The following is a 72,089-nucleotide window of genomic DNA, read 5'->3' on the forward strand; positions in this document are numbered from 1 at the left end:
TGTTACATGGGATACCAGTACTGAAAAGGTACCCTGGGGCCCCATTTTTGAAAGCTGTACAGTATTGCATTTCTTTAATACCGGTAATAATGCTGCATTCAATTTGAGCTCATAACTCATAAATTCCTCATGAACTCGGAGGAATCAACCCCAAGCCTGGAATCCAAGATGGCTGTGCCCTTTGTCAACAGAAGTTAAAGCTGTAGTTTTTATTAGCACTTACGCCTTATTTGTGGCTTATTCAATCGGTTTTACACACAGTACTGTGCAGCTGCTATTGGTGGATGTCTTGCTGCACAAAATACAGCGTAATGTGTTGTTATCCATTGATATTGCTACCAATGATGAAGAAGGATCTCTGCATTCCTGGCATTGAGAAATGTCAAGAACCCCTGGGCTGAATCTGAATTCAGGTGCTGCATCCTTCTAAGGCTGCATTTCTTCAGATATGTCTAGGAATGTGTCCTCCTTTTGATGAGTTGAAAAAGATCCACCCATTGGATCCTTTGCAGCCCAACATATCCATACATTCATTGCATAGATCTTCGAAGGATGCAGTGTAATTAGGATGCAGTCCCCGAATTCAAACACAGCCTAGATCTGTAGCACTTTTCTTTACCATGCCAAAGTCTGACGTGTAGTTTGAGCGCACACCAGCAGGGGTATGGGGTAGAGGGGCAATCAAGCTTGGGCATGGTACAGGGCAACCAGGCCAAATGTGAGTCTGGTATTTAAAATTGTGTGATATGATCATCTATTCATTTTAAACGTTTGATTCTGCCCCCAGATTACAGATCAACTCTGAACTGGTTCACCAGTGTTACTCAGTTTGAATATGGTGACACTGTGATAATGAACTCCTTAGAATGTTTTAGCATAAGTTTGCATCTTGAGAAAATGAAGCACACACCTGCTGGCTGATTCCTTTAGAGAGAGTACCATCAACTTTGTTTACATTTCACACATGCCATGTAAATATGCCTAGATACACATTATTTACATTCCCCACTGGTACGCTGCACTTTCAGTACCCATATTTTGGGTTTCTAGGCATTTCACTTTTCATAGCATTGATTGGAGATCTGAAGTACTTATTAAGAAGTCATCTTCTTAGCTGGATCCTGTTTTGGATGTGATTACCGCCATTGCCAAACGAGCGCAAAGCAAATAGAGTTATAATACCGGGGCCTTCTGAGATTAATCAAGGAGGAATTTCTGACACTGCGGAAATTAACACTGTGCAGCTGATTACTTGGATTGATGAATTCAGTCATTTAACGATCCACTCATTACTCATCGCCGATGTCTGACGAGATGTGAAATTCTGATTTGCGCGTGGCGCTTAGCTGTAGCGGCCTGGCACTTCCTGTACAACTGAAGGACGGTTGAATTTAAAGCAAATCAGACGCCAAAGCACCTTTGGATCCATTTAAAAATGGTGCAAGGGGGAAAAAAAATGCAACATCCTGTCTACTTGGAAGATTATTGCTCCATTTGATATTAGTGATCTGAAGTATCGATATCGTGAGGAGCCGTTGAAGCATCCATTTTTAATAATGCATCCATCTGCCTTCCTTAGCACTTATTCAACAAAGGACTACAGTGAGTCTGCAGCCTATCTCAGGAGGCACAGAGCACGAGGCATGGCAAACCCTGGACAGGATGTTAACAGAGCGTAAGGCACAATGCACAATCAACAGATGCACACATGCAGTACCAGTCAAAAGTTTGGACACATCAAAACTACAAAATAATAATATGGAAGTCTCCCCTACACCAGTTTGATGAGGTGACCTCTTGGATGCTTGTCCAGCTGTCCATATATGCTGAGCACTCATTGGCTGGTCACTCTGCACTCCAAAATCATCTCTACTTTGATTAGGTCAGGTGGGCAGGTCACTGTCAGCTTGGCGTGTCAAAACTTTTGCCTGTTACTGTACCAAACACCATGTTTGTAGACTATGGGCCACTTGGAGTAAACCCACGCAAAGACGGGGGCAATATTTGACCCCCCCCCCCCAGAGGTGTGAAGCCACATTGCAAGCTGCTTTCCCACCACGATACACCATGTTGTTTTTCATGAATTCTTTGTCCACTTGGAGCTGTAATGATCCACATCCTATTCAGAGAAGCGTGGGACATTAGACAGCTACACTGAAGATGAGGGATGCCAATCCACTGGTGTGAAAGACCATCATTTAAAAATACTATATCGAATTCAATTGAACATAAAGGTTGATTCCGCACAAATGATTACAGTACATATAGTCTGCAGGCTCCATATAAGAACAAGTCACCAAACTTAATGACAGAATAAATTTTAATTAATGTCTGATAATAAGAATTTGCCATTGAATATATTTAGAGAAGGAATGAATCACGCTTCCTCATAAAAATGGCCATTTGAAGCAATTAGTAGAAATCTTTTAAGAACCATAAGTCAAGCCCAAATGCTAACCTGCCCTTGAAGAGAGCAGTTGGACTCATAGGTGTTCCACACAGTAACACAGCGGAGTTAAACATAAAAAAAATTACAGCTTTTTGTTCATATAATTCTCTGTAAAAGAGGTGCTAGCATACTACACAAACACATCAAAACACAATGTAATGTTATTGCATTACATTGTATCTGGGGATACAAACTCTGACATGGACTTAAATATACAAGACTAAGGGACGGAAATGCAGAACGGCTGGGAACAATCAGGAATTCACATGAGGTAATGAGGGGGGCGTGGCACACTGAAGGATCGTACGAGCAGGTCATGACAGAACCCCCGCCCCGCCCCCAAAGACGCGCACTCCAGGCACGCCTCAGGGGAGGTGAAGGATGAGACGAAACCGGGAAGAACAGGACCTGGAAAACAAGATGAAGAACATCAACGAGGAACAGGGAACAGAACAGAGACACAGAACAGGCACAGGGACAGGAAGTAAGACAGGACCTGACATAAAACAGGGAAGGCAGACAGGCAGACCAGGAAAGGAGACATAGAGGGCACAGAACAGAGGAACAAAAGGACCAGGAGTGAACAGAGGAGACACAGAGGGATGAGGAGCAGAAACAGGAGGGACGAAGGAAGGAGGTGGAGCAACAAAGGCAGGAGGACAATGGGGAGCCCAAGGGAGCCACCACGGGCGACGGGCGGCAGCCGGAGAGGCCGCAGGCGACTGGGAGGCAGGAGTAGAAGGGGATCATGCAGGGGGCAAGGAGACAGGCCGAGGGACAAATGGAGGAGTCGAGGAGGGAGTCAGAGGGGGCACCAGGGGAGGCGAGGAGGTAGTCGGAGGGGAGGCCGACGCAGGCAAGGAGGGAGGTGGAGCCGCGGCAGGTGACGGTGCAGCCACAGCCGGCGAAGGCGTAGCCGACTGACGAGTCGGAGGAGAGGGACCCGCAGGCGACCAAGGAGTCGAGCCCGGGGAACCCGCAGGCGACCAAGGAGGCATCGGAGGCGGGACCGAGGACGATGGACAAGGCATCAGAGGGGGACCCGTAGGCAACCGCCGAGCAGGAGCCAAAGGACCCGCAGGCGCCCCCCGAGCCCCAGCCAAGGTGAGCGAGGGCAAGCCAGGGGGGCAGGGCGGGTGGGACCCGACCCCTGTGTCGGTGTCCCCTCCCCCTATGGGACACCGAAAGGCGGGGACCAGACTGTAATCCACCACACTGGGGCGGTGGTAAAGGATCTCTCCCCTTGGGGGGGGTCCATCAGGGAAATCCCCGAGGGGTCCCATTCAAACGCCTCCTCTCCTTCTGTCCAGGAAGGAGGAGCGACGGTCAAGCAGTCCGGGACCTCCTCGGGGACAGGAACTGAGGTCCTGGGATCAAATGCAGGATGGTTTGGAGCTGGGGCCAGAGCGTCGGGCGCGGGCGGAGCAGCGGGCACCGCCACAACCGCCACCTCGGGACCAGCAGGGGGCGCTGCTGCAACCACCAACTCAGGACCACAGAGGGTGCCGTGGCCGCCAGGACAAGCAGGCCGGGATGAGGCAGGACAGGCAGATCATGCAGGACAGGCAGATCAGGCGCTGGCGGGACAGGCAAAACAGGCACATCAGGCAAATCGAACACTGTCGCCAGAATTGGCGCTGCAGGAGCAGGCGCTTCCCCTTTAAATGTTCTGGGTACGCGTGGGATAGCGTCCCTTACCGCACTGACCCTCTTATTAGCCAGGTGAACCTCCCGGGAGGCATAAGCTACTAGCGGCGGTTGCTCTGTGGCAGCTAAGTGCGGGAGTAAAGCTGCAGCGATGTCTGGAAGGAGTCCCGCTGGTCCCCGGATCGGGAGGGCTTCCTCCCGATATTCGGCGGAGAGAGAACAGGACCCCTGGAGCATCTTCGGCTCCTCTTCCGGTCTACGCTCTCTCCGCTTTTTTTTCCATCTCTGGATCTTTATAGTTAGCTGGGACTGGGTTGCTTCGGAGAGGAAGGACGGCGACGGCGGGACCAGGTGGGTCCTCACCTCTGTTACTCTCTCTAGCAGCTGCCAGAGATCTTTGCGCACCTCTTCTAAGAGTTGAATGTCCTCGGGACGGAGACATCCGTTGTAAAATCGTCCCGCACCGAAGTGGCTAGGTTCCGTGCCACGGGGTCCTCTTGGACCTCGGGTTGATTTAGCCAGTAAATTACCTCCTGTAATAGACTGATTCGCTAGTTTTCAGTCTGATGAGGTGCTTCGTCTTCCTAGAGATCTGTCATTCTGTTGTGTGCCGAGGTGCTCGGACCGGGGAAGCAGGCAAAAGACAGAAAAACTGCGGCAAAAAGGGATTTAACGGGGAAATGGAGAGGCATACGAGAACAAACACATCAAAACACGACGTAGCGTTATTGACAGATCTGGGGATACAAACTCTGACGTGGACTTAAATACACAAGACTAAGGGACAGAAATGCAGAACGGCTGGGAACAATCAGGAATTCACATGAGGTAATGAGGGGGGCGTGGCACACGGAAGGATCGTACAAGCAGGTCATGACAGCTTGCTCTCTTATTTATTTTCTTTCAGAAGATGCTTTAAGCACAGAGAGGATGAGGAAGAGAAGTTATCTATTCAATTGGAGGACCTTATCCTGTATCCAATAAGACACAGAGCCACTCTCCCACTTAATCTCACTGTGCAATTTAGAGTAACCAGTTCACCTGACTGCAGGAGGGTACCAGAGTAGTCAGAGGAATTCTGGGTAAACACGGAGAATGTACAAAATCCACACACAATCATTCATATCTATATTTGGAAATACTTTTAAAGGCAGTAAGAACATCATACAACAGGAAATATCTCCAGATACATAAAAGAAAATGGAAACAAAAATTTCATTTGGGTCCTGTTTCATTGAACTTTAATTTTATCTAGACTGAAAATGTTGACAAAGCTTGACGGATGTTTCAACAAGGAAATTATCCTAAACAGGAGATTTACATGAATCTACAGTATGTGATGGTCTACAAAGACACAGTTCAGTGAAAAACAAAATCAACACACTTGTCTGGCAGTCATAGTGCCCTGACCTCAGTAACATCAAAAATGTATTGTTTAAACTAAAGGAATAAGATGTCTGGTTGGAGCTGAAAAAAAGGTTTCTATGGGGAAATGTTCAAAAATGAACTGAAGGAAATCAAAGCAACAGGACACCACAGGAAGTTGCTTCTTAGTGTGATCAAAAGCGAAAGTGCATATACAAAGAAACAGACGGCAGAGATGAGAAAAGGATGTTGGAAATACATTGCGGTTCATTGCAGGGAGGACAATGCCAGTGGATGTGCAAGATCATTTAAATAAAAGGTTTTACCATCTTTTTTTCCATTCAACTACAATTAATAAAGGTCTGAATAAATATAGAGGTCAACGTGAATTAAACATTTGCACATTGTTATTTCACAGCTTATCAGGAGCCAAAATAACATAACCTCGTAAATACATATTCCTACACCCACATTTGCTCTCTAACCACTTCTACAAATCAATGTTCTATTCAGGAAGCCTCTTTTACCACTGCTAAAAAAAATATTTTAAAATGTCCAAGGCTGAACTGGATGGGTAACATTAAATTATACAAGTCCTGCATACATTTGTCAGCTTTATTATTGACGAAATTGAAAATATGAAACGCACAAAAAGAATAATTTTTTAATGTCCAAAGTTACGTGCTGGGAGTGTGTGCATTCTCCTTCACCATGGGGTGATTTTCAAAGAACGTGTAGGATTCCAGAAACATCTGACACAACCAGCCTGTGGAAATACTGACCAGTGTGAGCTTTTGGATAAAATGCCACTTTTTCAACAGAATTTGTGCACCATTGGCCTAAGGACTGGAATACATAATATTTATCAGTTATCTGTTAATCTGTCGTACCACAGCGTCACAGTGAATCCTATCTTAGGAAGCACAGGGCAGTAGACCACCCTGGATTGGATGCCGTTCCATCATATGATACACAAAAAAAATCACATGCTATACAGTAGGTCAGTTTTTCAATCACCAATTCAGCCCTAGAGGTGTGAAACGATAGTACTAGTAGGTACAGTAATCCCCCCCCCCCCGCCCCTCAGCATGATACATCAAAGCAGAAATCTTTGGTAATACGCTTGTATGAGAAATAGCATGCGAATGAGCAGACACGGCGTGGAAAGTGCATGCATCCATTTTCCATAGCCACTTATCCAATTAGGAGCGCGATGTTGCAGGTCTATCCTGGAAAGTGCGGGAGGACTCGCCTTCGACGGGATGCAGCCCTCTTACCCGGCAGCCCTGTTCAAACGAGCTGCACGCCATTAGACCGTGGGCGGGAAGTGGAGCACTCGGAGAAAACAACGCGAAAACTACCAAGCGTTCTGAGCGGGGGCTGGATTCTGACGTGCAAATGAGGACGCGGAGGTGACAATGCAGCCGCCGTACTTGGTGAGCTAAAACGATCTGCATTATATAGGGGGAAAAAAAACAAGTCTTCCATATTTTGAAGTTTGGGCTGTATGAATCGTTCAAAGAGCATCTATGTGAATAAAATGTGGAGGACCAGACTGAGAACTAAAGGCCATTGAAAAAAAGCTATTGCCTGCTTTTCCTCTGCAATGTATTCACCGTCACACAAGCACATAAGTGGAACTGAGACCCCTCTAACCCTTTCTATTTCTCTACAGAACATCGCGTTCTTTTTTTTCCCATTTCTTTTTCTGTTCAAGGCCTCCATTTTCAGCAAAACAGCACCGCGATGGGAACTGCGGGTGATGAACTACTGTTTCAATTTGATAAACCTCTCCCTCACCCTCTCCCCTGCGCGCAGCTACAGCGCTCATGTCGATTTAACTTCCTGTAGCGGAAATTACAGAACAGAAATGTACCTTCCTGTAAAGGCAGGCCATTTATTACATTTCATGGTCCAAGGCAAATTCCGTTTGCCAGTTGTGCTTGAGATGGGAGAGTTTCTCGTGTAATTCACACGCGAAAATGTGCTGTGATGTTCTGACGTGATGGTTAATGAGGGCAGTTTCCTTTGCTATTCTGTGAAAAGTGGTACATGTAAAAAAATTACATTTTAAGTTCTAGATGGATGTAGTCCTATGAGTTTGGTGAGAAATATCCTGGACAGGCAAGGAACAGAAGCAACAAAGGATTTACAAACAAATAAATAGAACATCCACAGTAAATTGGAATTCTTTAGTTTTCATATATCCCGGGTTCTGTCCTTTGAGACATACAGTACCAGTCAAAAGTTTGAAAGAAATCAAACTCAAGATCCACATCCATCCATCCATTATCTCCCGCTTATCCGAGGTCGGGTCGCGGGGGCAGCAGTCTCAGCAGGGAAACCCAGACTTCCCTCTCCCCGGCCACTTCTTCCAGCTCCTCTGGGGGAATCCCGAGGCGTTCCCAGGCCAGCCGAGAGACATAGTCCCTCCAGCGTGTCCTGGGTCTTCCCCGGGGCCTCCTCCCAGTGGGACATGCCCGGAATACCTCACCAGGGAGGCATCCAGGAGGCATCCTAATCAGATGCCCGAGCCACCTCATCTGACTCCTCTCAATGCGGAGGAGCAGCGGCTCTACTCTGAGTCCCTCCCGAATGACCGAGCTCCTGACCCTATCTCTAAGGGAGAGCCCAGAGCCTTTTGGCTCAGCTCCTTCTTCACCATGACAGACCGATGCAGCGCCCACATCACTGCGGACGCCGCACCGATCCGCCTGTCGACCTCCCGCTCCATCGTCCCCCCACTCGTGAACAAGACCCCGAGATACTTAAACTCCACCACTTGGGGAAGGATCCCATCCCCGACCCAGAGAGAGCATTCTACCCTTTTCCGGCTGAGGACCATGGTCTCGGATTTGGAGGTGCTGATTCTCATCCCAGCCGCTTCACACTCGGCTGCGAACTGTCCCAGTGAGAGCTGAAGGTCACGGTCCGATGAGGCCAACAGGACCACATCATCTGCAAAAAGCAGAGACCTAATCCTGAGGTCACCAAACCGGACACCCTCAACGCCCTGGCTGCACCTAGAAATTCTGTCCATAAAAACTATGAACAGAATCGGTGACAAAGGGCAGCCCTGATGGAGTCAAGATCCACATTACAAAGCTATTTCAAAGGCAGAGCGTTCTTTAATAACTTGCTCATCGCCTCCTTAGAAGTGTCTCTCCCCCTGATTGGGTGAGGTGGGTAGTATGAAGCATCCCAGTTTGTTATGCATTGATGGGACTGCAGCTGACTGTCATTAATTAGGAATTTATTGCACGCTGCGGGACACTCAGGCAGGTGGGCGCCGCGAGTACCCAGCTCCACGCTGCCACGGCAACTGACGGCCCACTAGTGACAAAGACTGAAAAAGCTGCTTACTGCGTCAGGTTTGACTTCCATCCACCAGCAACAGAATAAACACATGCAGCTTGAGGTGGTGTTATTGTCCTACTGCTACGATGACCACTTTGAGTTATGTGGTATGAGTGAATTAAGAATGCAAGCATTTCTAGGAAAATGTCTCTGATTAACAAATGAAAGTTTCATTGTCTTTATTTATAGAATTGCCTGCAATTTGTATGATTTGAAAATTGAAGATTGCAAGATTGTGATGCTATAGTGGATGACCAGTCATTGAAGATAGATGGATGGATGGTTGGGTGACTAAGTGTGTTGTGTTCCACCTGTATCTAGGTCTATTCACAACAGGAAATGTTTTCCTCTTTTCTCTCTCAGTGCCAACAGTGTCTGAATGCCGTCCCTGACACCTGCATGCTTGTGGGAGTTTTACCTATACAAAAATGTTCTGAGGGCAGAAGGAAAAATGATTGGTTCAGAGAGATCACCAATCGTATTGTAGACGAGGACCAAGACATTTCATTGGTTGGTCCTGCCTTCTTTATTTGCTTGTACCTGCCTCCTCTACAATCTGATTGGTTCTCTGTCTGATCCAATCATTTTTCATTCTGCCCTCAGAACATTTTTATGTAAGTGAAACTCCCATGAGCCACCTGCATCACGTATGCTGATTTCTCCTTCACTCCAGCCAAATTTGTATTTCCCGCTTTGTATCTACCCACACTACAGTATGTTGATTCCATTGCTCATTCCTGCAGCCCATTACCCCAAATGACCCCAAATCCCCATGCCCAACCCACTGTTACAAGGCAGTTTCTGCTGGCCGACCCAGTCAACCTCGGAGCATCCAATGAAATCAGTGCATTGGGATTTAGGAAATGTGACTCCGCATGGTGAAAATATGCTACAGTCTGTTCAACATTCCAGCACCCCACCTGTTTAGCAACTGTGCCTAACAACAGAATATAGACTTAAACATGTGTCTAGATGATGTTAATTGGCTAAATATGCTGGGTTTGCCTGGAAAGCATTTAGACCCATCAATAACAAACTTTCGGAATTCAAAATCCTCAGCTGATTATATTACACAGCAGGAAAGCTTTTAAAAATCAATTGGCTCAATAATGACCCATGATGCCAATGTAAATAGCACAAAAGAGTCCATATGTTATGGGAATGAATTAGTGTAACATTTTCTGGGAAAATACAGCCCTTAAGACTGCCAGTCTTCCTCCACCCAAAAAACAAATATAACTGTAACCATTATAAATAATATGAAATATATTGAAGTAGAAACAATGTTTTATAAATGGTACAGTTAGCATAAGCATTGGATCAACCCACATAAGCATTGGATTGACCCAAATGCTCCAAAAAAGGTTAAATGATGTCATATCTGTAATAAAAATAGAAAAATATAGCATTAATCTTATAGACAGAGAAGGTTAGTAGAACCACTGGGGTGATATGAAACTTATCCAAAGGTGGGAGTGCCCAGAAATTGCACAGCTTAGGTTTTGGTCAAAAGATGAATGTTTATAAGAATGTTTGCGATATTTTATCTTATCATTGTCACAAGCATGCAAGAATTGTCATGCAAATGCAGGATGACATCCAGTGAGCATCCAGTCTGGTGGTGACACCGCGAGCCATGGTAGCATTACCACGCAGTACTGGAACCTCACCGTTCAGAAAACAGGCCTGACACAAACACACACGCACACGTTTGCAATTATATCTTTGTGGGGACTCTCCATTCATTTCTATGGGGAAAACCCTAATCCCAACATGACGACCTTAACCTCTACCCAGCCCAAACCTTAACCATAAGTAACCAAAACAAAATACAAGACTTTCTGGCATTTTTAGTTTTTGGAACTGAAAAATGGTCCCCACAATGTAATACAAACCTAGTCCACAGACACACACACACACACACACACACACTGTATAAGGGTACCTATAGAAGGCCCTGCTGCAGCAGACACCCACGCTCTTTCTGTTTGGCAGGCGGCTCCATAGCATTAAAGCCCAGGTTAGCTGCACCGTGCATAATGAGCAGCAACGGATGTCCTTTGCTCACCTCTGTTATTTTGCTTATGTTGCGTATTGTATGCTTTTTATCCTACTGTGCTGCACTCTCTTTTATGCCAGCTATATATTACTCATTTTTTCTGGTTTCATACAGTATTGTGCATCCGTGCAAAAGAATTCCATTGCATGATATTCATACAGCAATAAAAATCTAACTACTTTTCAGTTATTCTCACATTTTTCACAACTACTTTTTGGTATTAATGCATACACGCAGACACACAGACACGTGCATATGTGTGTGTGTGTGACTTTTATTAAGACCTGAAACTTTGTAATCAACTAAGCAAAAACCCAAAGCATTAAAGCATAAACATTTAGACCTAATCTGACCTAAGCAGTACAGTATAAAGAACTCAGTCATATTGTATAATGATGTATATGAGCCTTAAAATACAGTGCAGTGTAGCGTTACGAAAAATAATTCAAACACTTTTTTACGAAACCTCCAAACATAACTATACAAATTACTTTTGGGATCTGCTTGGTCACGGTTCAGTGGAATTATCAATATGTTTGCCTCCCTGTGGAAGGTTGAAGATGAGATGGGAATTAAAGACAGACAGGGAAAAAGACGCAAGGACACACGTAATGGTCAACACAGACAGAGACAGGGGGTGGTGCCCACTCTGGAAGCTTGAGCCAGATCGATATCCTGGAAAACAATACGCTCCATGATTCCAGCTCTGGAATACGCTGACGTGCCTGTTTTATATTCTTATATTATTATCTTTGCCTTGGCTGCCCAAGACTGCTGCATCACAATCTACAAATAAGTCAAGGTGCCCTTTCAGAGCTGCCATCAGGGGAAAAAGCAGGATTATCAATAATAATAATAATAATAATAATAATAATAATAATAATAATAAAGGCATTACATTAATCAAGTGCTAGGGTAGGCAGTCTTATCCACAAATGGTGGATACGATGCGTATGCAGGTTTTTGGGGTAACCTTTAGGGCAGCTGTTTAAACCCAGGCATGAAGGCTATTCAGCCAATCAGTCATTGAATTAGTAATCTAATTAGGGAGTTGCAGTAAAAAAAACGCACACATAACGACCCTTTCTGGATAACATTGCCTACCCCTCCGATAGGTGACATTGGCAATTGCCTAGGGCACCACAACAGCTGGGACCAGTACTGACAACAGGCATATACTGTATAGTTGAGCAAAACAAGTAATGGGAAATATAACTAGGAGATGGATGAAGCAAAAACAGGGGAAGAGGAAATGGGGGGATCAAACGTGTGATCATCATCATCATCATCATCATCATGGTGAAGAAAGCAGAATGGAGGGAACTACAAAGCTTGGGAGAACATGAAGGTTTTATGATGAGATTTGATGACTGGGAATGAGGGGGAGTTATGGATATCAGAGGAACAGGAATTCCAAAGATGGGGAGGAGCATCCCTAGAGAAGGCTGTGGATTTTGGAAAGAGGAACGGTGAAGAACCCAAAAGAGGAAGGTCTAAATGTGCAAGGGGGTTGATAGGGGAGAAGATCAGACAGATGCAGGGGAGCAAGACCGTTAAGACCTTATAAGTGAAGAAAAGAATTTTGAAGAGGTAACATTTACAGTGCCATTTGAGGAGATCAGAAAAGATGTATAGGTGGGTCCAGGTATGGGTGAGAAGATGAGCTGCACTGTTCTGGACTAGCTGGAGCTTGTGCAATGACCTGGAGCTGATGCCCATCAGGAGGGAGATACAGTAATCAAGGTGGCTGGAACTGAGGGCGTGGATGAAGGATTCACAGCAGGGTGGGTGAGGAAGGGTGTGATGCCAGGCAGTATTTCGTAGAGGAAAAATGGAGGTTTTTATGATAGCTGCAAGGGGAAAGTCCGATGAGAAGCTCTAGAATGGTCTGGGAGAGAAGAACTGCTGTGCCATCAATGATGAGTGGAAACGAGCCAGCTTTATCGAGGGCCCATCAGGATATACTCAGTTTTGTCACTGTTCAGCTTGAGAAAATTGTGTCTTGATTGCAGATAAGCATGCTTTGATTTGGAACAGGGGTGCTGAGCAGATCGATTTAGTGCTGAGGTAAATCTGGGTGTCATCAGCATAGCAGTGGAAGTTGAGGTTGAACCGTTGAATAATACATCCAAAGGAGACAGTGTATAAAATGGTGAGCAGTAACCCGAGGACTGAACCTTGAGGGACCCCATGATTGACTACCAAGGAGGAAGAAGAGTTACTCTGAGATGGAAATTAGTTTTTCCTGTCCATCAGGTATTATGAAAGCCAGTCTAGTTCCATGAATGGCAAGAACACAGAATTTTGAGAGTATGGAGCGGTACACTGTATCAAAGGTTAGATAGATAGATAGATAGATAGATAGATAGATAGATACATACTGTAGATAGATAGATAGATAGATAGATAGATAGATAGATAGATAGACAGACTGATTGATTGACTGATTGGAAAAGAGAAAGAAAATTATACTGACAGGGGATAGACCCAGATGGAATATATATATATATAGTAGGGCTGTCAAAATTAACGCGTTAACGCGGATTAATCCATCATCATGATTAATCTGATTAAAATTTTTAACGCAATTAACCCATGTGCAGCACAGAATGATTAAAAATCCCTGAAATGCCTCTGTTAACCCATTTCGGGCAGTTTTAGTGCGTTCCATTTGCCCTCGGAACTCGTATTCCGAGTCGGATTCCGGAGTTTTGAAGCCGGAAGTGACGACATGCGCTCCAGTTTCTCGGAGATCCGAGAAATATTTCGGAGCAGCACAGAGGATCCCGAGTTCAGAATCCTAGATGGCTGCGCCCTTTATCAACAGAAGGGAAAGTTTTAGTTTTATACTGTTTAAGCACTACTTTCAACATTTGTGGCTCATTAAATCGGTCGCACACGCTATACCGTCCAACTTATCTGTGGATGTATTGCTACGGAGTTTTATATGTAAAGCACCGCACGTAATGTGTTATCAACTGATATTGCTAACAATGGCAATTAACCAGGCTAGAATTGGACTTCATGGTTAGTTGGATTATGTGTCGGATTTACGGTAGTTCGTGCTAATTGTAAGCGAACGAAGATAAAGACCATTTAAACTGAGGTACCTTAAATCCGACAAGTTGTCCGGCTAAGCAAAAAATCTTGCTTTTTGATATGGGTACATGGTATTGCACTTCTGTGGCAGATGGAATGCATCCGACTCATGTTCAAGATGTTCAATAAACATGTTAAGTGCATATATATTCCCTTTTTTCTTGAGTGTGTTTGCTCATGCAAAATTAAATGTGATTAATATAGATTAAAAATGAATGATATTTAATCGTGATTAATCGAAATTAATCCACAGCAACCCTGTGATTAATCAGATTAAAAATTTTAATCGTTTGACAGCACTAATATATAGTTTTACCTATGAAGAGAAAGCTGATGAAAGACACCAATGCTATGAATTTCTTTCCTCATAGGACTACAAGAGCACAACACATATTCCCTCTTTTTGCTATTAAATCCATCTTGCTTTTGTTATAACCAGGAAGTTGGCAAGTGCTTTAGGGTATAAATCTGCCTTACATTTCCATTTGTATTATCCAAGAAATATGCAGATAAGAAAATAAATAATACATATTGGTGCACATTCTCTCTCTGTGTAATGATGCCTGAATTATGTCATTTTATTTAACATTTTTATTAAACACTTCGCCATAAAATTTCCATGTCATTGGAGAGAGTGCTATTAAAACTTTAACCAGGCATTTTGTTAAATCTTGACTTTTGATTGAGTACACAATTTTAAGTTACTTTTTCGCAGTCAATTGCTTAGAGCATTTCAACAAATCACAAGCCAAAAAAAGCAGAACTGCTGGCCCCAATCCGATTAGTTTCCATTAAAAATATGAACTTCTTGGTGCTAATTAAAGTACTTGAAGAACACATTTCCTTTTGACCAGGGAAATGAAACAAGTTTTGCTGAACACGTACCATGATTGGGCAGGAAAAAGCAACTTAGTTTCATTACATTTGCTTTTGACACACCGCGTACATGTTTAAATTAGGCACTACTTTAGAAAGCTGACAGCAGTTTTTGCCGTGTTGCAGATAATTAATAACAAATATACCGAGAGCCCTGTAAAATAATTGGATTAAACTCAGTTTCACATTAAAAATAAACATTCCCCTGCAACACAGCTCACAAAATAAACTACGAAATCCCCCTTGTGCTCGTGTGACTTTGAATGTGTCATTGTACACCTATAATTTAGGAACTAAAAGCATCACATTTAAATTTGGATGCTTTTCCCCCGTCCGTGTTAAACCCTGTAAAACCTCTAAATGCTCTACCGTTATTAAACTGCTATGATTTGCAGCTGCTCGCGTAATTATCTTTATTGTGAAAATTAAAATGTGCGATTAAATCAAATTGAGGATGCGTGTGTTCTCTCTAGTTACACTGCCGTTTCCACTGGGTTTATCTTTATAGCAGCAAGTCACAAATAAACAAATTAGCTGACAAATAATCTCACTGACAATAATGTCCACAGAGTCCTGCTGGTTAAACCTGCAAGCAAAAAAATGCCCCTTCATGTGAGCAAAGAGCCTTTTTCATATATATTGGGGAAAATAACCATATAAATTTATAAATATATATATATATATATAAAAACATTTTAGTTACCCAAGCTCTCCACTAGAAATCATGTATTTAACATCTAATAAGATATTCACCTATATTTTACTAAAAGGTGAAATTCCTTATGCAAAAAAAATCCCTTTGCTAGACAAAACAAAAAGAAAAAAAACACTGTGGACTTTAACTTTGAGCAGTTTCAGTTTAGAACCTCCTGTAGATAAACGTGAAGCCTGATTTAAAGTATTCCAATAAGTTATTATGGTTAGATAATGCGGTTAACCTATGTTCAGTCCATTGTTTTCACATTTTACAGTTTCTTGGCACCCTGTTTTTCTCCTACGTTAGTCACAGTATCTTAGACAGAAAGCTTGTCTGCACAGACCCTGCTCACTCCATGTCAACAAACTTGAGCACACAATCTGGTTCTTAGACATTTCAAGGTATTCTTATAGTTTTTTTGTCTGCATCCATTTGTCAAAGTTTGCATTCTCAGTTTATCTGGGTAGTTCTTAAACCATCAAAAAGCTTGAAACCCTAAGAAAAGCACCTATTGATCCACTTGAAGATGAAATTGGGATTTTGTAATTCTCATCAACAGAAAACCCCTCTACGAATGCTTAGGAGACCCGTGAGAGAGGGTAACATCTGGTGGCCCAAGCATGACATTATTTTGGGAAGCGAATGAATATCTACTGACCAATAGAAGCTGTAACAGATGACCTGCTCTTTATTGTGCCTGTTAAAAATTAAGGCGTTGGGTTTAACAAAAATAAAATGACAAGACAAGTCAGAAGAGATGACGGTGAAGCATAAGTGTTTGTTTAGTTCATGTAAATTAAATTAACAATTAACTTCAGTCTAAAATTCAGGCAGAAGAAGAAAAGAATTGCGATGGTGATGGAACAGAACGTTTTGGTGGATGTTAGATCTGCATTGTGCAGTCATCAAAGAAGAAACTCAGGAAAACATCTTGATCTGTATTTCCCAGTCTGATCCTTGGGGACCCGCAGACATTCTGTGTTTTTGGACTGTCTGGCAGGGAGCTGGGCAGGAGCAAAAACATGGACAAGGACTGGGTTAGGTAACACGGACCTAGACTGTTCAAAGTCTCGCAGTGGCCACAGGAACTTCAAGGGGTAAGCTGAGATGAGGACAGATTGGTCTGCGTTGGGGGCCGAGTATGATATGCTTTCAGTGGGCCCAAAATCTTCAGCAGCACCCATGAGTGCAGTATTACAATGAATAGACAATAAATAAGCAATGAGCAGGTGATGCAATGGGGATAAGGATGTGTAGATATCCACAAAAGCAGTAAATCACTGATAAACTACAGATAAGGCTGCGAGTGTGTTGTTGCTGAAGAGCAGAGCTAGAGAAGCAACTTTGGTAACACATTACTTAAAGCAGACATTATATTGCAGTATACATACCTTCATGATGCCTTATAATGCAGTCATAAAATATTATAAACCCAGGTATAACCATTTATGAAAAGATGTAACTCATCTATAATGCACTATAAGTACCTTCATAATGCAGTATAAAGCATCCTTAAATCCTATATTGACCATTATAATGCATTAAGAAGGTATGTATGACATATTATAAGCGAGTGCTTCATAGAAAGTGTTTCCGCAACTTTCTTATCAAGTTTGTGGTGGAGCGACATTAAGGGTATACTCACATGCAGCAGCTGATCTGTACCATGCCCGAGCATATTTGACCCCCAAAATCCAGTTGGTTTGACTAGTGTGCAGTGCTGAGAGTTTCATTGTCCTGTGGGTGTTTAGGAGGGCACAAGATGTCAACCTGCACACGACATGGTGGGGAGGAAGATCCACGCATGTGTTCAGGCACCAAGAAGAAGCTACCTGGGAAGCACACTAACTGTACATCCAGGCTTTTAAGCGCCATTAATTTCATGCAGCTACAGGGACAGGTGAGTATAACATAAACAGCTCTGCTGCCAAGGTTTGGTAATGGTTTGGTGAACAGAGAAGAAGCCTAATAGGTGTATTGGTATTCGAAGAAATGAAGCGCATGAACTTTAAAATCTCCGTCTTTTTTTCTTTTTTGTTTAACGATAAAGAAAAATATCCCAAGTAATCCTGGACTGGCAGTTCATTTATTATGCAGAGGTTCAATTTTGCTAGGCTTATTTTCAGTCCTGGTGTCACTCTCCACATTAGGTCTACCTTGTGCAAACCAACGCTTAATTACACATCCCTCCCTGACCCGAACTGTCAGAGGGGCTATGGGGAGCAGGGGAGAGAATTAAAGTGACATGATTCCTTTACAGCTTTGCCTTTAACCTAACAGTGGCGTAAGCCCGCTCACGCGGCCTGTGGCCAATTATACTGTGCGCTGGGGAACAGCTGCTGTGTCCTTTAGCTGGGCCCCTGCTGAACAATAATCATAGCCAATGCGTGGGACAGAAAAAATCAGCCACGGGGGGGTTCTTGATACATAGCACGACATAAAGTGGACTTTTTTTTGGTTGTTTCACCACTAGTATCTTTTAAGCAAGAAAAATAGCACAGGAAGCTGGTGACATGGCTACAGCCAATCAAAATTGCGCTCTGATTTACGCAACCCATATGGAATTTCTGGCCTACGGTCGCCATTGAGGTTTTTTACTTTAACTGCGTTTTGTTTGACGCGTGCAAATTTCAAACAGTATAAGCCTCTGCTTGGTACAGTAGCTTTGCTATTAAAGTCCAGCATGACCTTTGAATATGAAGAGTTACATTGACTTTGACAGTGTGGGTTTCAGTGATTCGTCTGCGTGCAGAAGACCATACAGTCTTCTGAATCCTCATATTGTCAGTTTGACCAATTTCTGCTTTCAACTGGACAAAATTGTTAGCTAATCTCTAGCTGTATAATGATACAGGGATTTGGCAGTGAGGAACAGGTTTATTTACCAGTGGTCAGAAAGGGATAGGATGGGGCTGGATGTTGGGAGGGGGGTAACAGATGAGAAAAAATAAATGTCATTGCAGGAAGGCTAAGTAGGGTTAATTATTACAAGGGTGGGAGATGGAAATTGACCATTGTCTATGGTATCCAGGTTACTTGGGTCAAAACAAACCATGGCATTTCATACAACTAATCAATAAAGATCGCACTGATCAGCTGGGGGGGTCATGACCTATCCATCTCTCAGGGTCATTAAGTCAAATGTTGTGTTTGGACTCAAGCCCATTCACACTTTTTAATATTGCAGAAACTCTTTTTAATATGTGCAGAAACTTTCAAAAGTCGAAATGAAACGTCAAAAGCACCGTATTTGGTAGTGAATTTATTTATATTTTCTGTTAGTCTATCCATCCAGTGTTTCCCATCCAGTCTTTGGGGACCCACATTTTTGCTCCCTCCCTGCTCCCTGCTCCCTGCCAGACAGTCCACATTTTGCTTCCTTCCAGCAAAAACGTGGCTGTCTGCAGGTCACCGAGGACCAGATTGGGAAACACTTCCAAGAATTTATCCAGGGCAGGGAAAGCTGTGGCCTTCTCTGGAAAGAAAGCGACACAAGGCAGGAGAAACCAAACCAGACAGGATTTCAGGCTTTCGCAGGTCAAACACACCCACACAATAAAACACAATTAAATCCCATTTTACCCAACCATTTGTTTTTTGGGTTGTATTAGCAAACCGACATAACACAGGGACTCATCCTACCTTCACAAATAGGACTGCACTGCACCTTTGCACTGCACCTTCCAACCATGGAGGTATGAGAACACAGTGAGGCACTGTGCTGCTGGATCTATATAGAAAGAACTAACCTGAGCCTCTGCTTAGTCTCCTCTTTCTCTCATTGCTGCATCAGCATGGGGCTGACAGACATTCAACAATGAGCTCCACATGATTGACAGTGAATAGAGTGCTATCCGAGGATCAGCATGGCCACGGTGCTCGTATAGGAGGAGATTTCAGAGGCAGAATGCATGATCTCACTTGATAATCCTGCTGATTTTGACTCCATTTTCCTCTCTTTTTTTTTTCTTCTCCATTCATGCCGTCGATCTGCCACAGCTGTGCCCTCATGATACGACTCCAATGGATGAAAACAACCATTCTCAGCAGGAGAGATATGGAAATAAGAAGAGAAGACATAGAAGGCTCTGCGCTACCACAAAGCTGACAAAGCCAGCTTCCAATGTTATCAAAATAATACAACTGTCTATGAAATTGGCAGCCAATTGAATTTGTGACATATTGTTAGCATTTTAAGCCTTCATAGCTCAAGTGATACATGATCTACGACGAGTAGTTCAGAGCACATCAAATCACAAGATTAAACCAACCTACATCTATACACAACTCTGTTTGCAAATTAAATTCACTTACAGTATATAAAATCCAGAAAGTGGGGAGCATTATATCCAGAATCCTCACTAAGACCTTGTCACATCTTTTCTAGGTCGATTTGGTTCGGTGAATGTGACACCGGGGTCTGCTCGACATGAAAGGGACTAAGTGACTGCAGTCAGACATGTGTGCGATTAACGGGGGAGATTCTGCCCCTGGAGTATTTTCCTCTTCCTCGTGTTACAGTGGAGGAGCTGGTTGATCTCGGCTTTCTGTGGCAGGGACCCATGATGCCATATGGGCAATTTGCAAACCTACATTACAGAATCATCTAGAAAAGCAGGTCATAGCCAGAGCGGATTAATGCATAGGCTATCTTAGGCTATAGCCTAGGGCCCCGGCAAATCTAAGGGCCCCACCCTGCCTCGGGTATAATGGAATGGTTATTTAAATCAGCAACACCTGAGTGTCCGTGCTGACATCAGCCTAGAGCCCCCAGATAAGTTAATCCACCCCTGGTCACGGCATAACACCTGACAACTTATTTACCCGGCTTGGAGAGGAGCTTGGGCAGAGGGAGACAACTATGCTGGGACCTGTTTCAAAATAAGCCAGGACTCCTTAATGAGGCTCTGAAGATGCTGGTCAGATCTGTGATTTTTTTTTTTCCCTACAAAAGTCATAGTGTTATGTCATAATCCACAACGTGGAACAAGAGTGAGGAAAAGACAAGATAAGAAGCCACAAATCATCCGCCGGAGGGATTGATAACCTTGTGGGGTGACAGGAATGTACAGCTGGGGGCACATGGCTGCTCGCTGGCCTCTGGTGATTTTCCACAACACTGTTAAACCATCTGCATGTATTACACTCATGTGCTCTGGACTGAATTGAGATGCTGGCCCGCTGATGGAAATAGTGTTGCCAACGGTAATTCCTCGAGGAACTCTGTGAGGGTCTTCTCAATCGCCAGATCATCACGAGTAGTGTGAAATGTAAGATTAATAGAAGCATGCGAGAGAGACTGGCGATATTGAGTAGAATGAAGAGCACTAACACCAGGATTCAGGTATCAACTGAATACCTGTTGATACCTGACTTTAATTACATATTACATGTAATATTAAATATAATTAAAACGCAGAGTTCTTTTCGTCGTCAAAAATAACCATGCATTCCGCTAACCAGCTTGGAAATTAAATCAATCAGTCTAGTTGCCATAGTTAGGCATCAGGCAGATTCATCACATGAAAAAATAGCATTACTTAATTTTCACAAATTTATCTTATTGGATTACCATCTATCTTTGTTAGATGATTCTGTCTGTTAGAGGGACTTGCAGGAAAAATAGTATTTTGCAAACTGAATGAGAAAATAAAGGTTATTATAAGTAAGCATCCATCGATCCATCTTCCAAACACTTATCATTGGATGGGGTAAAGTATGGGAGGTGGAACTAAGGGCACAAAGTAGGGGTAGAGGGACTGGACACCTATCCCCTATCCATCTCAGCGAACATGCATGCAGGTACAGGCTGTGGACTGCAAGAGGACACTCAGAGGACACCCGTGGGTGATGGGGAGAACATGCAAACTCCACATGCAGAAGGTGGGATTTCAATTCTGCAGGTGTGAGGATGCCCCCATTTGTTGACTATAACATGAGCAATAAAAATATTCTTGTATGTATTACTTTAATAGCCAAAATTAAGAGGGATACTGTTTGACTTCTTCCTTTGAATATTTAAACCATGCTGCTGAACTTGACTCATTATACTGCCTATAAATTTAGGAGCTAAGTTCAAGAAGGCCAGCGATAGCCTGCGAAGATCGTCATATATGTAACGTACATGATGATCAATACTATATAAATGGCAGTAAAAGAACGGCCCGGCAGGCAATTACCAGAATCACTTATTAATCTCTAGAGAATTGCACATTAAATGTCAGTTAGCCTTAAATGGCGGGTTCTGCATTAAAACACCATTGACCAAGATTGCGGAATAGATCGCACTGTAGTACTTAGAGCTCTGTTATAAGAAGCCAATTCACTACAGAGGCTACGGTGGCTAATTGCCTTCTAGCGTGTCAGAACGTGTTATGATAATCGGTGAAGAATGGCGCTAATACAATGACAGTTCTTCGTTTAACGTACACTTCTAACAGCGTCAGTGCCCAAAACGGAATGTAACAAAAGCTGGATTTTAAATGAGAAAATTATCACCCCATTACTTATTACACTAGTTGAATTTATAGAAATATGCAAATTTTGCACTAGTTATAATAAATCAGCTCTCAGCATACTTAACGGTAGAGGGGATCGCTGATACTGCCCCCTCCCTGACTGTCCCGGGCATTGCCCCGCACCTCCCCGGAACCTCAGATGTCGCTTGTAGCTGTTCCAAAGGCTTCCGCTGATTTGCACTCTAATTAACGGTAATCATTGTAGTCATCAGCTGTCTTTCCAGTGCAGGGTTTTATAATAACCTTAATGCTGATAATGCATTGCAGTTACCATAGGCTTTGTGATTAGCTTTGTACCTCCTTTCAGTAGGTCAGGGGTTCTAATGTAGTGGCCCACAGGTCAGATCAGACCCAAAAGATGGTTCTGTCCGGCCATGTTTTTAATCATTAGTAATTCTGGCCCACCGACTGATCAATCATCATCCACAGAAACATTTAAAAACTATGTAGTATCATTCCGCTAATCTGTCCTGCAGAAAAAAATTTCCACCACGGTCAACAAACTTTAAAGACAGCACCCCACTCCCTCGATTTTCTTTAAGCTAAAAACCTGATGAGGCTGGATTGAGGTAAAGAGCTCCGATCCAGTGTCCCCCAGGGTCTTTTGAGTTTGAGGCCCCTGCTGGAGGACCATCTGCTTTCACCCTCTTTCCACTCTGCCGTTGCCCGTTCATCTGCATTCATGTCTTCTCCCGTCTCATCTCCCGCCTCTTCTCCCGTCTCATCTCCCGCCTCTTCTCCCGCCTCTTCTCGCCACCCGGTGCCGCTCCAGATGCCGAAGGTCAGAGGGTATTCTAGGGGCCACTCTCCTTGCTTCCTTGGCTATAATAATGACTCCAACATCTGCTCGGAGTCCGACGATGGTGGAGTCAGTTTAATTAGCCTCTTTGATATGACGGAGCGCGCCAACGACGATTTCCGAAGCTAAATGGCCGGGGGAGATTGCAGACACCAGGCAGATGTGCCTGTGCCATAAGGGGGATGGATAACTAATGACACTGGGCAACAGGTATTAGACATTCAAAGGTCCACTTCAAAAATGTGGATGTTCATTAAACATTTGTGAGCACAACTATCTTATACAGTAAATGGAAGCATCCTTTCCCCTAACCCTAAACCCTACATTCTTTCAGAGTACCACAACTACTCAGTTGATTAAATGATGCTTTCATTTGCCAATTACACAAGTATGAATACATTGGAATTCAGTAGTTTTCGCATATCTCAAAGTTTGGGGTCTGAGCGCAGGGTTAGCTAATTATCCAGCGACCCCCTGCAGCATTTTTCAGGGGGCTAAGGGCCTTGCTCAAGGGCCTGTAGGAGATTCAGCCGAGAATGGGATTTGAATTGACGATCTTGCGGCCGCTGGCCAGGAGACCCAACTTGCTGAGCCACCCACCCATGCAGCTGTGTGTGTATGGATACTTTCCCAAGGTTCCCACTTTTTGTCCAGTAGACAAAGAGATGCCCTTGTTTAATCCCTCAGTTGTGATGGTGCCAAGTGCCAGTAGTTATTGCCCCCCCCCCCCCCTTTCCGAGTTTGCAGAATTTGGATAACCATCCCATGCAAGTCGTACAGTAAAAGAAGGTGCAAACAATGTGAGAGGAGGAAACGCTAAGGCTTTTGTTAAGGTTAGCATTAACGATCACGTTCTCTTAATGTAAACCACAAGAGAAGGTGCACGAAGTCAAATCAGAACTGAGCATGGAAATCTGGTCGATCGCAGATATGACCGACAAAATCAATAGCGGGGTCTGCTTTGTGCACTGGTGTGGCGGGATGCAGATTTATTAATCTGCACTGAGGATTTGCTAAGTAGTCAGTTCTAGGATTCCTTGCTCTGATAAGAGAAGCAATTAAATGCAGAGAGACAAACAAGATGTCACTCTGATACTGAAGAGCGTTCGTCAGTTTCCAGCCATGCGTTAAATTTGGAAAAGGCGAAACACAATGCTATTTACACGGCTTAATGCGGTTTATGTTGATGTATTTGTATTGAATATTTTATATAATCTGCTCTAAATGTAATTCATGTAGGCTGCTATTGTATACAGCATTCTATGGGGTGTTTGTTAAAATTATGTAAAGACCTGAGTATTTTTTATTAATATCTGTTATTTTTTATGTTGGTTTTATTCCATACACTAAGTTCTAGGGTTTCCATTTTACAAAAAAATTTTTTTTTGCCAATATGGACTTTCTGTCATGTCTGCTTGAGAAGTTCTATCCCCAGGTGCTACTGAGTCTGTTTAATGTGTCATTAAATACCGAGTGATTATTGTGGTGTTCATGACAATGGCCTTCATCTTCATGTTTATGTATAAACATTTCAGGTTCAATAACCAAAGGTCATTAATCTTGAGCATTCAATACTTGTGGGTGTTTCTAACCCATATCGGCTTAAAATCAAAACTTCTTATATATCAACATATAGCACACAAAAGGCTGCAAAAATGACGCATGAGCAATAAGAGGTAAGAAGAGTGAATGGAATTAGTTTTCGTAGCAACAAATCACAATATGGCAGTGGGATAAAATCTGATTTTTAGGGAGCTTACACACAAAGTCCTCAGTAGAGGTTAACAGGTTTGCTTCATAATTCTCCCTGTTGCCTTTACAGGAAGCTGGCACATCAAAACAAATGTGCATATTTATTTATTTTTTTAATCACTATGTGTTAGCAACCCGCTTCATTATAATGTTATGGTAATGCATTGTCTCCCTTTCACACACTGTTAACTGCCAAGTGTGTCGCAGATGAGATGCATAGTGGTTATAAGTTTGTAAAAAGCAGCTTTCCCCCTGCTAAAAAGCTTGCGAGAATGCCAATTTACATTGGGCTCGCTCTGCCGTGTCTTTGGGCATTATGATTCCGGAGTTAAGACGCTGGAGGATGGCGTTTTCCCCAACCAGCTTGGAAATTAAATCAGTCAGTCCAGTTGCCATAGTTAAGCATCAGGCAGATTCATCACACGAGAAAAATAGCATAACTTAATTTTCTCAGATTTATCTTATTGGATTACCATCTATCCATGCTAGACTGTGCTGTCTGCTAGACGGTCCGGCACGAAAAGTAGCATTTAGCAAGCTGAATAGAAAAATTAAGGTTATTATAGCCAGCCAGCCATCCATCCATCCATATTCCAATTGTTTTAGCAGGTAATGGTTGTAGGGGCACCGGAATACTGTCCCAGGCATAGGCACAAGGCTGGCATACACCCCAAATGTGATGGATGGGGTGCTAATTCATTGAAACCATATTAAACAATTATTATTATTGTTATTATTATTATCATTAGTATTATTATTATTGTCATTATTAATTTAATTAGTGGCTATAATAATAATAATGATAATTATTATTATTATTATTATTATTGGAATAACTGGTGGAAGTAAATAAAAGACATTAATCTTGGAGTCAAATTATAACTCAGTGTTTCTTGGTAATCCCAAAGCTGTTGATACATTTGAATTTTAAATGTAATTAACATTCTGAAATAGCAATTCATTTGATTTGTGGGCTGAGTAGCCCGAAAAAACAAAGCGGAATCTCTAAAATATCCACAGTACTCCAGCCACTCTGTGTCAGCATAACGTAGAGAAAGGCCGCAAACGGACAGAGTGGCCTGAAAACTCTGAATTGGAGGGAATGTGCTGATCCTGGTTCCTGTGTTAATTGTGACACACTGCATTAATAGTTTAATTTGTTTGCTGGGTTTTAACTTCAGAAAGTAAATCACCGCAAAACAAGTGGAAAAATAATCATTTGCTTCTAGATAAAAGTGGATTAATCGCTGGGAGTTTGCTGATAGGCCTTTCTACAGAAATGTGAGATTGTTAGCAAGCTCTACCTCTGAGACATGACTCAAAGCTGTGTGTGGAGGGTAAGGACACTCACTTGCTCTTTCAGTAAAAAAAGGCAAGATATACAACAAAAAGCAGTACTGCTCTCTCTCTCCTTTTGTTTAGGTGCTGGACAGGCCAGTCCTGTGTGCACTTAATGAATTAGTTCATTTAATATCTAAGTAGACACTATTTCCCAAACTAACTAACACTGGCTACCATTTCTCCTTAACATCTATGTAACATTACAAAGCAATTTGGTAACCAGCAAGTTATATAGCAAGGTTTCACACAAAAACCATGGTCATTAATTGCTCATTGAGGGGGGGCTGTCTGACTCAGCAGGATAGCCACATCTTGAGCGAGTCCCTCCACACAGCGACATGATCCAGGGGAGCCCAAAAGATGGCTCACCCTGAGCTCAGGCCCAAGCTTCACTCTCAACTGTATGTGTGTGTCTCAAAGCAGAGCATGATGGGATACGGAAAAAGTAGCATTCCAGTCCCGGGGGCAAACAACCCTGGGCCCCACATTATAGGGGCCCCGGCTGATCTTGACTTTTTTTTTTTTAATAACGAAATAGTTAGATCAAAAGTCCACTCCAAACCGGTTAAAATATTACAATGTATAATAATATATCTTAAATTGCCTAATCGATCTGCCAGTGAGATACCCCCTTTCCCCCCACCTCGCCCCCACCCTGAGCGGTAAGTTTTACAGCTCCCACCCCACACTTTGATTAGCATATTATTGATGTTCCATCATTTTTAATTCCCTCTCGTTTCCCTTTTGGCTCCAAGAAATAGCCTGAACGGCCCACTTAGGGGGGGGCCCTACCCACGTCAGCTTAGGGCCTCTGGAGAAGTTGGTCCAGCCCTGATTCCAATGTACCTATGCAAATGACAAATGATAATATAATGGCAGTTTTACCTCCCCTTTCTTATTGCCCCATATTACCAGTCCCTCTGCCTGCCACTCTGCTCTGCCCTCCTCCCTCCCTCACCACCCTGCCTGCAGACGTGGGCTTTGTCTCCTTGTCATCTCAATCTGCCATTGGATGCGCCATCCTTGCGAAGCCTGACACGACATCTGCGTCGCCACTCTCTCTGGAGTAAGAACGGCCGTGGTATGCGCGAGTGCAGCTTGCTCGACACACGTCCAATTCGACCGCGGTGACCCAACTGAGCAATGCCACCACTACCCCTAATCCTTCTCTTCGGGGAGTGATGTTGCTCATGGGCGTCTCGGTGGGGGAGTCAGGCGGTCGCCGGTGATTAGTCCCACCTGTTCTCCGTTCCCACCAGACATGAGTCTGTGCTGGTTTGTTTCCCACCAATAACCAAGACAGCAGTCCAATCCCCCCCTCCAAGTCCTATGCATGTGCTCCATTCCTCAATCACACACTATTTACACCAGTCCTGTCTTTCACAAACCCCAAGCATGTCACGTATTCCCATTCCTGCCCCATTATCATATAATAGGGCCTGGGAACTGTGCAAGAACAAAAAAAATCACATGACCTTCGCCATCCCAACGGAGAGACTCTCACACCTTGCAGCCCAGTCCTTTATCTGTCATCGTGCCACCTACACAGATTCTGCTCGCACTATAAAGTACATCCCCGCTCTGCAGAACGCCTGACCAGACCTCTGCCGGAACTTCAGGTATTGAATGTCGAAAAATGTCATTGTCCCCCGAGGACATTTTTTTTTTCCAGTTTCCTCTAAAAATTCCTTGGTAATACAAATAGTCACTGTATTTCCTTGCTTAGGAATCTTTGACTAAGTCTTATACCCCCTCAAAATTGTTTAAGTAATTGGAATTATTTGTTAGTGCAAATGTATTATTAAGTCTATAAAAAACTTACCATTAGATCATTAATACCAGTAGGTTATGTTCCCTGTTATATTGCTGTAATATCTGTTATGCTTAATGGGCTTTATTTATGGTATTGCGTGGCTAACTAATCAGCTTTTTACTCAAAAGGTTGTTTTCTGGCATCCAGACACAAACTATTTATTCATTAAGTCAGTTATCTATACAATGATATCTCATTCGCAAATAATATATGTATGACCACATCTGGGAGACATTCATTTAAAATATCAGTTCTGTAACATTGCAAATTAATGAACCAGTTCTCCTTTTCATTAAACAGTTTTCAGCATATTCCAGATTTTGTAATTAACACTATTAAAAATATCTAATGTTGTACTATGGGAATTGCCTTGGTAGGAAAAAAAAAAACCAAACTCATTTAGTCATTTCTTTTCCTGGATGGATATTACAAGTCTGAGATATTACAAGCTCCCTGTTACTATATGTCCGAGCATTTCAGTTAGAAATCTATAGAACTGGCATGACTTAGGCAGTTGTAAAGCACTATATTTATTATTATTATTATTATTATTATTAGTAGTAGTAGTAGTATTATCAATAATACTGCAACTTCTACTACTACTTTTACTACTACTACTACTACTACTACTAATAATAATAATAATAATAATAATGATTCATTTATATGGCACCTTTCAGACACTCAAGGACGCTTTACAGTTCAGCATGGACACACATAACATCAAGATCATACCAGTTACATACATGAAGATGAATAATATTCTTATGTTATGAATAATATTCTTTTAACATGAGCTTTAAGTGTTTTCTTCATGCAGTCTGTGAGGAAGAGCATTCCAAATATGTATTAGAAATACAATCACATATTATTATTGTATTAAAACAAAATGCTGAAAGGTTAAAGACTTAATTACTTCATGTATGAAATACACATGTTTGTTTTCTTAGGTATATTCACATCCAGGGTTGTTGTAGGGACATGGGTATCCAGATGTAGGACCCCTCAAAATCTACCGTCAAGGCTCCAAAGCTCAAAGAAATTTAGCAAGGGGGGGGGGGACACAGGGGATTGGAATTGGAAGTGCCAACCCAAGCAGGGGGGCTCAAGGGAACATTTTGTCAGAAGGCCCGGAATTTGTAGTTACACCCTTGTTCCTATCTCCAGTTTGTTAGGCTTGATGAGAGATGAGAGGAATTTCAACAGCTTGGGTTAGCAGAACCATTTAGAACAGTGTCCTATGTGTTCAAGTTCAATCTCCGTAATACGCCTTTTGTGAGCCATAGGAATTGCAGGTCTTACACAGGGGCTCGCTTGACATGGCCTGTGTTTTCTTTGATTATGACAATAGCTATATATAGAGCTTAATAGCAGTTAAGCAGGCTATTGACATTTTAATGCCTCAGGGGAGTCAACACTGCATGGCAGACTGTTCTCGGAATCACTTGGGCCTGTATTAAATGCTTCAAAATACCACCGCAGAGTTTAATGTTTTCTTTTATAGCGTCAACCTTTAAACTGTAATCTGGGCGTCACTTCAACGGTGCGCAACGATGTCAAAAAGAGAAAACAACATTATCCTTCTGTAAGGGAGCGAAAAAACAGTACCGTGTTCCGCTCACAAACAGGCCTGCATGCGATAATTTACATGACAGCTCAAAGGATGGGAAAAAAGAGGAGGGAAAAAAAAAGGTGTATCCTGCACAAAACACCCATGTCATCAAAGCGCAAGGAGCGCCAAATGAAATATTATCTGCAGCCTGCATTAGCCAGGCCCACAGAATCTGACAGGCCACGAATGCCTCACAGCTCATTCAGCGTAGCGGTGCAGCACTTTCACACAGCGGCATGGTTACAGGGAGCCTTCGGCTTTCTGATGACACACATTGCAGGCAGTTAAATCGGGACTCGGATGCTACTTGCTGATTAAAGCATCTTTCGGGATTCAGCACCTCTCAGGCTGACCAAGCAGAGCCCCAGTGCCGCAGGACTAATCTCAGTAAACACCCCACCACTTTCCCCTTACATGTTTCTGGGACTGTGCGATTTGGGATCTTCATGAGCTTAGCACTGTTATAACACAAAACCAGTTCTATTAATGCCCCTTTCCAAAGGTAGTAAATTGTATTTTTAATTCTCAATAGCGCCCTCATAGACCTTTGCTTACTTTCTGTATTTCTATGCGCTTTAGCATTCTAAAATATTTTCATTATGATAATAATAATCTATCCATCAGGGAGCTGCTTATCCAGTAAAGGGTTACAGGAGGCCTGGAGCCTATCCCAGGATGCACTGGGCACGAGGTAGGGGACACCAAGTACAGGCAATGGTACAGGCTAGCCGGTGCCTGCTGTAATGACAGGCTGTACCACAAAGCATTCGGGGGGGGGGTGGTGTGGGCGGACTCGGGTGTGAGAGGAGATGGTTGGGCTGCGTGGGCGCAAACAAGCCGTGCTTCTGTGTGTCTCCAGCCAAGGACGGTAAGGAAGAGAACGAACGCTCTGTGCCGGCGAGTCTGTGAGTCTCGCAGGTGGACGGCACCAAAGTGGCTCGGGAAAAAAAAGGAAGAAAAGCTGCCTGTTTTGAGTCCAGAAGACGGCCATTACAGTGACACCTTTGTTTACAGCACGTGTTGTTTTTTTTTAACATCTGAAGACTGGGTGTGAAATCTTAGCATGCATATGTCACACAATTAGCTAAACAAACAGACGCTGTTCCAGTGATGTGACCCTGCCAGCAGTTTGCTGCTTACAGTATGATGTTTAATTTCATAAATAAAGGTGTGAGCAAAAAGCAGAAGCCAGCGCTTCATGTGCATTGTCCAAGGACACAAACTCCTGTCAGACAATGGTCTTTCTGTTACCTATTTACAGGTGTCTGTTGTATACAAAGGAAAAATCTGCTTTTGTGGTGTGAAATAAAGCACACTTGCAGTTCTGTATTTTTGGCATTAATTGGACTCACAAGCGGGTGTCGATATTTTGGAACATGTAGGGATAAAGGAAATCAGGATACTGTGCCATCTAGTGGTCAAAACATGCACATGATTAAATGCCGCTCAGAAAGGGCTGCTCCGTTAAGTGGCTTAGCACAGTTTAGGTATGCCAGAGCAAGCATAGCTAAATACCTGAGTAATGTAGCGTCGACATGAGCAACTGGTCCTATATTAACCATCTGCTACGGCGAATAAACATGAACGCTCATGAAGACACCGGAAATGCATCACAAAGTATGACAAATGGCTATCATTTGGAGACGGGAGTAGTTGTATGCTGTTGACAGGACGAGTGCTCTGTGCATCAAGAAGCCAGCCGAGAAAAAATATTGCCCAGTTGAAGAAGTAGTTTTATTTAGTTCATTTTAACTTAAGAGATGACTTTTATCCAAGCAGTTTATCCAGCCGGCGTTAAAGTGTACAGCTCTGAACGTTTTTAGGTAAAAATCACTCAAAGGTAAAATGATGGTATCCAAAGTAAAGCTGGAACTAGCGGCAAACATTTGGTTCCAAGCCCTTAAACTGTATGAGATGGGGTCATGCACAGCATCCGAAAGCTCTGTCCTCCAGTGGACCTTTAATAACTTTGAAACGCTCCTGGACCTTCAAGGAAAAGAAGCAGAAGCAGCAAAGGTGTAAAACCACACAGGTGTTGCTAAAGAGCCACTGAGGAGAGGGGAATTACCTGATAGCAAAGACAGATGGTGGCACTGGATGCAGGAAACCAGCAGAGAGAAAAATGCCAGATGAGCAAGTGTCACTATTTACTGATGATCACATTGACACACATGCACGTGCACAGACGGACACTCACCGGGACACTGGATAGACAGAGTTAGAGCACAAAGGTGCAATGCTTTTGCCCTTTTTCACTAATACATGAACTTGTGCTCCTCAGTTCATTTGGTTCCTTGCTCCCCTCGGTAATTCTGTGGGATGAAAGGTGTCTGGAACAGCATTAAGTAAAGACCGGCAACTTTGGCTTGCAGGGACTCAAAACGAGAAAACATCTTTGGCTGGAGATGTTCCCTATGTGTGGATTTGTGTAGAAATATATTACAAAGTTTTGGTTTTTGTATGTTTACAGGCAGATATTTACACGTCGTTTTTCTTTTTGCTTCTGTTTCTTTTTGTGAGCTTTTGTATTTTTACAAGACTTCCTTTGTTCTGACAGATTAATGTGTGATATATTCAATGCACCAGTCTACTCACCTTCGCTCCATTTTAGCTGAGTATGCAAAATGAATAAATAAAATCAATAACGACCACATGTTCACTATAGACCAAAGAGACTGAAATGCACACAGTGTTTTTTGGGCCTAAAAGTTCATTATTTATTTTGAGATACAAGTGGACACTCTGTCTTTATTTTCATTCCATTACCTCTTCACTATTTTCAGAGAATGAATTCATCCCATCCAGAGCGGCAGCTCCCGCCTGCCCTGACGAGTTCTCCCTGGACGTCAGTGGTATTAAGGAATGAAATGCTCATGTTTACTGCCCCCTAAGTCACCATCGAGCGATGCAGAGGTCTTGTGAGCACCTGTCTAATCAATATCAGGGCAAGGTATCTGTCTGGGCCACCCCAGAATGACACAAAGCACTTGTCAAAACAAAACCTTTGGAGAGAGTTCCCAACCACAGCCAGAGAGTTACCTTCTCCTGTCAGATACCCATCCATTTTCTGTCACTGATGTAAGCTTATGGGCAATTTTGTAGCTCAAATTCACCACAGTATGTTTTTGGACTGGTGAGGGGGGGGAAACTAGAGCACCCAGAGGAAACCCCACAACAGCTTGGGGAGAACATGCGAACTCCAAACGTGGAACCATGGCAGAGACTCAAACCCGGGTCCCAGAGGTGTGGGACAATAGTGGTGATCACTGTGCCCCCCCCCGTCACGTTCCAACAAATGTACATTCAACCGCATTCCTTGAAAACTTTTCTACAATACTAGGCTAAAAAATAAAGGGTAAAAATCCATTACTGCTCTAGTACTGCTAGCAAATATAAAAGCTGAAAATATTGCATGCTTAAAGTTCATTTATGTGAAAATAGCATTAATGTCATTAATTAGTGGCACTATGTTGACTTAAGAAGGTTGAAACAATCTCAGTGACGGAACGAAATCATGATACAGTCACATCTACTTGGTCATCAGTAAGGATTAAAAGAATATTTTCTTGTTTGCTATCTTTACCTTTTCTGTGTTCACTTAATCCATCTATTTTTGAGACCTGCTCTTCGTCTGCAGTCTATCCCGGGAAGCACAGTGAAAGGGGCACGGGCCACAAACACAAACACCTTCATAAATTTGTAAATATACGTTTGTTTACTATAAATTATTTTATCCTAACTTAAACACACATTAAGATAGCAGATTCATATTAAATCTCAATGGAACCAAGCAACGTTAGACAAAGCTGGTGCATTCCTTTGCCTAGATTACTCCAACGGCTCTTTTCTTAAATTTTTTTCAGGAATGAATCATAGCAATTTCAGTAAGTGTGGGTCCAGTGCAACCCATTCAGTTGGCTGACACATTATTTAGGCTCTTAAGTCTCAAAAAAGATGGAGAGAAAATGAAGTACAAATGATGACTTGAAATGTATCATTTTATTTCTCATATCCAAAGTATGCCCATGCCCCTTTTATGAGGCTATTATGTGTATAATTTATTGTATTTTTATATAATTTATTTACTTGGTTGCATTACTAACACGGAAAAAAAAGTTAAAACTTATCTAGGTTTGATAGGCATGATAAATCCACAAATATATATGTAATAAGATGCTTGAAACAAAAAATAAAAACGGCTAAAACATTTTGTGGCATACTTTTTTGGAATTATTTCATATTAGGAGAAATATTTGGTGATGGGTCTCCAGATAAAAATGTTATCATGAAAAAGGACAAAAAAATAGTCTCAGTGAAAGTCCAGCTCACCCAGACAGGATGTGTTTCACAAAAGAGGTGTAGTTGATGCAGCCATTGGCATCTTCCTGGCCGGCCATGAGCTGCTCGACCTCATCTTCGGTCATCCTCTCCCCTAGCGTGACCAGGACGTGCCGCAACTCTGCCCCCATGATGGTGCCGTTGCCCTCCTTGTCAAAGACTCGTAGACCCTCCACAAAGTCCTCAAAGTTGCCCTGGTCCTTGGAGCGTGAGATGTGCTGCAGCATGGGCAAGAAGGTATCGAAATCCAGAAGCTTGCTGTTCATGTCCTCAGGTTTAGGCTTGCCCAGTACCTTCATCACCTCGGCGTTGGTGGGGTTCTGGCCCAGGGCGCGCATCACGTCGCCGCACTGCGCATAGGTGATCTTCATCTCCCCCTTGGTCGTGCGGTCAAAGAGGGTGAAGGCCTCCTTGAACTCCTCGATCTGGTCGGCGGTGTACTCGATGGTCACGCTTTTGGGGTCGAAATCGGGCTCCTTGGGTGGCTCCGGAGGATCCGGAATCACTGGCGCCGCATCCTTCTTCGCGGCCGGCGCTGCCTCCTTCTTGGGCTCGGGTTTCTTGGGCTCTGGCTTTTTTGGTTCCACTTTCTTGGGGGCCATGGTGCTGCGGTCCGGAGCTCTTAAGTTATATGTGAATGTGGAACGACGCTACGAGAAACTACGGCAAGGCACAAGTAGGAAAACCCTTTTCCTGAGGCTTTTATACGACCCTGGGATAGGAGGAGGGGGTCTGCTAGACAGGCATAGACCACGACATACTATAAAAGGAAGAACCCTGAAATAGACGCACCTGTCAATGACTCCACAATGAGCATTGTTATCAGCTGCTATCATTCAGCTAACGGAGTTCCAAGATGCCATTAACAACTCTTGACCAGACCAATTACACTGAAATAAAGGAGGGGGCCATGTATATTGTTTGCAAGTGTTCATTTTAGCTGATAACAAAGTGTGCATTGTTGCCTCTCCTGCACCAAGCAGGGCTGGACTGACCATCTGGCGTACCATAGACTTTCCCGATGGGCCAGTGGCTATGCGAGCCGGCAAAATTTAGTGCACTTGGCAAAATCAATTGTGGAGGCGCCGACCCCCACCTCACACTTGGAAAAACTTACCGCGGCCCGTGGGGGACCCCAAATTCCAGGGCTGATTCTAATTCCCAGTCTAGCTAAACATGTTAGCACTCCACATCCCAGTAGCAGTGATCAGATTGTATGTTAACATGCATAAGAATATCTCATGCAGTTATAACAATCTTAAGTACTGAATTTCCTCATCTTGTTGTGCAGTTACGCTTCAGGATTGTACGCATTAGCAAGCTTATACCTCCAAATAAGTAAAAAAACACAAGGCAGTGACAATACAGTTTTATTTCATACTGATACTTGGGGTAAAAATTGATTTGTCACTATGCCGGCATCAGCAAGAAGACTTGCTGTTTTGCATTGGTGAGAAAGGCAATACAATGTATGTCTGTCTGTCTGTCTGTCTGTCTGTCTATCTATCTATCTATCTATCTATCTGTAGCTGTGGAAATGCTTATTTATTTATGCTGCTTGTTTGACCCAAGTTCGCAGTGAACAGCCTGACTCTTCTACAGACAATTCCTTATATCGTAAGGCTTTTTTTTTCCTGGTGAGCTGTTCTCGTGAAGCTGACGCCGTTCACTTACAGTCATACAGGGACCAGAATGCAGAGAGCTTTTTTTTTTTGTGGTAAGAGTCATTTACTGGGGGATACTGGTGATGCCGAGCACCAAGAGTGTGCTAAACCAGGGCAGGCTCGTTCGGGGGGAGAGATTATTCAGATGCACGGCCGGTAGCTTTAGGTGGATTAACTGCAAGTGTCTTCTTACCACTGCATATGCCTGTACAAGAGAGTGAAGTAAAAATAGCCCCCCCCACCCCACACTTCTCTATTATTTCATCACTATCCCCACTGCTTGGGGAAATTGGCAAACACTGAGACTGTAGACAAACAGAAGCTGATTTCTGAAGCTGATTTTCACTCTCTGCATTATAAAGTATCTCAAATGTAACCTGCATTCTGATAATATCATGCAAACCTTTTTAATTTATATATAACAATAAATTGTTATTATTATTAGTGTAAACGTAACAAACAAACGTGACATTTGTTTTGGTTGATTTTTTTATTTTTTAGATTAGCTTCACTTACTCAAACATCCTATAATTTCTCAGCCATTTGCCTTTTCTGCATATTATTCTTTGACTCTCTTCTCCAAGTCCAACAATCTGTGACTCTGAAGGACATCACATACCTTGCCACATGCGAGCAAAATTCCCAAGTAAGAAGTGCTAGCTGTGCTAGCTGGTTCTAGTGAAATATCCAGCTGTATAAATCACTTCATTGGCAAATTACTTTGGATTATAGCACATAGGAAGAAGCAATATAAATTTAACCAAGCTAAGAAAGACAAACATTCTCGTGAACCCAGCTGGCTTCATGAGTTATCGCTTACCTGCGATGCTGATCCTGCGTCTCCAAACAATGGCCTGGTTGAGTTGGCACCTCATATAATTATCGGCAGCCTTTCCGTGTAGTTAGGTAATGGCCACAAACAAACACTTAGCTACGCATCTTAATTACACCGGGCGCCTGGAACTGCTTGCGTTTATCAATACTTATTTTCTAATGGAAAGTGCACGCTTCACAGCTCACGGTGAAAGCTCTGAGTGTGTGAGAAAGAGGAAACGCTAAATCTTAACGGACGCTTATGAGGGAAGGGAGAGATTCCTCATGAAGCTTTATTCAAACAGTGAAGTTAATCGAAGCCCACTGAAGCAGATCTGAAGCGTCGCTCGATGAAACCGAATGTGAAGGTGGCTGAGGGCAAAAGGTGTTACCGCAAAGTTTTGTCCCAGAAGACTAAAGACGTACTTAATGTATTAAGCAAATGCTGTGCAGCATATTACGTATTTAATGAGCAGATATAGGGTCTTGCTGTTGATTAAATATTGTGTAATAAGCTTTGGAAATTGGTCATAATTGCTTCTAACGGAATTCTTAAGTTAATACTTTTGCAACATATTTCACACGTCTATAAATATACATTGATGTCTTTATGTGTTCAGTTTAGAAATGACTCATTCCTCCTTTCCGTTTGAGCAAAGTTAGGCCTCATGCAATTTAGGGAACATGGAAAGTAAAGATCGAGGCATTTTTAATCTAATACCACAGCATTCATTTAGCACACACAGGTCAATTCATCATCTCATTTCAGAGCAGTCCTAACACGGCACTTTAAGACGATATTATCTATTACATTCTCCACCATAGATCATATTGTTCCTTCACAATTACTCACAGTGGACTGGAGGCAATTTAATGTGGTGCGATATTTTCTCTGGGTCATATATTAAGAAAATTGAGTGACAGGAGAAGGTCATTTGGTCAAACTGGGCACCCTGCTCTGCAACTCCAACGTGCATAATGATTTCTTTAAATTTTAAAAGAGATGCTAAATTATTAGATCCCATTATGTAATATATTCCATGAGCCCATTGTGAAGACTCAATTTCCCACAAAATTTTAGTCATAAAGATTCTTCTCCTGATGAACAGTTGTACTCAAGTATATAAATTTACCAACCAGTTATCATTCTTTTCCCACTCTTATTAAAGTATAACTGTAATTTTATAAAAATTGCAGAATTATTTCATTAACCTGCATCAGTTATCCATCCATCCATCTTCCACATGCTTATTCCGTACAGGGTCCTCTGGAGCCTGTCCCAGGAACCATTGGGCACAAGGCAGGGGACCCAGGATGGGATGCCAGTCCGTCACAGGGCACACACATGCTCACGCACTATGGGCAAATTCGGAATGCCAGATCACCTCTCTGCATGTCCTTGGAAGCCACAATTTCCAGGGAAAGCGGTGCAACACGAGCAGAACATGCGACCCCCAACCCTGGAGGTGTGAGGCAACAATGCTAAACTCACAGAGCCACCATCCCATTCTTGCTGTCGTCCATGTTTGAGACATTTGTTTTGTAATTCTTAATACATAATAATAGTTTAAGCTGTCATGCAGGTTACCCTCAGTCTGTAAATACAGAAATATTTATACAAATTTATGGAAATTGAAGTCGCTAATTATTCTTTCATCTCAATAAAAAGTCTATTAAAAAACATAAAACATTGTAGAAGCTAGGATGTTTCTGAGGACACAGAAAGACAGTGTGGTAAGTAAGTAATGCCTTCATTTTACACTTCAGGCGCTGTCCTCTCGGACACACTGCTTATTTAAGAGGAAAACGCAATGATGTCTTCATAATTATGACAAGAGCACCGGATTCTGAATTACCATTGAACAGCCCAGCACTCAGGTAAGAGAATGAACGAAATGGAAATAATATGGTTCAGGAAAACCCATTCAGAAACACATAATGTCACTGCGTCCCCTCATCATCACCGAACTGGCGGGAATGATGCAAATACAGTAATCACTGTTATTGAGGGCAGTGGTTCTGATGAACCGGGGAGTTGGTGCTTGAGTGGTCCGGTCTGATGAGCTCACCACAGGTTCATGAGTTGATGGGCTTTGTCCTCCAAGCTTTTAATGTTTTTTAACTTCTCGCTCTCGGACTGGATGTGGAGCGAAGGTAGCATAGGGGTTTGGAACGAATCCAGAAGTGGTTGGGTATTTACTGCCAAGAATGTCACGGTACCAGAGGAGCACTAGAGAACTGAAATGGATAAAGACATTCTGAATATGCACATTCTGTTGTGCAAAATCAGCCTTGGATCGGTCTTATTAGCACTACCACAACCGGGTCAATAACACAGCCTTTTCTCATTGATCTATGTGTGGGGGCAGGGTTTTTTCATTATACGGTTTGAAGCCCTGGCCGTGACACACGATTGGGGGCTGATGACTGGCCAGGGGGCAGCTGCCAGGTGCCAAAGGCTCACGGGGGTCGGTTTGGAGAGGGTGGTCAGGGTTGGGGTTATGGGGGAGGTTGATAGTGACTGACATTGTGCGTGCTAAAGGAGCGATCTAATTAAAGAACAACAGGATGCATTCCTGACTGAACAGTCCCAAAAGCTCAGGGGAACCCCCCCGGTTTGGCTCATAGGAATCTACGACAGTTCAAGGTGGTTGACACTCAGAAGGGCCCCTTGCATACCCCCTACATACAAAGCATTGTTGGGCATCCTGACACTACTATTATTGCATTTTGAAAATAGTACTGGGTAACACTTTACTTAGGGGACAAAAATAACGTGGTTACTCAGTTCCTACTCAAGAGCAAATTATGAACTAATGTAGTTCCTGTATGAAAGACATGAACTGTTATAATTGATTAATGATGAACAAACACTGGATCAGTACATAACTAACACATAGTTCATGGTTAATTAATGCATTAAGTACTGTAAGAACGTACTATTAATATTGGTGCCCCCTCAAGCAAAGTGTTACCTAAAATTGTTATAGTTTGCAGACATTATATCAAAAAAGTACAGCTTATTTGCAATATTTCACCAGGACCCAAGACCCAGTTGTACAATGCAACAGATTTTGGTTAGTTCATTGCTTTAATTGAATTAATCAAGTTTTAAAAGGTACAAAATCTTCATAGTATATGTCTTAATGTACTGGTTAAGCTTGTTCTTGTCAAGAAAATGGATGTCTTCATAAGAAAAACAGATGTCGTTTTGAAATATATCCATCCATCCATCCATCCATCCATCCATGTTCTATACCTACTTGTCCTCTGCAGGGTTTTGTCCTCTGCTTAGGGATTCAGAGTTATGGGCACATGGCAGGGAATAACTCAGGATGGGGCATCAACATTCAAAGTATATAACTGTTGAAGTTTACACTGTTGTTTACTCCTAAAACACAATTAAAACAGCTATTGTTTTATCTCACATAGCTATATACTTCTAATAATTCCTTTATCAGATTTAATTGGTTTTGGTGAAGTCTAGCACTGATCTCATGCACCAGAAATCATTCAGTATATGGGTTTAGGTTTGTGTGTTTGTGTGTGTGTGAGAAAGCAAAGGGGGGGGGGGGGGAATTATGGTTATAGGAAGGCAATTAGGACATTTCTGTGCGTGAGAATATCTCAAGAGATGATGCTGGAAGATTCGTGAAGAGGCTAGTTTGCAAAACATCAAAAGGGAGCAGTGTAGCCAGGCACAGATTAAAAAACAACATCATTTCCCCTCTTTATATTCCAGCCAATAGCAATACACGAACACTGAGTGGTAGAGTTCTGTTGTTATAATAAAGCTGCACCAAATTCGTCAATTAATTTAACAGACAAAAGCGCCAGGCCCATGTAAACAATGCAATTAAAATTGTGCATGATAAAGTGTGAGCATCATACTTTATTAATTATACGATCCACTTCGGTTTGTTTTTACCTCTTTGTTTCCTCGCTCATCCCACCGTCTTTCTCGTTACATTGCAAGAAATTGGGAAAAAAATAAGTTATTAAAAAAATAAAATAAAATACATTTCACAGTCTACTGAAGCAAAGAAACCAATTCAGAATTAATCAAAACATAATAAAGTATGGAAAGTGGGGGTGGGGGTAGCATCAGTGGAAGCGAGTTGTTTTGGTGACTTCTGTCGGTGTTGCCACGGGAACGAGCTGGGATTCTTTGATGGCACTATTCTGACATCATAATATGACAGCACACGCAGAGCACTGGACCTCATATCATTTATTATGTCCAACTACTTAACCTGAACCTGGGATAGTTAATTCTAGCATAAATTCTGCTGAGGGAATTATAAAATGTACAGTTCTTTTTTCTTTTTTTCTAGAGAATTACTGTTTAAATTTTCTTAATTGTGCTTTGAAAGTCTAATAATAACACATGTATTGTGTTGTTTTATAGTCTGAAGAGCACATGTAATTATGAAAACACTAGCTGTGGAACGTTAATCTGGGAAGTGCAGAGGATACCAACGTTGGGACAAAGTAAGACTTGAGGTAGACCTGAATGCTTGGCTCGCCCACTCCGCTGTCAGGGTTGGACTCCTATCTGTCAAGGGTTTGTCAGCCAGAAGGCAATTGCGTTTCCACATTTTCAGAGGCTACAAAGATAACAAAAGCCTGAATTCCACAAAGCTGCTCTTTCCCTGATGCCTATTGCAAAGTCTGCAAACATTTTTTTTTAAAGTACAGCCGTTGACATTTCACATTTTAGCCCTCTTATTTCCACCCCTCTAGTCTCTTTCACGTCTGATCTTAAATCAGAAACCGGAGGTACTGCAGGGGACCAGGATACACTGTTTGTCAGAAGCTGAATGTTTGTTCTCTGTTTGTAGCTGTTGGATTTTCTCACTGTTTTTCAAGCATCAAAATCACGAAAATTGTTCCAGATTTTAAGATTGGAGAGCAATTCACCAGAGACTGTTGCACCTTCTTAATCTGTTATTCTTTATTTCATTACTGATGTTTTCTTCAGTTTTAGAATGGCTGCACCCCATGATTTACTCTGATATGAGATTTATAACAGTTGCTTCTATTGCGTGATTACAACCTATGTGTAATTTCATCATTGTATTTAAAATATATGCATGAATTTTAATAGAACTGAAAAGACTATTCTGATTCTAGGACAAGACCATGCATAGTAAACAATGTTTTTAAAAGGTGATTTTTCACATAAAAGAGAAATTAAAAGGTCACACATCCTTGCATCCATCCATCCATCCATTTTCTGTAACAGTCTGTGCTGGAGACTGCGAGCTCAAGGCAGGAAACAACGCAGGTAGGGGTGCCAACCTATCACAGGGCAGAAAAGGTTATACATACACTTAATTTTTTTCAGTTACAAACTATTTTACTGCTGACATTCTTCTTCAAAAGTTGGCTCAGAGAAATCATCGGCAAAGCAAAACGGAATGTCTCTTGTAATCTCAATTTTGTGTGTCTGTGTGTGCGCATGTATTAAGTAGAACGCTGATGAAATACAGCAGCTACTGAAAAACCAATAGCCACCACACATGTTTAATGTATACCTAAGTCTTTTTTTCTAGTTTTGTCAAAGGGACCTTTCACTGTCACACTCGAGTTTTCTATTACAAATTTCAGCCCACAAATTACACACTAAAGAACAAAAGACACTGGCAACAAAGAACATGTTTACTCACACGAAAATAATGTCAGCTGTAACATCACCCAGTAGCTGAACATCTGCAGCTTAACCATAGTAATGCATAAATTTGGACGAAAATGTACGTTGTAGCACAAATGCAAAGACTGGGGAGATAGTGACAACATAAACAGCTTGTGTAGTAACCTGTATTGTGGCGGTTGTTTAATTTTTAGTTTTCAGTGGAGTAGTCCTCATCAAAATCATCTGTAGATACTCACTCTTACTTTGTGTATCATAATGTATGATTAGTAGAGAAAATATTTCTGTAATAGTCTTATTCCAATTAGACAAAGTAGGCTGTTTCTAGAGACAATGAATATTGCTCAACACCACGTTCTCATTAGGGAGTGATAGGTAAAATACTCATTACATGTACAAAATTAATGTGGTGTTAGGCAATTCTAGGGAAAGTTTTAACTTATAATGAAAGTAAACTTTTCTAATGGTTTAGTTATATATAACTTAACATTTGCTGAAAACCTGTGAATGTGCCCCAAACCAAATGTCAAAAAAATCAAATAAAATTTATTAGCAACAATTAGCTGCTGGTGGTTTAAGGATTTGAGGTTTTTGTACCATTGAATTTCAATGGACACAGATGATTCTCGGTGTCAGAAGAGCAGGTCGGTTCACTTCCCTCACTGTATCCTGGAATACAGGGACCTTCTTACATCAGCATGTGACACATTTTGATCTAAATGCAAGAGCAAACTGGGCCACTCATTATTTGATCTTGTGTATTTAAGGTCATCAAACATACTACTCCAGTCTGGGTGTCTGTGTGATGCCCCCCCCCCCAACCCCCACCCCAGCAAACCCCATTCAGTCAAGAAGCAGTACTAGAGTGATGACAGCCTTGAAATGCCAGGGGTTAGCCACCCAACCCTTCTGCCCTCCCAAATGCCCCTAACCCCCTGCTAAGAATGAGAATGAGGCTTGCCCACCCCCCACCCCCCACCCCGAATGTGAGATCACAAAGTTTCCATGTTATCGAGCCCCAAATGTGCTCCCCTCCACCACCTCAGAACAGCCCTGGCTTGGAACGTGAGGCACAGCACCCCCCCTCCCGCTAGCCGCTTTATTTCCTGATGCAGGCCGTGTTCTGCAGAGAGCATGGCTGTGAATCTGCAGTACCTGTTTATCCCAGCAGCACACAAGCTTATAAGGGCTTTCTCAGAGCTTACTCCGCTTCCCTTTCCGCTCTGATCGCACGCATGTTTACCCTGGACTCTAATCCGAGCAGGACTGGACCAAACATTTCTTTTGAGCGTCTATTTGCGATGACATTTGGTGTCCTGAAAGAAGTAAAGCCTTTCAAATTTAGTCCACTTTCTCAGATTAATTTCTATATTGTCTCAAGGTAGCTGACTCATTAACTTAACAAATGGCCAAATTAACTTAAATAATGAAGTAACCTGCTTCCTTAGGTTACATACTATATAAGTGCATAATTGGTCTTCCTGCTTAGCATGCTTGATATCAATAATAAATTAATTAAAATTCATATTTCATTGTGGATTTGATGTACATTTTGTATATACTAAATGGATCACTCCGAAAGCCAAATCAAATCTCATTAAGCTATACTATTGTTTAATTGCTGGAATGGCTTTGATCATAATTTCCCTAGGTGGCCAACTTTTCGAACAAAGTTCCTCTCCGACTCACCAAGCCCACAAGACCGAAATGGGCCAACTCCTGACGCAGAAAATACCAACGCCGTTACCACTTCCTGGTTTCTCCTATTCTCATATTAGTCACACTGATAAGAAGATAGTAATCTTTTGGATCTTGGACAAAGATTAACATAACAGCTAAGTGAAAAAAGAAAAAAGTTTGCCTCTGGATACAAGAGAAGCTGATTTTTTTTTCTGTACGAATGAATTTGTTACATATACATATATACTTGGGGGTCCATGAAGCTAGTTTGTATGTGCACCTTCACGTCTGATTGTCCATTTGATAAACTTATATATGAATATGTAAGATTTGTCTTTCTTTGTATTATCTCATGCCACTTTACCACTTATGGTCTAAAATGCCTGATGTGGTTTTGAACGAATCCCCTTTGATGGGCAGCTACATGTAGTTCTCCTAAATATAGCCCTTTGTGCCTGAGCGGATCAGCTTTGCATTTGTGGGATACCTTAAGTTTGAGGTCCTTTGATAGACTGCTTAACAGAAACAGCAGCCGTGATGCTGGTGAGGTGGTCAGGGTGCACACAGCGACAAACGAGACTACACAAGTCCATCCATTCTTCCATCCATCCATCTTGCATAAGTGCTTATCCAGAACAGGGTCACGAACAGCCTGGAGTCTATTCCAGGAAGCACGGGGCGCAGCTGGGAGAACCATTGATGAGATTCCAGTCCATCGCAGGGCACAAACTCAGGGCATTTTGATGGTCACCAATTCACATAACTGTATACTGTTGGATTGCAGGAGGAAGCTGGAACACCTGGAGGAAATCTGTGCAACCAAGGGAGAACATACAACCGCCCCCCCCACACACACACACACAATGTGGGGGCGGGAATCCAAACCAGAACCCTGGAGGTGTGAGGCTACAGTGCGAACTGCTGAGCGACTGTTCCACCCCACACTTTACTGCAAACAAGTGTAATCACGTGCTTCCTTTAATTTTACTTTAATGACTTAGATCATAATGTACAGTTAGCTCACCTAAGAAGCACACATCATCTCCATTCATCTGCCAGACGGATATTAGCAAAGGAAAAATGTACAGCAGAAATGTACCTTTGCAGATATGACAGACATGGCAAACACCCAGGAAAGGTGAGAGCGTTATTATTTGTGAAGGGAATTGGCCCTAATGTGGATCAAAGTTTTAAAGTGGCATATATGGCCCCTGATATTAGGAAGGTGCTAAGCAGTATGTGGCCACAGCGGCGGCGCTCTCCCCAAATACCCTCATCTGGAGCAACCGGTGTAAAAATAAATGACAAGAGGTAAGATGTCACCCTACCACCGGCAAGGCCGTACAGGCAATGTTCCACGACAGCTGTGGGGTAAAGATTGAGGTGGGGTTGCCAGGGGCATAGGGTTGGGGCACTTCCTGTAGAATTTTATAATCTCCTTAAACTATGTGTGTAGTATTACTTTAATCTGTGATTACGGCCGTAATGACCCCATGGTTATTCTGAGCCGCAACAATGAAAAAAATCTTTCTGTTGTTAACTATCTATCTATTTTCTATACCCACTTGTCCTATGCAAGGTCACAGGGGTCAGAAGCCTATCCTGCAGGCTACGCACACAAGGCAGGGAATATCCCATGACATCACAGCCACACAGACACACACACAGCATTCACACCTGCAGACAATTGTGCAACTGCAATTCACTTTAGTATGTTTTTAGGGTGTGGGGGAAAAAACCAGTGAACCTAGAGGAAACCCCACAGTGACAAAATCCACACATTCAGAGCTGGGGTAGAGAGTCTGACCCCGGTCCCAGAGGTGTGCACCCCCTTAATCTATCTTATCATTTTTAAATATAATTTGTTTGTGTATTTGTTCATTATGTTCTTTTTTCGTTTGTATATTTACACTTGTTTGTTTCATCCTTGGGCTGCAAAACTAAAACTGTTCAATTAGAAATGCATGATGAATCAAAAAACAAAAAGAAGCAGATCTCAGCCGCTGTCTAGAGTCTGTGGTGCTGGACCGGGGGTTTAACAGGTTACTGCTCTAATCACAAATGATTTGTGAGGTTGGGAAGGCTCCAAAACAAGAGCCACTGCTATTTTGTCCTGCTTCTTAGAGGATGGGAGTCTAAAGCAATTTCTGTGTGTTATTAAAAGAATACCCAGTCTTCTGTCTGCGATCTACCTCGTAATTCAAACCCGCCCTGATACACGGCACAGATGGAACACGGGCTACACTGAAAAAAATTTGATTAAAAGTATGTGAGTAAGGTCAAAATATTGTGTTCCAGCTGATCCAAAATATATTAATCTCTCTGTGAGCACAGCTCTTATGAAATATAACAAAATAACGGGATCTTCAACGATCTCAAGGTGAGTCGTGGAGAGAAATCGAAGCCGCATTCGAGAAATGTCCTGTCCTGACCACTGAATGCTGTTTCACTACCTGCTGTCCCGTGAGAGTATTCTTACGTTTCGATCAGGCATAATAACCAGCTATTAACCAGACCGGCCCGAGTGTCACAGACACACCCATGGGATGATTTATTGAAACTCCGTATCACCCTCTATTTGATCCATAACAGAGATTAAAGAAGTATTAATATAGATAAAGAAACATACAAATGTATCCTTTCTCTGAAGTAAAAGCATAGGGTGGTCAGGATATCAAAGGGCATTTAGAGTAACAGTAGGCACAAAAGCAGATGTCTGCCTACTTTGAAGGGCTTCCAATGGGTGCACAGACAACAACATGCACACCAGTGCAGATGACTGTCCTCTGCCAAGGTCATGCCAGTTAGTGGAGGGAACGAGGGACCAAGTGATGTGGTGACAAAGCTGAAGGCAGGACGTCTTTTCATTCAAACTTAAAACACAGTCTTGCTGTCTAAACCAGGGGTGTCAAACTCCTGTCCTGGGGGGCCGGAGCCCTGTGTAGCTTAGTTCTTTCCCTGTTCCACCACAAATGATTCTCAGGAGCTGTGTGGTAATTAGCACAAGCAGCTGAATCGGGTGTGTTAAATAAGGGGAAACCCAAAAATGTGCAGGGCTCCGGCCCCCCAGGACTGGAGTTTGACACCCCTGGTCTAAACTCAGCATATGAGGCGACATAGGCAGCTGCCTAGGGTGTCAAATTGTTAGTAAGGTGATTTCAGATTGTCTCAGACAATAAAACATGTGTGTGGGGGGGGGTGGGGGGGGGGTCTCTGAAGCACATGCGTGGTGCCATCAGTGATCCCTGATATGAACATAGGGCCCAAACATATAAACAGAGCACCAGATTTGCTCAGATCCTACTGTCTGGCCGACTGTCACAGTAGATACAACCAAGCAGGATTTCAAGGGCATAAGAAAGTTGTTTTTTTTTTTCTTTTCTTTTCCTCCAAACGGCTGTCAGTTATGTCGAGAATCAGGGGGAGTCTCTCGGTTTGATTATCTGCCTGCCCCAGTGGGAGAGGTATATTAACATGCATCAACTGTACATCTCAAGAGTTGACACAATGGGCCTTAGGAGTGAATGAGGAGAAAGCACAAACAGAGGCTGATTAGAAGAAAGTCTTTTCAGGCTTCTGTCACGTTTTTTTTTAAGGGAGTATGGCACAACAATGTAATTAAGATCCTGGAAAGTTAAGGTGGTGAGTTTTTTCAAGATAGAGAGGCAAACATTTTGTACTGTGCAAAAAGGCAACTCTAGCAAAAATGTAACTGTAGATTTGCATAGATTTTCTTTTTAATTAATGTTTCTGGTTGTGGTTTTTAGGAATACACCTGCTTATCGGTAACACACTTGCATGCTTAGCGTCAGTCGACATTAAAGCCTTAACGACTGAGATTAGCTGCAGAGTCTATGCTTAATGAATCGAAATCCAGGACATCATGTGTGGTCCAAGACACAGGTGAGCAATGAATAACACATCAAGCAAACTCCAAATCTCAATATATAAGCAATATATGAAGACAGGTAAGAAAGTCATGACCCATCAATCATTATCTGTCAATCAACATCAATCAACGCAAAGCCTCATTACAGTTCATCAAGAAGCAAGTCCAACACCTTGCAGAGGATATAATTTGGTATGGTCCCTTATATATATCCCTTACACTAATTAAGAGATGCACTGCAGGTGTCTCTAGTTTTGAACGGTGTGACCTGATTGGGCGAGGTCATCACAGTCAAGTTCTGATTAGAGGCAGACGTGACAGAAGCAACCAACACCTGCATTGGAACTCATGTATGAATGTGATTGATTGAAGGCACATCAGAATTACACACATTCACCTACATATGAATCTGTAACTGCTTCATACAAACTGAAAAATGAAATGAAAAATGGCCTACTCTTGTGGAATATCAAATAGATCTTACAGTTCAGAAACCGGTTTGCTGTATCAGTTGCTAGGGAAAAAAAATGTAAAAGTTAGATTCTTGAATAAGGTTTAAGGTCATTTATTTCTTAGCTGTAGCTGAATCAAACACATTTTATTGAAAAAAAATCATTTATATATTATAAATACACTCAGTGGTCAGTTTATTAGGGACACCTACCTCTTAATGTAAACAGCCTGCACCTCCAAACAATGAATCATGTGGCTACAAATGAATAAATGCAGTCAGGTTCAGTCACTGTGCACGGCGTGCAGCTAAGGATCTGTGTAGCTAAGGTGCCTCATCTATGGCATGAATGTCAGCATCAGCCGTGGTGGTTCCAGCATCTCAGAAACAGCCGCCCTCCTGGCATTTTCACATCCTACAGGGTCTAGAGCTTACAGAGAATGGTGCGATCAACAGAAAACACCCAGTCGGTGGTAGGTCTGTGGCCAGAAACTTGTTAATGAGGGAGGTCAAGGGAGAACGGCCGGGCTCGTTACATCTGACAGGAAGGCCAAAAGTGCAAAAAGCAACAACTCAGTACAGCAGTGGTGTGCAAAAGTATGGCTTTTCAAACATAGAAGTGGTTCTGGAGACAGAAGTAGAACCTACTTGGTATTACCTAGGGGTAAAAGTGGACCATACTTGGTACTAACTAGGGGCAAACATGGACCCTACCTGGTACTACCTACAGTAGGAGCAAACATGGACCCTACCTGGTACTACCTACAGTAGGGGTAAAAGTGGACCCTACTTGGTACTATCTAGGGGCAAACATGGACCCTACCAGGTATTACCTACAGGTAAAAGTGGACCCTACCTGGTACTACCGAGGGGTAAATGTGGACCCTACTTGGTACTACCTAGATGTAAAAGTGGGCCCTACCTGGTATTACCTAGGGGTAACCTAATACAGTGGCCACTGACTGTATATCATAGAAATTTATTAACACCAGTAATTCTTGACTTATTCTGCTTCACTTCTTCTCCAGGTAAGGGTGATGGAATAGAGGTGAGATCTTCTTCCACGACCAGCTTTTTTCTGAGCAACATTAATTTAGCTTTTTTTTTTTTTTCCGAGAATACAAATCTGAAAAGGGAGACGAGTCTTTAATGTTTAAGAGTCATTAGCTTTGCGTCAGGACCAATCTCTGTAATGACTCCTCTATTCAAATTTGGCCTTTAGAGGGTTCCAGTACACCTCATCATTTGCAATTATTGAGGCACTTTCTCACGTGTCAGGCACTGGGGATTACAGAGGCTCACATGAAATTAACCCTACCCTTGTGGAAGAGACGCGTTTTAATAAACCGACTTTAAATATCTATTTCTGAAGTTGGAATTAGGATTTCAGCAATACTTTGGATACATTCCCTCAAGTCAGTGTTTATATGAATTCAACATAAATAAATAGGTTAATACTTCGTTCATTTAATAAGGTTTGGGAACAAATATAAACGCATTGCTGAGGTCAAACTCCCTAAATAATTTTAAGTATATACTACTGAATTATCAGTATCACAGCTTAACAGAATATGGTTAAATTTTCCCGCAGTGTTTAGTCATTGCTAAATATATATCAGGGATATTTGACAACCCAATCCCCTTTTCATACATGCCCGTAAGTGATAAAAGCAAAATAAATTGACACGTTTTTTTTCTTTCTTAATCAGGGATCAACTTCTTATCACTATTGTCCTCCTAGGGCAGCTCAACATGAAAACTAAGGAAAACGTACAGCTGATGCTTGAAAAATGGCCAGTATGTCTGTCTGTGCTTTTTCTGCCTGGTGCCTCTGCACTGATCCAGGATCTGTATCGGTGCTGATATGCTCCTGCTCATCCACATAATCCTGCTGCTGTCAGACCAGTGAACTTACAACTGGTTACCTGCAAACAACTTTTTGGGTGTCAGGTGTTGAAAGGTTTAAATAAAATAAAATAAAATTATGGAACTATTGCTAAAGTTCTATCAAGCATACATTTAACAGTAAACGTTTATTGGAAAACAACTCCCCTCCACATTCCCGTACTCTGTGTAAGAGCGGTAATAAATAGTGGTAATTGTGTGGCTCTGTGCCCACGATCGGAAGGTCGCTAGTTCATATCTCATGGCCAGCAGAGTGATGTCACCGTTGGCAGGGGCGTCAGAAGTATTTTTAATGTGGGGGGGGACACACTGGTGGGGGGGTCTGGGGACCCTCCCCCAGAATTTTTTAAATGAATTAGATGCCATTTCCTGCATTCTGGTGTATTTTTAACAGGTTGTTAAACACCTAATTTTACCTACAAAAGTCACTTAATTCAATGAGTAATTTAGAGACTCAAAAATAAGTCCTCATTCAACTAGTCCATATTCTTCAGCCTGTTTTTAACTGCTACCCACTGCTATGCCTAAGATAATGAAATGAATGTGACACAATTTATCACCAACAATGAGCTTAGGCTACTCCTAATATTTCAATGTTTACTTGAACATTAATATAACGTGGCCTAGGGTTAATTTGAGAGCATATAACAAAAGAATAAGGTTTTAGCTAAAGTTGGACATTGTGACATGGCAGTGGGGCTGACGTTACCTCCTCCTGTATCGAGCGGCCTGCACCTTTACTGTCTATGGGCTGCACTGACGATTCACTTCACTCACGTGTGGTGAGTTGCAGGTGACCCGGAAACCCCGGAGTGGCCTTTCAGTGGCATGTGTATTCTCATATCCATCAAGTGGAATGGATTCTTTTGTGAAGCAACAGAAACAGTGCTGGATGAATTAATATTTTATGTTAAATGTGGGGGGATCCAAACAAATAATTATGAAATGTGAGGGGGACACATCTCCCTCAGATTTAATGGCGGCGGCGCCCATGACGTGGGCCCTTCAGCAAGGCCTTTATCCTCAATTGCTCCAGAGCCACTCAACACTGGCTGTCCCTGCACTCTGACCCCAAACTTTGTCTCACCTGCACATTTTTTCTATTGGTGCTTTTCTACTTCCAGCAGGAACCGAGCCGTACTCGACCCATAGCACAAACTGATGGCTTTCCATTGCAAAATATGCGAGCCATACTTCACCTGTACCTGTGCTAAGCAGGGCTGAAAGTGAGCCTAAACTGAGCTTGTTGCGTCACCACCATCTGATTGGTCATAATGCATGGAGATATCGGTGATCTGAGCATGAATTATCTGAAGGAAAAAGCATATATTCTATATAGTATTCATTACTTGCAGTATCGCACACTGCGATGTATTGACGCATTAGAGCAGTTGAACAGAATGGAAATTTATGCAAGCGAATGCAAATTCTGCTAGCATTTCTTACTTCAATAACATGGTGATTCTCACAGATGCACTAGCAAAAATTACCACACAATAAAAAAGAAAAATAATAATAATAATTGCATATAGTAAATCATGATGTACACCATGTGGATATATATCACTCTCCAAACCCTGCCTTTAACGAGTCGAACCTTCTGCAATGGAAAACCAAACCAAAACCAAAGCGAGCTGGAACCACACTCAACTAATGTCTGTTCGCAGTACGGCTCGAGTATGAGTCGATTCCTGTATGCCAGTGGACAAGAGCCAAATGTTTCAATATTGGCTATTAAATCAAATCAAAATGTGAGAAATCTACATGCCATGTAAAGCAGGATTCCCCCCACAGGGATGAGTACAGTATCATAAATTCAGAGGCATTATTATAGTTAAAAAAAAAAAAGTGCTAAATAAAGCCAGCAGGTGCAGAAACGGATTGACCAAAGCAGTGAGTTGACACAGTGAGACATTGCAGTTCAGTCAAAGTTGTTAACACTTCTTTTAATTGACGGCGTGTTCCATTTTCAATGACCCCCATGCTGTTGTCACCCGCACTGCAAGGCCTTTTCCAGTTTCATGCTGAAACGCGGTAAGGTTCCTGGCATTTTCATTTTAATACCCTGGTGTCGCGGTTTCAAATTCCTCATCTGGCACTTCTGCTTACACGAGGCGACCCGTTTACTTCCGATCAGGACCTGCCAGAAGCAGCAGCTGTATGCTAAGTGATGGCGATGAGGCTACAGTAACTCCTTTCCCAACAGGGCAGTACAGCAGTGATTCTGCACAGGCAGCTCATGGGAGTTCTACTTACACAAAAATGTTCTGAGGGCAGAAGGAAAAATGATTGGTTCAGAGAGATAAGCAATCAGAATGTAGAGGAGGTGGATCCAAGTAACTAGAGGAGGTGGGACCAAGACATCTGATTGGTTGGACCCATCTCCTTTAGTTGCTTGGACCCACTCCCTCTAAAATCTGATTGGTTATCTTTCTGAAGCAATTTTTCCTTTTGTCCTCAGAACATGTTTGTGTAAGTAAAACTCACATCAGCACACAGGTGTTTTACTGGATGGAAATTTGATCCACTACGTAGGGGTGGCTCACAGGTTCACCTCACAGCCCCCCAACTTCCACTCTGCTCTTTGTGCTTGGAGTTTTCCCCAAGTCCTGCAGGTTTCTGCCTGCTGTGGGAAGCCAAGCCTTTATGTTAACTGGTGTTCCTAAATTGCCCATAGAATGTGATCTTGTGTTTTGCTGGTGATAGACTGGCATCCTATCCAGGAGGTACCCCAGCCTTGTTCTCTATTCTGCCTGGAATAGGCTCTGGGCCCGACCAGGAGAAGGGGCATGAAGATGGATGTATGTGTAGATATTTTAAATCTCATTCTAAGCAACGCGATGATAAGACTGTCATGCTGGTACACTTATTGATGTATTATGTGGAAATTGATGCTTTCTGTAATATTTTCTGGTCAGAGACTTAAAAAAAAACCCTGTTCTGAGAATGAAAGGCAACACAATTTTGGTGAAATTTGAGTATAGCAGCAGGCTGTTACTGGTTTTATAAAGTTGAAATCAAAAGTGCTTTTGCTAAAAAGTGTCTGGTTGCTAAGCAACTGTTTCAAGTTGCCCTCACACTGTTATTTTATCAGGTGTGTCTGTGATGCGGGAGAAACTCAAGGATGCAAAATGTCGGAAAGGAGAATGAGCGAGAATTACTGCTTGGAAAATAAGAAAAATGGGTTTTGAGTACATAGAGCGAAGGAGTGTAGAGATTCAGGTTCGCAGAAAGAAATCAAAAACTCATTAGTGGTTGTAAAGGCGCGTGGGTTTAAGCGGTATGTCTGGGTGCTACTGCGGATCACGTCAGAAGGCTCTCCGGGAGAATTTCAGTGGTCAGCTCATTGACTCGAAACATAACAAGGTGTCGCTCGAGCAATGCTCTGGAATACTCCTCTGCTGTGTTGTCTGTTCAGTCTCCTTAAACTTCGAGGAGTTACTCCCACGACATCCCATCTTCCAGAGGTGATTGTGAGTTTGACATCAGCACGTTGGCATTGTATGCTGTAAATGCCATTGCAATATGAGGAAGGGAGGGGACAGACAGAGAAGTCGAGTGAAAAATGCCAGTTGCCCAGTCATGCAGTCACCTCTCACTTAAATCCTTATGTTTCTGCCCTTAAACAGACTGAAAGTATCAAACAAGAGCCACTACAAGCCCTGTGACCTAATCCCTTTGTTACCTGACCTGCCCCATACCATTACTCCCCAGAGGAAGGCATACTATCTACACTACTCCAATCCAGTATTGCGTGATTCAGCTCTGCATCTTTTGTCTGCTATAAACTAATGCACTGCACTGAACCTGACTGGAAAGCGCAATTTCTCCTGCTACACCACATTGATAATAATTAATATTAGCAGTATTTGCATTGCTATTATACATCCACCCATTTTCCAAACTGCTTATCCTGTTCAGTGTCATGGGAGGTTGTGAGCCTATAGTGCTGAGATTTATTATAAGATTTGTATTATTACATTACTTAGCAGGCATGCTTTATAGAGGACAGGGTCAGCTAGACCCCAGAACAATTGGTCGGTTAAGGGCCTTTCTTAAGGGTCCAACAGTGAAATCATCCTGGCTACCTTGGGAACTTTCCGATCACACACACACACACACACACACACACACCCAGTGCTGTAACCCACTGAGCCACACTACCTCAAATGTACTTCCTATTGTTGTTATTGTTCTCTGTTCTCCATTGTTCTTGTGTGTGTTTGTCCGTGTCTTGTGTGAACCCTTTCCTATCCTCGCGTTATTCTAGTCATCGTGTACCTTACTCTTCGGTGTCTGACCTCCCCCCTTTTCACCAGTTTCTGTGGTTCTGGTGCTTGTTCGGTGTCTGCGTTAGTATTTTTAAGGACATTCACTGCGACTGCAATGCCTCGGTCTGCCAGACATCATAATACTGAGGCATTGATATTAAAGGGCAATTGGTTTATAAGGACCATAGACTGAAGGGGTATTAAGGGAACACAGACATTACCAAAGTGTCCAGCTAAGCATCCAAGATGCACTACATGTATGGTGGCACTTAGTCACAACATTATATGCTGCTAGCATAACCACCGTCTCGGCCTTAACTTACCAGTTTATGCTCTGCTTCCGTTCCGTGCTGAGTCTTATCCTGAGGATTTAAGCCCCTATAATGCCTCAGATACAGCCTTTGCCGTTAGGGTTCTAGGGCACGTTCGCAAATATTTCAGAAAGTGCCACAGCTGCAAATATCAAGTGCAAGTGCAATACTGAGAGCGAAGACTGGGGCAGTGAAGGGTTACACTGTCTTTTCATTATAAGTTATGAATTGCATTGTTTGGCTTGTGCTGTTTATGTTGCTTGTTACACTTGAGCACCTGAGCTCATACTCAAATAAACAGCCAAAAAAATGAAGGCTTCCTCATCGGAAATGTAAAATGGGAGAGCACGAGTCAATTTTAAGATCTAGATAAACAAAAGGCTACCTGAATAAAACCTGCAAGTGAATTAGCTATGAAATTAGTTATAAAGCAGTAAAACTGCAAAATACCCCATAAAACATGTCAGGAAAAAGGAATTATGTTCTGTGAAGTGCAGAATGTATACATCAGTATTTTTTTCTGTATTTCAGGACAATATTTGTTGTACATGTAAATTTCCTGTCACTGTTTCCTGTTCATCTGTCTGTTTTTTTTTTGTTTTGTTCAGGACAGGGAATTTCCATATATTTTTCCTTGTTTCATGCTTATGGTGTTGATACACCCCATTCCTGAGTTGTTTCCTTTGACCGCTGAGACATCATTTTTTGAATTGCATTTCCTTGCATTTTTATGTATATAATCTTATGGGGGAAATTTCCACCAAATACAGTTTTCATGCTACTACGGAATGAAACATCAACATATTTTGGAGACCACGTGTATTCCATTTACCAAGTATAACTTGATTCGATTTCACTCTTAAAATGCAAGGTTAATGGTATTTTCAATGACATGCCACTCCTTTAATACACGTTGTCATATATACGTTTGGTTTTCTGCCTCTCAGTAAACGACCCTGATTTACAATCCAGGTGATGCACTTTTTCCTCCAAGTCAACCCCCCCCCCACCCCTCCCATTCAGAAAATATACTTCACAGCAATAGTGTTACTCTTACAGTCCATAAAGTCGCACTATGAGGGAGCTGGTACTTTATACGACTGGCATATACTCATTAGAAATGTTTATGACTACACAACTTTACCATGCTAAGAACAGCATTGTTTAGCCATTAGCGGCTCATTCAAGTAACTGCAATTACATTACACTTTACAATCTTACTTTCTTTGATTTTGCATTATATGCTCATGACTCACTGAGAGCATTAGGCCTTATTTCTCATTCAGCAAACACTCTGTGTTAAACCCAGTCTCTCACGGTTCATGTTAATGTCTGCCAAGCTGACATCGTGGCCTGGCCTTCTGCACAAAACCTGTCCGATGCCAAACTCTTGACACCTACAGGTTTTGACTATGCTGGTATTTCTCTAACCTTTTGCATGCTATATTGGAAATTCTTTGAATATCGCGCTCAATTTTTTCCAGGTTTAGCCTAGTCTTGGGTGAAACTGCAATTGCGTTGTCTGATTCCAAAATAAATACTTGTTACCGAAACAGAACGCATCGTTTACTAGTGGTCTTGATTTCTTTTACCTCGGTGAAGAAAAGCAGCTGTGGAGAAAATTGCCGATTGATTTGCAGTGAACAGCAAGCTACCGCTCTGTTGGACTTACTAATATAAAACATAAATAAAGAAAAATCTATGAATACCTTAAAAGCCATCCTCAGGCCGTCCATTTCCACACAGACAACGCAACATTTCCTTGCAGGAAATTAAACGGCAGAAGTGATTTGTTTCATTTATAATAGCATATCCTGGTCAGCCAAACTAAAAAAATGTAGCTTTTTTGCTGTCATATGAGACTACTAAAAAGCAAACAGATACATAAATGAACAGAGGCAATTCTAGGATTTATAAGAGGAGCCATAATTCATAGAGAGGGGCTAACTTTATCATTAGCCAATGATATATTTTGAATCAATAAGTGACAAGGGAGGAGGTACTATGGGACCAATCAGCTTTCAGCTGGGGCCCTGTGACCCCACCCCTGGAAATGAGTATTCTGATCACTTATGGCACGTGTGGATATATAGGTGACATATAGCATGAGCAATCGCAGAGATTAGCGCAATCTCCCCATGCCCACAACACTCATCTCCACCCATCACCTCTGACACCAATGTGACTGAGGAGCAACGGGGGACCTCACACTGTCACCATCTAAAATTAAAACTTAAAAGTCGGGGGCCACCTTCAGCCGCCCGACTGCAGCATGGGGGCTGGGGGGCACTCCAAGGTCGAGTCTCGCAGAAGAAGCCTGACAAACGGTGCTGACAACAAGTCAAAAATAAGCAAGTCAATTTGTTTTGATGGTCAGTCAGCGGCAGGCAGGTGTGGTTCTGTATGTCAAGCTGGTGAGGTTTACACCTTCAGGCTGACGGACAAGACATTTTCACTCCTTCTGCCCTCTGTGCTTCACACGTGCTGCACTGCGGTGAGCCTGATGTACTTAAAACATTATGCATCTGTAATTAACAGCAGAGAAGGGACAAATGTCCTGTTTGATTTTAGCTGTTTAAATTTAGAAATAATATAATTTCATTTTACAGCATACGTAGGTTACTTTAATTTTTTTTACATTCTATGGATTTGACATCATATCATTTTGGCCATATTCTCTTTATATACAATACGTCCATTTTACACACAAATTTGCTTCTTCAGCATCCAAGTAGCAAATTAATATGCAACATTCCTTGTGTTTCGACTGGACCAGAATTCATGTTTTAGTCAATTATTTAGTCTCTTCTTAATAGAAGGCAAAATGCAAAACCTCAAAGGACTGTTCAAAGTGCTTCTTTGATGTAGCAGGCAAAACAAAAGTGAGTCATTACTAAAAGAATAAATCACAGGCATTATGAAACTAGCCTTTGGAAAAAAAAAAATTAAAAACAAAAAAAAAAAAGCAGGTTGTCACTGGAGTATTGTCAAGATATGTCAATGTTGCATAAAACAGCTTTTTTTAAGTGTTTATCGTTAAAACTTCAGGAGCATAACAAAGACTTTGAAACTTTAGGTTTTATTTCGCACTCCCATGCACTCTTGGAGGAAACAGCAGCAGATTTGAACCATCACCTTTTGGATGTAGGACTACAGAGAAAAGATTATATAAATGGAACAGTGCTTTTTGCGTTCCCCTTACTTACAGTGTGAGGTAAACATACCCTGCAGTGTTACTTTGTAAATAGTCCAGGAATCAAATTTTAGATCTGCAATTTTAGTACTTTATGTACATTACTTATTGCTCCCCACACAGTTTGGGAGAAACATCTTTTGCGGTGGTAGCTAGACTGTAGCCTGAAATGAGTCAACTGTCAGACTGAATGAGGAAATCATGTCTCTGTACTTCTCTACGGGGGGGTCGCGGTTTTGAAGGAAAGAGACCGCCCTCCTGCTTTGTGCTTCAACAGCAGTGATCTGCTGGCATGAGGCACCCAGCTTGGCAAAGTGGCGCAGATCTTGCTGAGGTGTTGAATATGCATCTGCACACATCCCCCCCCCCCATTTCCTGCGTGACAGACAGCGTCCTGTCCACTTTAGCAGGAAATGTAAGGACAATATCATAACCCGTTCCATCTTCAATCCAGTGGGATCATGTCGCTGCAAGGAAACGTGCTTGTTTGTTGTGTTTCCCTAAGGTCTAAACATTGTTCCATTTCTTCTTTTCCTAACACGTTAAACTCGTCATTCCTAATTTCACAAAAAAAAAAATCCCAGTTCCTTCACGGACTCAGATTTCTCTAATTCCAAAGTCGTTTGCCAGCAGCTGAAGTTGGGAATTCGCTCGCGCTTCTCGCCACTCTTGCGCTGGGGCGGCAGCCGACACCTGCTCTCCGGGCGCCGTTGTCATGGCAGCACCCGTTCTCGGTTGCGGGTTGTTTCATCGCAGGTAGATTGCGCTAAGATATTTAATTACGTTACGCTTTTATTCCGGTTCACTTCAGCTGTATTAAATCACTCTCCCGATGTTTACAAGTTTTTCACCCTTTTTGCGCAAGAAAAAAAACTAGAAAAAATGTAAAAGAATCAGTGTTACGATGCTAGATATCTTTGAAATACCTACCCATTAGAGCTACAGAGAATTAATGATAGGATGGACCAGGGAATTCCAATCACCTAAACAAAGGGAATGGGTCACTACTGCTATTTATTCATGCGACTACATAATATTAGAAAGCTGGTAGTCGGGGCTGTTTCGTATCGTACATCACCCTGTCACCCTGAATTTTTCACCTCCGCCACAATGGTCTCAAAACCTCCTTCACTCATAGGTAGTGCAGTAGGCCAGCCTGTCTAGGCAATGGCTTTGAAGAATGGCTGACAGTCTGGCCTGGGACTCTCTGGGACCAGGTCTGGCCACACTTGTTCTAAAGAGGCAGAGCGTTTTTCTCCCCAGAAGGCAGGTGCCATTATTTTTTGACCTTTTTATAAAAAGTCGGGGGAAAAAAATGGCAGGGATTGATGCGACGACTTGTGAATTTCAATATGCCCTATGTGTTTATTGAGCAAAGCAAATTAATGTAACATTTCCATGAGGGGATGATCCTTTTTATACTCTTACCTGGGGAAGGTGTGTCCTTAAAGAAGAACTCTGCATCCACTCCACTCTCAACATAAAGCATGAAATTCCACAAGAGCAAGATGAAGATACACTCTATATCGCATCAGGCATCAAAGACAACCCTCCTGGGCTTATTTGGCCTGAAAAGTGGCAAAGTGATCCCTCTGACAGATGTTACATTATAGGAAGAAACAGCAACTTGACAAGGAGGTATTAGCAAGTATGGAAAATCCAGAGCCTGCATGAATTAGGCAGGAAATATATGCTTTCAAAGCCACTAGACCCAGAGAAATTACTCACCAGACTCGGAGTCGTGTCAAACAGAAGGACAATAATTTATCTTTCAGTTCCTCCTAAATGTGGCAGCTCTGCTTTGTACAATTTAAATATACATATGAATTTAAATAAAAGATGTGTCAAATATAATCAACGTGTTCCGTAAATGCAGCAGGCCGGATGATATGAGCGGCAAAGGTGAGTTTCTTTCTGATGCAAGGCCATACTTAAGCATGTAGCGTCGATGCTTTTGTTGCCGAGCACACCACTATGAATCTCCGTGGCCTCAATCACAGTCTCAGTCACACAGTCACGGGAAACTCTCAACGTATGTGCGCACTGAAATGTGCAAAATTACATGCATGTCAAATGTGCAAAAAGAAAAAGAAAAAATATATCTATATATATATAAAATGAGAATAGAGTCAAATGCATAAAATGGAATGGGTGATACAAAAGATAAATATTTAAGCTCGATTTATTATTTTGTTATGGAGTTCAGGCTGTCTTGATTTCAGTGTTGCTTTTTTTGATGTTGACTATGGTGAAAATAAGAATTGCAGATAGTCTCAGCATACTTTCTTGTTTTTTTTTGGGGGGAGGGGGGTATTTGAAACTTTTTGGTGTCCTATCCATCAAATGATTCTGGGGTTGATAAAGATCACTCAAAGGAAGCTCTTGGCTACATCAAAGACGCCACAGTTTTTCACTTTCAAGCTGCTTAAAAGTGAAGGACCGGGAGCATCTGGTGTTTGCGCTATCGACAGGCTCCCGTAACGCACCTGGCCATCATGGTGAAATCCACAAATTAATCTCACAAAAGGGAACCTGCCCAGAAGCGAGAGGACTGCAGTACAAAATAAACACCTTTTTTTCCTGTCGACCTTGAAGGACAGTACTTTTCCTTGTGTATACTTCGATGGGTCATGAAATTATAGCACGGATAAAGGTCAAAAAATCATCGAAGTTTTGAGAATGTTGCAAACTGAGTTTTTAAATGAAAGTCTCTGACAGAAAAAGGCTGCATTATTTATGGTATGTGCCTGAAAAATGAAGTCTTGGTATAAAGTACACGGCCGGCACACACTGAAATAACCCTTTGTCAAAGTGTGTGTTCTGTCGTGACGTGCGAGACAAATGACTCATGGCCAGGAGTAAAGAGAGCAAGAGGGGCTCTATTGAACCAAAAAACGAAACAGGGACTGGACAACAAACAGCAGCACCGGAGGATCAAAAACACGAAGGCGATTACTGGGAGGGACATAAGCAGACAGGAGGAGCAAGGAAGTGACCGGACTGGGGCTGAAGAGACAGAAAGATACTTAGATAAAAAGACTAATGAGGGGTAACAAGCAACAGGTGTGGCTAATCAGGCCCACGTGAGGGAGAAGACAGGAGACTCAGGCGTGTAGGATGTGACATGTTTGGTGCGTCTTCCTAAATAATCTAAATAAAACAGCCAAAAGACATCAGTGGACAGTATGTCCTTCTCAGTGAGTTTAAAGTTACATAAAGTAGCTGTATAATTCCAAGCACCTAATTTATAAGGCCCAAATAGAGGAATTGGTATTCAAATCAAGAGAAAGGTTAAAACAGTAAGTCTTCCTGTCCATCTTAATCACTGAACTACAGCTTTTGTAGCTCAGTAAGTAGCACATTGTGTAAGCAATGTAATGGCCGTGGGTGTGAATCTCTCGAAGCACATTTAAATATGAATTAATAAAACCACAGCAAATATAGTGAATATTCAGGGGCATAAATATACTAAAAAACCTGTGACTGAAGCTGACCAAATGGCTGAATGTTATGTCACATCCCATAATGTTCCTGCCAGGGCCTCACATTTCTCTGCCTCGTTGCAAGGCAGAAGCATAACCCATGCAGAGCATCATCTGCACCTGAAGGTCCTTGAGTGAAGACTTGGAGAGGGGGGGTCAGGTATCCAGGGCTGAAACGTCAGGGAATTTGTCTGAGAAGAGGCACCTGCCAGGGATTTGTACAGGGGCGGGGCCACAGGGGTACTGGCTCCAGCCGAAAGCTGATTGGCTTCCAGAGTGCTCCCTCCTGTCACTCACCGATTCAAAACATATCATTGATAAGGTTGGTCGTTCTGTATGAATTATGGCCCCTCTTATCCTATAATCACAGCCGAGGCCCTATCACTGATCATAGAATCATGCAGCACCATCCACCAGCTGATGGAACCACCATTGAGGCTTCAGACCAGATAAGCAAACAGTCCTGCTGGGATCCAGTTAATTAGGGGAAGCCAGTGGGCGTGTGCGTGTCAGCAGGTTTGCTCGCCATGTCAATATCACTGCCCCGCCCCTTCTTTGACGTAGACCAGTGGCTCAGAGGAAAATTCCCAATGCTCGTCAGAAGGTGTTGATACATCAACTGTGCTGCGTTAAACTGCTGTCTGTGAGGAGAATGATCAACACATGGTGAATATTGACACTATCAAGAACATCTCTATGCAAACTAATAAATCTACTGCATTATATTTGATGTTCATTTTTAAGGACCATTCCATATAATCACAAGCATATTTAATGTCTACATTAAAATAAGAGGTTCGCAAGTAGCTTATGATATGAATTGCCATTGTATATTATACATAGCAGATTAACAAAATAATGGAAACACCTAAATAGATATTAACCTGAAGGAGTTAATATGGAGTAGGGCTATCAGAACAACTTCTGATTGGACCCCTGAGTGCTCCCAGAACAACTTATAGAATGACATCATATTAATCCTGAACTTGGTGTAGTGCAGGGGTGGGGAACCTGATCCATGGACAGCCAAAATAGGGGCAGGTTTAAGAAATGGCCAATAATAAAGCAGTGGTTCTTAGCTCCAATCCTGGGAATCCACTGTTACTGGTTGATAGAGAGGCCATCCCAATAACCCGCACCTACACCAGCCCAACATGGATCAGGTTCCCCACCCCTGGTTTAGTGGGATGTTCTACTATTGTTCATGAAGAAAGGCCTCTAGGTCTGAGGTATGAAGGAGGTAGAAGGTCCAGATATTCCCATAAGGCAGTATTTCCCAACCAGGTCCTTGGGGATCCATAGCTGGTTCATATTTTTGCTCCTTACCAGCTTCCTGCCAGACAGTCTTCATTTTTGGAGTTGGGATGGAGCAAAAACATGGACTGTCTGCGGGTCCCAAGGACTGGACTGGAAAACATTGCTATAAAAGTGATGCTTACATTGGGTGATTGGGGAGGATTGGCCATGGAAGGCTTTTGACTGCATCCTGGTGTTCATGAAACCACCTGAAATTGTTTAGCAGTGCCTACTGGGGCACAATCACCATGGAATATGGGAGCTTTATTACAAAACAGTGTTTGCACCATAGGGTGAACCAGGTCCTGCAAAATTGCCTCTGTTTCTTGGCTGTTACAGTATGTGATCATGCAGAGTAAACAAAGGATCTAATGACTTCCACAAGATGGCAGCCCACATCATTCTCCACCACGTTAAACATTTGGCAGCAGACACTGTGGGTTGAAGAAATTTCTTTGGCTTTCTCCGAATGTAAACATCTGTATGTACAGAATATGGTGAAAGTTGACTCATCTGATGTTACTGTTACATTTCTCAGAGTACTAGGTTTTGTGCTTCTGACACTAAGCTACATATTTTTATTCTATGGCCTTGGGTACAATCAGTTTTCAAACAGCAACCCTGCCATTAATTCCAGCTTTATGAAACTCCCAATGTACTGTACAGTTCATGTATGGTTTTTGTTGAAATGGGCTCACAGAACTGCATTCTGTGGCAGTTTTTGAGCCTGTGACCACTGTGGAGCTCCTTTAGTTACCTCTCACACTGCTTTAAAAACACATATTAGAGTGATCAGCAAACCTCTTTTACTGCTGAGGCATCCTGGCATCTGCATTCCACCTTATGTGACTCACCTTTGCAGCTGCGCTTGTTATTGTGGTTCAGCTGCTTCACACAGTCCTTTTTCATGTATTGTCTCCATTATTTTGTCCACCCCCTGCATTATTTAAGTTTTATATGAAGTCAAGACATTTCAGCAACTGACTGATTTCAAATCAGTCAATTTATGGCTCACAAAGCTGACCAAAGGAAGGATAAGGCAGCAAATTGCCATCCACATATGGCCCCTAAACACCAATTTATGCATTTGTCACCGTTCTCCACTTTTCCAGTCAGATTCAGGGTGATCCAGCACTGTTCCTGTGACAAAGCCTAGTGTCAGTCTTTTGCAGTGGATACACACACATACAGACAGACACACACACAGACCTGTACTCATAACTATGTGAGGACCATACATTATTCATTTCTATGGACAAAACCCTAATCCCAATAATGACAACCTTAGCCCCTACCCAGCCCAAACCCTAAACATACTGTAAGTAACCAAACAACATACAAGACTTGTGGCATTATTAGCTTTTTTATTGCAGTCACAGATTACTATGAAGTTGAATTTCCCCTTGTGGGGACTGAAATAATGGTCCCCACAACATCAAAATAACAGGTCTTTATCACATTGTGGGAACATGCAGTCCCCACAATGTAATGTATACCTGAACACACACACACATACACCAACTTCTGAAAGTAAGGACCGTACTAGTGTGATCCTACAAACCCTGCAGCAGACTTCATCCTAAAATAATGGCAGGAATCTGAAGTAACTTGTAATAAATGACAGACAACAATGCTGGCAACTGAGCTACAGTAGTACTCCCCGGCACCACTGGACAATTAATTGTTCAAATCCAGTACGTCTCAGTAAATGGAGTCAAGGACGGCAACATACATCTGAAGTCTGGGGGCGCTTATACAAGTGAATTTGCATGATCATTCACACCCTGGTCGCTAATCTGTCCCCGTTTATTAAAAATGCTGAGCTCATGCATCACAGCAGGCTTGCTGATAATATACTGTACACATTCTCAAAGTGCATGATTATAAAGGACCCCAGGAAGAGGGCATTTCCTTTAATCTTCCAAATTGTCCTCATTTGAGTCTAAGTTTTGCTAACCTTGGATATTTCTTTAGCAGTTTTCTTCTCAGAAGGCATGTGTGACAGATAGAATACAGTGCTAATTATCTCTAATTACAGCTCCTTCTCTTAAACAACTTTTATTTTATCGGAGCACATATTTCCTACAGTTGTGAGTACCATGGTGTTAACTAGTAACATGCTGCTGAAAGTTAGTAACTTTAATTGGTCAGGCTCTGATTTGTATATCATCCATCCATCCATTCATTCATTGTTCAGTCTCTTATCCAGTTCAAGGTTGTGGAATTACATATTCTGTTAGACAAATATGTGTCTTGTTTACCTTTTATTTAGGACGAGATTACTTAATACTGAGTGCCGCTGTGTTTAACGTAGAGTTCAGCCCCTGAGGGTGGAAGATAGGCTCTAGGAAACATAAATGACTAAGAGATGTAAATAACTTAGAGCAAAATTAAAGCAACGAGCCAAAAGCTAAGATGAGAACATGAATGAGGTGATGCAGAAAATCAAACAAAAATAACTGGTGAAAAAATACCTCTGATACATACTATTTTATTTATTTATTTATTTTTTGTGGGGGGGAACTTTTGAAATGTCACAACCTTGCCAAAGGTAACATAAAAACAATGACCATTCAAACCTGTCTCCCCCTGCAGGTTTGGAGGAGGTGTGTTTCTTGTAAATTGGAATTGAGTGGAATAAATCATTTATAAAAATGACAAATGTACATGTGAAGACTAGGTGTGCAGTAAATTGACAAATAAATGACACTTTTAGAGACTCCAGTTTTATATGAGATGCCCTCATCAGTTATAAAATACTAACCCTACCAAGCCAACTCCTTTCCAGAATAGTCTCTATCCCTGTCTGACACAGCAGAGTACCGAGCCTGAACACTTAGTCAGCATCAATTGATATCATCCATATGAGCTGCCGTGCATCTGAATCTGCCCCCACCACACCACCTGCATGTATTCAATGTCAATTACAGGGACATAACTCTGGGTAGCACAAAAAGCCCCAAAACACCAGGCGTGACTTTTCCAGTGAACAAATGGCCCCCCCACCCAGTACTCGATGCAAAGCAGGGCCGTCACAGTCTCACCGCTTGTGAACTTAATCCCTTTCAAAGTCCTGACGACGCTTGCAAAATTATGTGAGCATCTTAAAATGTTCAATAAGAGCCACCTGAACGCCATCTAAAAGCCTCCTCATGTGTAATCATGCTCTGCTGCACGTAAGGGATTATTGACGTAAGTGCCCAGGGGCCTCCCTCAGTCCGATAGGCAACATCAGTTGTCAGCACAAGCCCAGAAACTTTCAGCCTCGATTGGGGGAGAAATCAAAGGAATTAGGTTTGTGCATTTGCCTGATAGAGCGGACTTAAATATTTATTTACCAGTTTAAATCAAATGCAACAATCAGTCTCTCTCATCAGATGAGACGATAGTTAATATTCCTTGTTAAAAAAAAACATTCTAATTATCTGTGCTTATGGGGAGGATGTCAGCTAAAACTAATAGGGTGAATGGGTGAATTTTTTACATTTTAAGATTTATGGTAGAATGAAAAATGCCACTTTATTAGTTATAGATCCACAGACTGATTTTGAAATGCCGTTTTAAATTAGCTTAATCATAACTAAAGGACACAAATATTTAAAACAGCCTGGATCTGTCAATTAACTTTTATACTTTAGGCAAAACATTTTAGTCATTTAAAATACATTAAAAATGTAAATTAAGATTTAAAAACTATACATAGATATAATCCTTCATAGATGTCTTCTATTCATATTCTGTGTTTATTCATATTCTGTTAATGTTTAAGACCTGGGAAAAAAACCATATATTTACATGTTTCTTGGAGCCATTCATCAGGTTCTTATTCAGAATGACTTGCAAGGAATGAAAAAAAGAACAAACAAGCAGGCAAAACAGAAGTATGGGAGCATAAATCACACGTAACACAATAGCAAATTAGTGTCAGGAAAAACCTACAGGAAAAAGAAAGCCAGAGGTGTCACTGCAACGCATACAGTCCAAACGACATGGCAGCTTGCAAACGCTGCGAGGTCCTGACATTATGGAGCTCCAGAAGCAGTCAGCTCTGAGAATTCCAGAGGACAGAAGCCGTGGGGATCTGGTACCCGCCGCAGGGAATGCCAGAAAAATGTGGATGGTCCCTTTTATGTGTTTTTTTGTGCTTTAAAAGTAAACAAATGGAGCAAAAGTGTGAAATAGGCCTTCCCTAGCATTCTACACCGACCCTCTAAGTCAAAAAAGGAACTCTATTAGGCCTATTTAAAAATATTTTCACGCTACAGATATCATGCTTGAAGTCGACCTTACGTCAAGGACGCACATACTTTTTGGAAACTCAGAGTACTCCCTGCGCCGCCCCCCCCCCCCCCCCAGTAAGATCAAAATGGATCTCCCCTATCAGAGTGCATATCACATCCCACCCATCTTGGTGGAAGGGCACCTCCATTCAGGCGAAAGGAACAACGCAAATGCCTGCAGAGGGTCATCCACCCCCATATTTACTATTTTCTGGTTAAAATGGTTGTGTTGGGCTCGTCAGAGTTCTACGATGTTCTGAGAGCTGAGTGAAAAATGATTGGTTCGGAGAGATAACCAATCAGAATGTAGAGGAAGCAGGACCAACAAATCAGATGTCTTGGACCCACCTCCTCTGCAATCTGATTGTTTCATTTTGACCTCTGAACATTTTTGTGTAAGTAAAACTCCTATGAGTTTATATTGGTGTCCTGATTACCATGCTTGAGGAATACAAATATCAATATGTTGTCGTAATTGGCAAAGAATTTTGTTCTGTTTTCAGTCCTCTAGAAACCAAAAATGGCAAAACAACAATCATTTGTACTACTGAATATTGTCAATATTGCAACCATGAAACCAGGTTGCTGATATTGCAAGAAAAGTTCTTGTAAAATTCTTCCTCCCTCCCACACCCTGCTCACTCTGTGCCCCTACATGACCATTACAGGATATCAATTCCCTGGCCTTTGCAGAAGTAAAAATAAAATAAAGATCGTATCAGGAAATGATCTGAATGCAGGTAGTGCCTTACTTTCATGCAAGTTTACCATTAGCTCAGAGATCAGAATGGTTCAGCCAATGAAAGAGCTGAAATTCAGTGCTAGAGGACGTCAGAAAACAACCTATCAGCACACTTCTTTTTCCACAAAGTAATAATGTTGCCCTATCATTATAAAATAAACTCCTTACAGATTACAGGGTTGTATAACTGTGACTTCCCCCTCTGAACACAGTGTCTTTTAAAGAATGAACCCACACCTATCCAACCACAACATTTCTTGACTTTGACTCACTTTCAATTCTGGTAACAGTTTGTTTTTTAACTTCATTAGTATTTGCTATTTAGCTTTTCTCCATATGTCCAGGCCTAGGAGGGACCGACGTCACAGACAGTGCAGCTGTGCGTTCAATGGGTATGCCAGTGTTTTGTTTAATTAAATGTTAATGTGTGATTCCTAAACTGTCACTTAAAATTGAAAAACACTATCCATCTGTGATGGACCAATGGAAAAATTATGGTGGTGTAATAATCGCAAATTAACTCATACACTTATTCATAATCAGAATAAAAACGAAATGACAGATGAAGTTCAATATAATTTTTACTGGCTAATTTATATTTAAATGGGATGAAAGTGAAATGAAAGTCAAGTGCGAATAAACCACACTGACAAAAACATAAAACTCAACCACACATACTCTGGTTGTTGCTCTAGCACAGATAAATATTTTAAGCAGTGGATTTTCAATATTTTAATAACAGAAAAACATTTTTGTTGAATAAAACTTGGTGAATATCCATTACAGTATCATCCAAAAGTGACCCCACCCTCTTAAAAAACTTTTGTATTGTTCAGACATTTTGAACGTTAAATATTTTTTATTTAGCTAACGTTTTCATATAATATAAATTATAATTCTGTGTCAAGGAACTGTAACAATAACCACAAACCATAGCACATTTTGCCATTAGTAGAGACATTTTAAAAGATTTTACAGACTTTGTTTATGTGCTGCTGTCATATGTAACAGACCATTTGAAACGGCTTTGATAACGTATTATTTTATTTATGTATTTTGCAGTTCCCCTCAAAGTAGAATTTATTACCACCATCGTTCAGTAATCCTCTTAATGCAATCTGCTCTCGTATTTGTAAGTACGGCTTTATTTGTTTATTTATTTGTTCTAAAAGCTTTACATCAGCTATTTAATCCCACCCACTTGGGTCTGAATCCCAAGGTTGTTGATGTTTTTTTTTTCCTTTTTTTTCTAAATGGCAATTCAGCTGCAGAGAAGAATCCATTCCTGAAGTTGCACTGATGACTATAATTGGCGGCCCAATGAATGGCTCCGGCCTGGAAAGCAGTGGGCGGACACCAAGGAATGCAAATGAGGCACCATGGGGCCAGCTCCGATTGGCTGTTTAGACAAAGCCACAGAGGACTGTGCTGGCCCCCGTTATCACACATGGGACGTGTGTCCTTTTCATCTAACCAGCTGCTTCTCCTTCAGCTCTGATTGCTGGCACTCTGGCGGATAGAAAGGGGGAGTCGATATCAGATTAGCCGTCATTGAAGGATGTCGCTAATGTGTCGTACTCAACGAGACTCACAGCCGGGACTTTGCTTGTCAGCCGACATGTGAAAACTGGCACCTGTTCTTAACAGCTCATGTCAACGCCATTGCGAAGCTTGATAAACAAAACCACATGCCAGGCCGTATCTCTTTCTGTTGAAAACCAAGACTAGACTCGTCCAGGACAGACTCATCATGAGTCAATGAGATGATAGTACATCACAACATTTGCATTTGACCCTTTAGGCATCTCATTATCTTAATAGGGTCTACACCCCTGGTTTTAATTAACCACAAGTGCCAGGGCTAAGAATGGCACCTATGCAAGGCCCTACAACGTTATTTCCTCTTTAGGGTCTCAGTACATGGTTTCGATAATCCCTCCATTTCTCCTCATTAACTACTTGCTTGCCTTCCTTTCAAGGTCCAGATTTAATTACGTTTATATGTTTCGATTTTGCTGCGCTGCACCCAACATGAGCAGGATTAGAGAACAATCTGTCGCCAAGCAGATCAGCCTGTCAAGCTTTCTGGCCCTTTCTGTAGTCATCTGAGACACTCCCTGTCCAATTAAATAGCATAACGAGACATTCTCGTAAATGATTGGTCCAGGACCTCCCCAGAGACCTTTAACAGGGTAAAAGAAAGGAAGGTGTACTGCTCAAATCTTGGTCAGGCTTTGTGCCTAAAATACGATACTTCTTCATGTCCATGGACATTAATATGTACAGGAGCCAAACAAGGTTAAGTTTCTTGGTTCTTTATTGTCACTTTAGTCAATATGGAGGCAATCTATAATGTCTACTCTCCTTGAGTACTTGGCAAATTTTAACCAAGGTGCCTTATGGGAGTATTAGCTGAATAGTACAATGACAACTGCAATATACCTGATTGAATTTAACCATTGGATTAAATATAAAAGTAAAATAAGGTTTAAATTAAAATAACACATAAGTATATATTTGCAAAGTTATATGTAAGTTGTATGTACTCTCTAACTAGGTGAAAAGCAAAGATTTTAAGGCTTTTTAATAACGTGAATCACCATGAACACACTAGGATAGCAACACGGTTTCTGTAAATATACTCACAGCTCTCCTGTAATGTATTGCAATCTCTTTCATAATGTGACACTACTTTACAAAATGAGAGCTTGTATCAAAGTGTAATATGGCCCAAAACAGGGCAGCACCCTAGACTGGACAGCAGCCCATCACCGAGCCAAACACCGAGGGCAATTTAGAGGCACCGATCCACCTCAGATCATGTTTCTGGACCGTGGGAGGAAATCTGCACAACCATACAAAAAGCAGGCATGCAGAGCCAGAAGGAGGAAAAACACCGAGGCGGGAATCTGCACTGCTGCCAGCTGACCATTGCTTATTCTGTGTTGATATTATGCAGGAGGTCATTGCATCTATAATTTACACCATTTAAGTAAGCAGTGTGAAGAAAACTGCAACATTTTTATGATGACCACTGAGAATAATGATTAATTAAACACCATCCCACCCTTCTTATTTGATCATTCACAATTTCAGTCACTTCACATGACTTTTTATGCACTTATGTGGAAACTTAATAAAGTAACAAGCAGAGAACGGCAATAAAAATGAACGATTCGCAGGTTAGGGTAAATCAAAATAAACCACAATTGTCCCTTTCGGTGGCCTGCGGCTTTCGGGATCATTCTGAAGGCACACAAAGCGGTGGAAGGGTTTAGCTAAGCAGTTTTCTGGTGCACTGGAGCACAGGAGATGTAAACAGTGCAAAAAAAAGAGGGATTAATATCACAGTAAATATTAACTTGGTGTAATAGAATATTCAGCGTGGCCTTGTCCTTTATACAAAAGCTTGTGCAACTGGATTTCATCTTCCTGCCAAGAAGGAAGGGATTATGTTCCCATGTTCCTCAGGATGCCATCCCAATCGCTCCGTATTTCATGCCGTACACAGGTTTTAAACTATAAATACCTTCCTGCAAACTTCACTGTAATTCCACATCATTTCTTTATTCAAAGTATTATCATAATGTAGTAGGAAAAGAAAACATACTAATTGACTGGATAGGGAGCTTTTCAGGAGCGTCGCTAAGCACGTACGCAAAGCCCACAGAGGCATTTAGCAGATAAACTCCCACAAAGTGCAAAGGTGTAAGCTGCTCTCAGCCTCTCACCTACAGTCCACCTCCAATCTAATGCCCTACTTAACCACATCCCTCTTTCCTCACAGAGCTTCCTTCCAGCCAAAGACAGAAACATGGCCAGTAGTCCTTGCATTGAAGTTCACAGGCCATGTCTAAAAACATCAGACTTCTAAATAAATATTTATCATGTTTTGGCCAACAAGGAAGCTAAATATTCAATAAATGGTTGATGTATATTAACGATGCCAAAAAGGTTAGATGCATAATTCATTTTTGATCACTGATGTAAACAGGGTGCCACCCTAGGGTTGGCATTGGGATATGTTGGGTGGACACCAGTGTTCCAGTTATGCCAGGGGTCTAGGGGTGTCCCCCGTGGGGGTGGGGGGGTGATGGAAGGGGGGGGCAGTAAAGGACCTGTTTTTAATAATTTTGGTTAAACATCAGTGAAGCAGTAAAAAGTGTTACCAAAATAACATTTTTTCCTGAGAGTTTTGGAGAAATTAGTCTGGAACTCAAGAATAAGTCAAGGAATTTCAAAATTGTATAATTATATATTTCTGTGAAGAAATAAGCATTCTGGAATGGCCCCAACACTGGAAATAAGTATTTATTTAGGTGACAACATCTCAGACGCAATGAGTAAAATTCCTCAGGTTCTTTAGCCCTGCCACATCGGCACCTGTGTTTCGAGGAACCAATTAGCACTACTTTGCAAGATCGGGACTGCCTAGGTTAGGCACAGGCTTGTCCCAGGATAGACTCAGTCAACTGCACCATTTTGACAATCGCAGGTCTCTCCATACTGCGATCGGGCGGCATCAACAGAACACGAGCTTGAGCTAAGTTTTCTGTTAAATTTAAATAAGACATAAAAAACTTGTCTTTGAATAATTTATGGAAAAAAAAATGTAATATTCTAGCCTGCATCTTTCTTCCAAGGTGAAGCCGTGATGTATTACAAATTCCACAACAAGCTTGAATCGCGTTAAAACATATAAAAAAATGGATGTCATTTCAGGGATTCTTGAGAGTA

At 42.1% G+C, this 72,089-nt stretch overlaps 1 protein-coding gene across 1 annotated transcript; it reads right to left on the reverse strand.

Annotated features, from left to right (window-relative positions):
• Window positions 1–33,364: 33,364 nt before the first annotated feature.
• On the reverse strand, window positions 33,365–34,398 carry LOC111843447 (myosin light chain, embryonic-like). The gene has a single exon (XM_023811047.2). It carries the CDS (start codon window positions 34,322–34,324, stop codon window positions 33,710–33,712), a length of 615 nt encoding a protein of 204 aa, XP_023666815.1. The 5' UTR covers window positions 34,325–34,398; the 3' UTR covers window positions 33,365–33,709.
• Between the last annotated feature and the right edge of the window lie 37,691 nt (window positions 34,399–72,089).

Source organism: Paramormyrops kingsleyae, chromosome 7, assembly GCF_048594095.1.
Source record: "Paramormyrops kingsleyae isolate MSU_618 chromosome 7, PKINGS_0.4, whole genome shotgun sequence".
In the NCBI taxonomy this organism is placed as follows: Eukaryota; Metazoa; Chordata; class Actinopteri; order Osteoglossiformes; family Mormyridae; genus Paramormyrops; species Paramormyrops kingsleyae.

Bases quoted from the DNA above. Each gene is read 5' to 3' on its own strand.
- LOC111843447 (XM_023811047.2), bottom strand. From the start codon at position 34,324: ATGGCCCCCAAGAAAGTGGAACCAAAAAAGCCAGAGCCCAAGAAACCC.